Genomic DNA, 72,089 nt, shown 5'->3' with positions numbered 1-72,089 from the left:
TAAGTATAAATGTGTAGGCCTACTGCAAGGTTCTGGAATCATCAAAATGATAAGAAACTTGGCCCTAGTCTTGGTAAAGTTACCAGCACTGTACACATAAAGATGTATATGGGACTACTCAAACATGTGGCATAAAAATCGGGCCTCATTTTTATGCTGTTATTTGTCATATTTAGAATATGAAGGCATTTGAAGAGCCATGCTTTTCAGGGAACGTTTTTTCCTTGATGTTCTTCCACACTTGAATAATAACAATGATAACGCTCACAAAATATTTGCTAACTCTCCCCAGAACTGGACCTTCTTTTTAATTAATGCAATAGCCTCTTCCATCACCTCTTGAAATGTGTGAATATTACGTAATATTAGCATGATTTCAATGTGATCTACAATAGAGTACTCAAAGTTCCCTTGAGTTGATTTCTCGAAAGTCTTTGTGATTGTGAGTGAACGGAATGTTTTACACCTTGGTGCTTCGAAAGTTATGGGATATTCCTTTGATGGGCTAAATCGATGCCTCTTTGATTACAAATTTACTCCATATCTACTGAAGATAAAGTACGAAAGAGCCTTTGTGTATGTAACGAGGATTTGTGTTCAATTTCTTGACACTACTACCATCTTCACGTACGTTTCACCTAGAGAAAAATTATTTATTAGAAAGGTTCAGGAACCTTTCAAAAAAAAATACGGAGGTCCATCTACTCCTATCCGTTTCGCGAGATCAGTGGAACCACGTGTTGTAGTAGTACAGAGGGAAAATGCCGTTTGAGGTCAGATTCACACCAGGAATTAGAATTCTTTTAGAATTTAATGTTCCCTTGAACAATACAAAACCACAAATTTGAAGCAAAACATGCAGAACATCATTCACTACAAAAGTTTTCAACAATTTGACACGGGACTGTTACTTTGTCATTCATACGTCAATTGTTACATTTCATTATAATTCACTGAAGAATTTGCACATAAAACCAATGATTCTGAAAAAATGTGGTTTACATATCCACCACCTTCATGCCTCATTCCCGGTTGTATGAGCCATCCAAATCATGTTCTGCGGAGTGGAATTTATACGGCCTAAAGTTCATACACTCATTGTGGATTCAAGTTCACGCCCGCACCAAGGTCGTTGCTACAGTCATAACACTACTAGTCTAATATTCAGGATTGTAAGACAAAAATGGTCGCAATCAGTCTGCATTATTGTTAGAACAACATTCAAACATTTTTTTTGCTCTTCATATCATTTGGCAGTTCCTACCATGAAGGAAGGAAAAATCCATTTATTATTTGGAACGTGTATGTTGAGTCCTATTTTTTTTGTTAGGGGGGGGGTTATATTATTGATCATACGGAGTTGAGTATTAAGTATAATTTGATTGAAGCCTGCCTAATACTAGGCTAAGTGGTGTGTTTATATTTTAAGCTGGCAACTTAACAATCATGATCATAAATATGATGACATTGTGATGCATCCATGGTGTACAATGCATCCTATGTTGTAATGACAACAGAAAACAATGAGTGTCGACCACTGGACCAACCAATGAGTTAGAATTCTATCTCCTTGGACCAACTTACCTCCACATGTGATTACGCCTTTTGATTACGAGGTGTTGGCAATGAAATCATCATCATGTCAGGAGCAATATTCATCATCAACCGTTTCGCTTCATGTTCCATTCAATAACCTGAGTGTCCAAACACGACCAAGTATCTGCTCGTGTGAAATAACCAGAGGTCCCAATCATCTACTGCCATTCTTGTTTCATCAAGAAAAATGTGCTAACGACATTTTCAAGGTCGCCTGCGCAATGAGCGTCGAATGACGTTCAAGTTATACTCAATTTCATTTCTGCAATGACTAGTGTAGTGTATTTCAGCGTTAGACCGTGATGAAAACACGTTTTGCTTCGCTTAGGGAGCATATATGCATTTGGTATCTTTTTTAAGTCTTCCAAAGCAAAAAGAGATGATAATTAACTTGGTCGTCTTGCTAACAACTTTTTCTTTGATTACGGAGCCATGGTATTATTACATCAGATATTACTGAAAGCATTAAAATTAAACTTTATTGGAATATTTTCCACTCTAACAGCAGGAAAGATCGACAGTGTGAACATCGTGGAAAGTCATTACACGATTGTGAAACCCGTTTATTATCTAGATGTTGGAGTAATTCTTTATTCAAATAATTGATATAAATAATAATGATTATTGTAATAAGATGATAAGTGTAGATAAATTAAGTGTATTTAGGTTACAAATTCCTAGTTATGAATCCGTTTTTACATATGCAGACCCGAATTTTGTAGCCATGTATTTATTCTTAGTGGTGGAAACGGTTTTATACGATCCTCGAAATATCGATGATTTGTAATGTATTTCAGTTAAATTAACGATTCTCTGAAAAATGTTCAGCAATTGCCTTTAAATCATTTTCAAGATATTCTTTCCGGTTTAGCTACCCAAGCGACCGTTTACAATTAGCGGTTTGAATGTTCCAACATTTTCCACAAACAAAAATCAATATTATTGTACATGATACGTTTGTTCTGTTTTATTGTGTGTTTCTTCCCGTTCATAACACTGTAGTCTTGGTTACGTTCAGTGACTTGTTTGATGCATTGTGATTTTTTACTGTTGCTATTGGTTAGTGGGCCGATAAAATCTGCTAAGTGTTTATCAATATCATTCTAGAATTTTAGCAACAGTTCTTTGTGTTTGTAATTAACACGTAAAATTATGACAAGGATTACAAATCCCCAAACTAGTGGATAAAAATGTTCTGTAATCATAAATAAATACCTCTGATTCGAGTTTAGATTTGAGCAACAGTGCGAAAATTATCTTCATTTCACCAGAAAGGAAAAAAATACCATTAAGGGTTAGAAATATCCTACATGTTCAAATTCATCAAGAACTCTGTATTCATCGACAAAAATATAGATAAACACCCCAAAAGACGCCCGTAATTTAAGGAGACTGTCAAACTCAATAGGTACTAGTTACGATTTTATAGCAGCATTGACATATCTTTAGTCATAGATTATTGTTTTCAATAATTCATTCAATGCATCTTCTATACAGAAATATAGACATCTATATAGAGCGAAGTCAAATTCGTTACACTCTCTTGCACATCAGAATTCATCGGGTGACATTCAGGATACTGCAGTTCACTCACCGCTACTTGTTACGTATATAGCCGAGAATCCATTGCCAAGGACAATTCAATCATCCGTCCATCGCTACCTGTCGTACAGCTCCCAGTTGACAGAGACATTGAACTTTACAGAAGTCGTTGACTCGCTGCTTCTCTTTTTAATGGATATAGAACGTAAGACATACTCCAACAGATAACCATGATAACTACATGATTGTGTGGTGTGGCTAATCTAAGATGTTTTAAGGTTAGTAAAGTCAATGCCCTGGATTTGGAACTGGTCGTTGTTCTGTTCTGTCGGTGTATACGTATGTACCGAGTGCATTGTTGAGGACAGTGTGACCAAATCTACCTGCTGCTTTGAGCTCTATACAGTATATAGACAGCGAACTGTACACGGTATTGACACCTTAGGTATCAAACCACCACCGCAATAAATACATAGGGATATAAGTGGAACTATTTTTGGTCTCAGGTACGAAACCACTATACCCCCAATTATTGAAGAACCCCGACTAATTCCGTTCATTCACCTTCTCCTGTCTGTCCCTAGAGCTGTTAATTCATTACTCTAGTCTTTTCAATCGGCGCTCTGGCCGCCGAACCACTCAGCTGGAAACACCACAGGGACATTGAAATATGGGGTAATTATTTACGAGCTTTTATCGGATCTAGAACTAGAAGGAAAAAAATATCAAGAAATTAACGACTGGAAGAGCTCGAGTCGATGAACTCGGTATGTCTTCGCGCAATAGTTGATTTGATTAATTATCAAATTTGACTAGAAAATTCAAAATATGAAACAAAACACATTACCTTGTAATGAGAAATGCGCTATTTCTGATCATTTTTTGTTTTAAACATCCCTTATTACATTTGATATTGCAAAAGTCTTCACTTAAAGTGAATACACAAATAAGAAATATTGGGTCCTTGTAGAAATCCAAGAAATTACAGATTATGCGGTATCAAGTATATCTTTGTTAATTGGGGTTGGGGATATTAGAACGTTCAATGTGTGGCATTGGGGAATATTGAATATACTTCGCACATTTTCAATGCACCCAGTTGAATTATAGACCGGCGTCAAAAGGCGAAATGTTGTTATCATTATTATTATACATACTTTAATGAAAATTAAAATTGTCGCGTGCAACGTCTTTTACACTCCATGACTTTCTCCCTAAGATAGCTCGGGAACCATCATTGATTCGGTTTGCTCACTGATGCCTTTGCTTGTTTAGCTGATTAAAAGGCAATCTAACATGACAATAATAAGGAAAGAAAAATGGAAAAATACGCCCACCTTGAAACACCCGACTAGTTCTATTTTGTCGAAGATAGTACATTCGGTCATAACCCCAGAAATGCAAGTCAGAATGGTTTGGACTTTGGTTCGTTTGCTCTGTCTGTCTGTCTGTCTTTCTAGTTGATAGCTCATTGTCAAGGTCAACCATGATTTTCTTTGACATTGTCACTTCTGAAGAGCACGGTCACAAACCGGCAATCAGGCCACTCAAATCGTGTGTTTGCATGTTTTAAAGACCTTCATGCGAACCCTTCTATTATTCATACCACTGCTCACAACAGGAGCTAAGAACATGTAGGCCCGTGTGCAATCAGTCATTCACCTTGACATCCCTCGATATGGAAATCAGAATCACACTGCTCACTCGACCTGCTTGTCTGTGAATGCCTAGAGCTAATAGTTCATTGCCAAGGCCACACAACGCGGCTACTGAATCGCTCAACTGTACAGAGAAAAGAGACATTGAACTGTCTTTTGACGCGCTGCTTTTGTGTAAAGCCTAGAACAGAAGTAAGGCAAAGGCAAAGGCAACCGAGGACAAACAACTGGAGCTGAAAATCTAAGAGCCATTTATTCATGCCTCGGTCATTGAACCCCTCATCTTTGATTAATTAGCTCTAAAGTCCTTCGCCGATTACAGTAAACCTAATTCATCACAACCTTTGTACAGAAGACGTCGAACTGTTGAGCAATTATTTACACATCATCCCCATGTTTGTTGTGGTTGAGGTCATATTCCATGTGATGCAAATGTTTGTAGATCAAATGTTTGGCATTACCTTTGTGGTGAATGTTTTAAAAAATTGCATCTAGAAATGTGATTTTTAGAATTGGATTAATTTCTGTTCTCTTCTCCAAGTCTGCACAAGACAAGGTGGGGAAGTTAATCCCACTTTCCGACCTAAATGATTCATAATGCATTATCAATATAAACGACAGTTGCCGGTCGTTAACACGATGTGATTATAATTTAACCTTCGTCCTAATAATCCATGGGTGTGCTTCCCGGAGTTCGATTAATCATTAATGTGATTTCAATGAATCTCACGATGTTTTTTGTTCGCGGTTTCTCCGCTTTTGGCTCTTATCCACAAACACACACACACGCGCGCGCACACCCTCACATGATAATGGAAATGAGAGATTATCCACAGAAAAAGGGTAATGCTAAAAGGAATGTAACGTAATCATTTGATTACAATTTTATACCAATGTTGTATGTCGTGGATCACAGCGTGTTATACACAATGCCATTCTTCAAAACATATTTGAAAATATTTTTTCTATGACCACTAAAAACACGTTACGTGGATATAATAGGCATGGGAAAAATCCTCATGTTATCACAAGTTGTTGTGTACCCGAAAATTGATAAATCTGGTAATTGCGCTGCGCATGGTCCTTTTAACTCTCAAAAACCAAGGGGAATAACCTATTTAATAACACCATTTTCATTACCTCAATTCGGAATTTCGTTCATCAAGGGAGATGGAATGGTTCAACCGCCTCCCTGTTATTGTGCGCCATCCTAACACAACAAGGCCGCATCGCATTACCATAAAGCTGTGTGTGTATGTATGTGGGTGAGGGTTGGTGTGTGTGTGTGTCTTACGGATGCGCCCCACATGATTCTACACACATGCACTTAATATTATGCTGCTTTTTACACACACCGATCGCCAATATGTGTACACTCAAACGCACACATTTTTCCTTACTATCTTTTTTTTCTTCGTATGATGTTAGAGAACCTTTTGGATTTAGGGCAGAACTGTTGGTATGATATCATAAATGTTGATATACTTAATAGCTTTAGTCAAAGACGAATTTTTCAAGAAAATGTTGGACGTTTATCTCAAAACCTTTATCTTCACAGATCGAAGCCAACATAATTTTGAGGTTTAAATGGTCATTGACATTGACCTATATTCGCAACACTCTATGCAAATAGAATCATTATTACAGAGATGATGAAGTGCATTTAGGCAAAAATATGGAATTATTCCCATTGATAACGTTGACATACACCAGTAAATATAGGCCTATTCAATAATTGAACCTCTATATTCTGCGTTAGATTTACAGGCCATACCATTTATTTATGTTACGTCTTTAGGATTTAATACTAAAGGAATAGATGTAAGTAAATACCAAAATGAATCAATAATCAGTATAACTTGTACAATTCGCTTTTGTTTATTGTTTTCTTTACTTATCAGTTCAGAATTGATTGATTGCTTGATTTATTTATTTCATTTTATATAACAATTGTTTGCACAGTAAAGAATATAGTTGACAAAATAAGATCAAAATTATGAAATGAAACAGGAACCTACTGGAAAGCATAGCTTGTTTGTGTAGGTTCCCAAGAATAAATATAAAAAGGACATTATAATCGTAAATCATTTTAAAGTGTCTTAATAATCACAGTAAAATATACATAATATAATAACATATTTCCGTAAACCATTTTAAAGTATCCAAATAATCAAAAAAATACGAAAAGAAAAGAATGACAAAACGGGACACAAAGGACAGGAAAAATAAATAAATAAAATCCTAAGTAAAAAGGGTCAATCTATGCTGTAGACAATGTCTGCTCAGCTTCGATTTAATTCCATTCTGGTATATTGTTTAAAAAAACATGCTGAATAAAAAATCCCGAGCCTTATACGATTCATTTTGCAAATACTTTTAGGAATCTTCATATTAATTAAAGATTCTAATTAACTAAACAAATCAAACAATCGTGAACTAAAACATGTCGTAATTATTCAGCTATAACATTTAACTAGTTAAATATGTTCTCAACATATTTCTAATTGTCATATTCATATACTTTCCCATTAATAACTAATCATTTGTTAACCTCGTTAACATTTCTTTAAGAATTTAATTAATATATACGTCAGGAATTCTTGTATTCAAATAATAAAAAGAAGCAACTGATAACATGCCATGGTTCATGTTCTCTTCAGAAACCACCAGAAACCTTACCAAACAATTATTTTCTCCCTACGATGTAAAATATGGACATTACTTTCTGAGTATTATTCAAACTACTTTTCAATATGTACGTGTACATTTATACATATTTATTTATATATATATATAATAACATTATATTTATTCTCCCTACGATGTAAAATATGGACAGTACTTTCTGAGTATTATTCAAACTACTTTTCAATATGTACGTGTACATTTATACATATTTATTTATATAATAACATTATATTTTTTTCTCAAAATGTCAAACCGCATCCCCCCCCCCCCCCCCCCCACTGATTCCAATATATTAGGGCAGATTTCGAAAGGCAGAATCCATACATCGAAGGTGGGAAACTAGCCATTCCCTTTACCATCCTACACAACGAAACTTGAAATGCATAGCTTCCAGGCGCTCACTGGTAAACACAATCAGTGGCGCACATATATATCCAGGCCGTGAACGACGGCATGTTATAGGATTAACTAACTTATCCGTAGGCTCACTAAAGACACGCATCCTTTTATTTAACTAGAGTCCGTGTCAGCGACCGGACTGGTGTGCTAGTGTACACAACAAAGAACTATTTAAACCCAATGGCAGCATACCTCTACCTGTCATGTGTGTCCTATCGGGGTATTGATAATGCGATTCGGTTCCTCCAAAGGATATAGACAATGCAACGCATTGGCGAAGGCGCCAAGTGGGTCTTCCACCCACAAACGCATGATAATGTCGGGATCCGCTTCTGCTCCTCAACGTATAAAGTCTGTTTGGTAGAGACTAGGGTACACGTGTACTTATGTGTAGGCTAGCCATATAGACAATGTAAGTGGAATCTAAGTCAACATACAGCATGAAAGTAAGGCGGAAAAATGTGGAAGCTTATTAATATGGCGCACATGTCACATAATTCATATTTGAGAAAGAATAAATACATGTAAATGCTTAAATTCTCACTGGTTGGTAATTGTTTTCGAGCAATTGCTATGACTTTATTTTTAGTGCAAGGGGACGTTTAGGGTCTTGAAACTGATTTGCGGGAGGGAGATATGAATGGTTATTATTATATTTGCATGTTTTGACATACAAATAGGCTAAACAACATAGTTGGCATAATGATACTCACATTATCTCGGTGGGTTAATATCATTGGGCATCATAATAGAAGCCAAAGGCTTCGATTAACTGACCTTCAGTATATTTCACAATCTTTATCTGTATCTTATCTCGGTTATATCCAAATGGTTTTGAAGAAGTATTTATCTGTGCAGTGTTGCAATTAAGATTAAATGACTAATAATCGGTGACTGACCTCTTGCTCCTGAAATCAACATTGAATACATTCTTGAAATTCTACATAAATCACGACTTCTTATGACTAATGTTGACGTTGTTTACGATTTGGATAGTTTTTCCATTACGTTTTCTTATTTCATCCATTGTCTACGTGACGTCAAAATAGTAAAAGAAGAAGATAAATGTGTGGGGATGCTATTATTCTCAGAATAGTTTACGGCTATTCTATTCTGGCTCCTCGTTTTTTTTTCTTCTGTAGGTCTACTATTTATCAGTCCACGCTTGAGCAGGCTACCATAGAGCTTGTTTCCGAGAGAGAGGGTTGTTGTTGTTGTTCGTTTGGTATTATAATGGCTATTAGTCAAATTTGACTATTGTTGCCAATTTCATCGCATCTCTTTCTTTTAATGTCTTGGTAAAATTATTATTTCTTTCTTTCTTTTTCCAATCTCATTTTAATATAATATTAGTCATAGTCTACAAAAAAATAAAAACAAAAAATTATTTCAAATTAAACCACGATCCGCACACAGTTCCAACTCACGCTGGCCCTGTCCTTTCTATGATGCCTTCTTACCAGCCCAGCGAGTTATGTTACGCCGTACGCTTCTCGGTTGATAAACTCAACCTAGGTCACTCTGGCATAGACAAGGGGGCGTCGTGTACCTGTATGTTTAGAGGGTTTATTTATTTATTAGGAGAAAGACAACTGCATAAGCAAAACACTTGTGGGCTTTATTAGTTTATATGAGTTAGTTCATGAGATTATTTATATAGCGCATGACTTTTAACTACTATAATCATTGGGGGGTGACATGCTTTCGAGTAATGATATAGCAAGTTTTAATTGCTTTTTTTTTTTTTCCCCAGCAGATTTCATGTATCCTTCTCTCTCTCTCTCCTCTCCACTTCCCTAAAGTTGTGTGTATGTATTAAGATATGTTTTTCGATTGGTCAAATAAATAATGTTAAATTGTTTCAATCATTATTTTTTTTTTTTTAATTAAAAGAGGCCTAAATAACTATACGATCAAAACTTCAAATAAGACACTAATACAGGTGTAGGCATAAGGTTATACACAAAAAACCTATTTTCTCTTCTATTCAGCTCAAATTGATTGCGGTTTCTGTTTTTCATCTCTTTTTGATTTTACTTTTTACATAATCGCTTCGTTCTAAAAACGAAGCGAGAAATTGCCATTTGTACATGAGAGTCACTGTTTCGTAAACATATCATAATGTCCTCTTCCTTGGAAATATTAACTTCTGACATTAACATGGCCCTTTCTATTATATACTTTGGACATTCTATCAAAAAATGTCTGACCGTTTCTAATGTTGGGCAGCTGTCACAGAAACCTGTGGAGTGGATGCCCAAACGCAAGAGGTCTTGGTTGAGTCCAGACACTCCCAGGCGTAGTCGCCTAAGAATAGTTTCAGTTTTTCTTCCCAATTTACAAGAATATTGTGAGATAACATTTGGCTGAAGGATTTTTAATGCCGATTGGGTATCATTCCACCTTTCTTGCCAAAGTAACTTTGAACTGTACAAAATTAAACTTGTCTTTTCAAATAAAGTCAATTTATTATGCATTTCAATTTCCTGAGTTAGAGCTTTTTTTGCGTAGAAGTCTGCCTTTTCATTTCCCACTATCCCACAGTGGCCTGGAATCCATTCCAAAGCGATTTCGATCCCTCTATATTTCAATCGGGTCGTTATTATAAATATTTCTGTGACAAAGGATTCGTCACTAAAATGTTTCAAGGCTGTGAGGGCACTTAAGCAGTCGCTAAAAATGACTGCACCTGTATAGATGTTTGTTTCTTCGATCCATTGAAGGGCAAGAACAATTGCAGCCAACTCGGCTCTATACGATGAGGTAAAATTCGCTAATCTTTTACATTGGTGTACAGAAAAGTGTGGGATATAGAAAGCAGCCGAGCATTGGCCCTTCTCCGGAAACTTAGATCCATCTGTATATATATGCAACTGGTTCGACCATTTTGTATTAATCAATTTTAAGCTTTGTTGCTGTAGTTCATTCGGATGGTCGGCTTTTGAAATCCGAGAGCTCAACTCGGTCGAAACCAGTGGGGGTTCAAAAAGCCATGGCGGAAATGGGGATGGTACGGCAGTTTCTGTCATGAAGTTTTTTATTTTACTCTGGGTTCTATACCCGAAAGGTTTACTAAGAAAGTCTTTTCCCTTTAGATAATCAAATTGCCAACATGGCCCTATGTTTTGTGATAATGGGTGGTTTGGGGATCTTTCGATACTTTGTCTATATTTACTTGACACAATTTGTCTCCTTAGATCCAAGGGAAATTCCCCCATTTCCACTTGTAAGGATTGTAGGGAAGTGAGAGGTAGTCCTCCCGCACAAATCCGTAGCGCCTGGTATTGCACCGAATCAAGTGCCTTTTTTGTGGTGGTAGTAGCGCTATCGTAGGCCTCACATCCATAGTCGAGTAAAGATCTTATGAATGCCCTGTAAACCTTTACGAGGGATTTAGAAGAGCTCCCCCATTTAGTTCCCGTTAAACATCTTAGGATATTCAATTTTCTTTTACATCTCTTTACAACATTTTCCACGTGTGGCTTCCAGGTCAATTTCTTATCAAAAGTTACCCCCAGAAAATGATGAGTATTCTGAAAGGGCACTTTTTTCCCGTCTAATTCTACTTGCGGTGGTGAGAGATTCATTGTACTTTTTGTAAAAAATATAGGGACTGTCTTATCAGCCGAAAGCCGAAATCCCCATCTGCGAAACCAAGTCTGGAGTCTATTCAGGTATTCCTGAAGTTTGCTTGATATTTGAAGGATATCCCTACCTGATGCCCATATGACAAAATCATCAGCATATACAGCTAAGGGCACTGAAGGATCTGTAGGGATATCACTAATCATTAAATTAAAAAGCAGTGGACTCAAAATACTTCCTTGTGGGAGTCCATTATGCATATCATATGTTTTTGATTCAGTATTATTAATTCTTACCTGAAAGGTACGTCCTGTCAAATAATTTTGTAGATATTGTAACAAATTTCCTTCTATTCCTTTTTGGGCGAGTTTGAATAGTAGTCCGTTTATCCATAATTTATCATAAGCTTTCTCAATATCTAGGAACACAGCTATTATGTGTTCATTACAATTGATACTTTTCTGAATATCGTTTTCTAGGAGAACTATGTTGTCTATGGCACTCCGCCCTTTTCTAAACCCGCTAATAAAATTAGGTAGTAACTCATGTTTTTCTACATACCATTGTAACCTTTCTTTGATCAAACGCTCGATTATTTTGGCGAAGCATGATGTGAGTGAAATGGGTCTATATGAAGACGCTTTCCGGGGATCTTTTCCAGGTTTCAAAATTGGTATCAAAATAGAGTGCTTCAGTGGGAGGGGTATTTCCCCTGTTCCCCAAATCCTGTTTATTATATCTAACATAACCTTTTTAGTTTCTTTAGGAAAGTTTTCATACACCTCATAAGGAATGTTATCTTGACCAGGGGCAGTCCGCTTTTTTGACTGTACTGCCTTTTCTAATTCAATGAGTAAAAAGGGTTCATTAATAACACTCTCCTGAATATTCATGCTATTCTTTACTAAAGCTAAATACTGTTCATTTACCCTATCTTCTCTCATTCCTAAAGATTGAAAGTAGCGTCCAAAAACATCCACCTTTTCATCCTCCCGAGTTATTTCTTTGTCATTTTCTGTCAATGATGACATATTTTTTGACCTCGCACCTGGAACACCATTTAGTCGTTTTATGCAGGTCCAGATTTTTGACTCAGGCATGTAACGGTCCAGTTTCGTGCAAAACGCTTGCCAATATTTTTGTTCTGCTTGGCGGAGAACTCGTTGTGCCATTTTTTTCTTGTTACTATAATCATCTATATTCTCCAGCGTTATCATTCTACCTTTAGAGAGCTTGTTACTCGCTTTATTTCTTTCTTTAATTTTAGCAGAACATTCTTTTGTCCACCATGGGACCGGGTTTTGTTTCTTTTTACTCTTTTGGGGAACAGCTTCCTTTATAACTTCTTTTAGGTACTCCATAAATTGGGTGTACATTTCCTTTACATTTGTGTTTTTTAATGTAATCTGTCCATTTAATACTTCTTCACATTTCTTTGCAAAGTTAGACCAGCTTATATTCTTAAAAGAAAAAGGCTTTTCTACCACATTTCCATTAGGCATACCTGCATTTGCTCTATGCGGATCTGTACTTTTTTCGAGAGACACTTGGAGAGAGATTGGGAAGTGGTCACTACCAAAAGTACTCCGCATGACTCCCCATGTAGACTTACACGCCAAAGAAGGAGATGTGATACTTAGATCCAGACATGATGTTTTCCCCGTTCGTGGGTCTAATCTGGTCCCCTCTCCATTGTTCAAAATAATCAAACTGTTCTTATTCAAAAAATGTTCTATTACTTCACCGTTTTTGTCTGTTTTCTCGCTGCCCCATAAAACATTGTGAGCATTAAAATCTCCCATTATAAGGACGTTTTCATTGTTAGATACATTTTCCATTAACTTATTCATAATATTTTCATTCAGTTTATTACAAGGGTTATAATAATTAATGATTGACAATTTTTTCCCCCCTATGTAAACATTCATTTGTTGTAATTCTAAGTTTGCATCTGTGAAAGGACCCTCATACTTAATCCTATCATGAACATATATAGCACAGCCTCCTCTAATATTATTTTGTCTGTTTCTAGGAAAGCATGTATATTCTGGAATATTCAAAATAATGTTATTATGAAACCAGGTCTCCTGTATGCAAATAATATCATATTTAAAATCCTTGTGTAAGTTTAAATAATTTAATAATTCATTGCCGTGCCCTAAGAGTCCCTGGGCGTTCCAGTGTATAATGGAAAGTGACATGAGTAAATTAATCACTATCATTTGTTCTATCATATGTACTATTTTGTTGCAGCGCCCTTTTGGCTGCAACGCAAACAAGAGTATTCAATTCTTTTTCAGTTCTACCTTCTGTGAATTTAAAAATTAGTTGGCAAATAAAATCTATAATTTGTTCATCACTAGCCGAGGCTATGAAGTTGGTCATAGGTGGAGTGCCTTGTGGTGTTTCATTTGACGTTCCTTGATTATTAATGGTCTCTTTACTCTGTGGTACCTGAGGAATAACCTGGTTTTGAAATTGTGGGGTGGTGTTTGCTCTGGTCAGGAATGACGGAACAGCTGCTTGTGCGTAGGTACTATTAGGTTTACCAACATTCCGCACTGGAAGTTCGTTTGTTTGTTTTTCTGTTTCCTTACTCAATGTTTTGTTGGCTTTATTTTTCTGTTGAATGGGCTGTGGATTTGATACTTTTTTGTTTTGTTGCTGCCAGGACTGAGCTGCTTCTGCGTACGATAGCCCCTTTTCATACCGTATCTGTTGAACCTGCTTTGCCTTTTTTGCTTGTGCGCAGCCGCTGTAGGCTGCAGAGTGGTTTTCCCCGCAATTTACGCACTTTCGTTCTTCTTTTTTTTTACAGTCATCGAACGAGTGGTTTTCTCCACATCTGACGCATCTTTTATTGGAATTACATTGTGAAGCATTGTGTCCGAATCTTTGGCATTGATAACATCTAATTACAGGTGGGACATATTGTTTTACGCGCTTGATTTGGAAACATAAGTGGATTTCAGGGGGGATAGTGACTTTACTGAAGGTTAGAATAACGCAGCGCATGGGAATTTGAGAGATTTGGCGCTTTCCTTCTATTGTTTCATCTGTTCGGACTCTTTTTACCATCCTCTTCACCCCAATCACATTCTGAGTTTTCAATTCATTAAGAATTTCCTCTTCCTTCATTTCCTGTGGGATGTCATAAATGACTCCCTTTGATCCATTCACTCCTTCACTGACTTTTACATCAACACTTCCTATTTTGTTAATCTCTGAGATAGCCTTCACCTGCTTAGTATTTTTACACTTGATTAAGAGTCCCGTATTAGTGGTTTTGATAAAATCTACAGGGTTCACGCAAACTTCCCGAATTGCCTTGGCTATTTGTATGGGATTTACTTTGTTCAAAGATTTTGTCCTATCTATTGGGGTTATGAAAATGTTAAAGCCCTTTGGGTTTGGGTTTGGGGAAGTGGTGTGGAAAGTGGTGTTCGAAGAGTATGATTCTGAGGCGTGTTTTAAGTTCTCTATATTAGTAGAGCTTCTCCCACGTTGCCTTTTTGCAGGATTCCTGTTTTGCACAGTTTGAAAAACCATTTCATCCTCGCTCATCATGGATCTTTCCGGCTCGGAGGCGTGAGCCGCCATGATTGGCTTTCGAAAAAAGGCGCGAAATTTGAATAGCGCGTATCGTGTAGCTAACCACAATGAAGTGAAATGAAATGAAATGAAAAGCCCACAGTGTTTGCTTACCTCAGTACGAAAAATTCCTATTCCAAAAGTGGTCACATAAATCCAAAACAAAAAACTTCAAAAAGAACAACCCAATTTCCATATGAGAAACAAAGTCAAAGATATAATCCAAGAGTAAGGCGAGAGTGCGACCTATCCGTGCGACCTATGGTGAAAAAAAAAAAGTGGGAGAGAGAAGAAGCATTTGTCTGTATGAATGAATGAATGAAGAAGGGGGACTGGTAATGAATGAAAAAAAGAGGAAAGAATGGTGGGCCAAGCCACTTCGGATCATACATTGTTATTCATCAGGGCGATAATCACAGGGCATTAGCCCTAGCCTTTTATGTAGACAGGGATACTGCACGGAACACAGGAAGGCTGGTTCATTGACCGTTTTAAAAGAGTGGGTTCGCCACTGGGTAATTGATCGTAAACTGACAATCATGCTACTACGTACATCTGTTTAGGGGAGTATCCTGTCGAGGGGTTGTGGGTGGTAAAAGCCGGTCTTCAGAAGTGATAAGGTCGTGCTACGGTAAGGAGGTGCGGATCAGGGGCTCTCTGTATTCAACTTGTTCATCACGCATTATTGCTATTCCTCTGCCTTTCTGGAACGCCTATCTGGAGAGTTGGCCACTCGCATTGGGATTGGACTTGCGGATCTTTAACAGTTTGTTTTACGAAGTGCCAAGTGGTTGTTGGTATTACCCAGGGTCTTTAACAGGTGCAGTGGTGTGGAATATACCTGGAGATTTCTCTGTCATCAGAAGAAGAAAAACATATACCTCATTATTCAGATCCACTGTATACGTCGACGTTTGAAGATCGTTATTGATACTAAATGACAATAACTTATTCAAAAACAGTTTCAAGCATTGCCGATCAGTCTTTGTTTGAATATAAGTAGAAAAACTCTGAGCTAAACATATTTGTGCAACACGCGGACACATTAATCACTTGAAGAAGCACGTGCAATGCCATTTTATCATCATTTCAATGGCCTTTGAAATCAATTTGACGGTTTGAATTGAGTCTGCCCTTGATTGTTCCTGAATTTATTTTCGACAGCTTCCACATTTTGACGGTAAGAAATTGCGACCTTGGTAGGGAAAAACTGAATGTCCAATACTATATTTTGACAACAAAATTATTTTCTTGGTAATGTCTCTAGATATATTTTTCAAACCCTATTTCTATTTTCACTCGGCAAGGTTGACTATTGGTATTTAAAAAAAATATACTCTCAGTGTTCAGGGAGAAAAAAAGTTAATTAACTATACTTTCTACTTATTTTTTCTCGAAAGAAATATCTATGACTAGGAATAATTCTTTGAAAAACAATGCAATATCAATTGTGTTTTCGTATCGTTATTGTCATAGCCTGCCTGATATAGGCTACATTTATGTTTTAATCTGCAAAACGTAAATACATTGATTGAATCACAACCAAACAAAATGCATATGGTGATCAGGGGAAATTTTACATTTCTATTGGCCTATTAATTTTCCATCTTCTAATGTTGATTTGACCACGACAATGTGTTGTAAGAAAGGAAGAAGAAATTACAAGTTATGTGTAAATCGGTTGAATCCTCTCTCTCTCTCTCTCTCTCTCTCTCCATTGCTTTCTATTTTGTTTCTCCCCGTCTTTCTCCCTCGTTCACTATTATCATGTTTATGTTATTCGCAAGTTACATGCTTGATTTGGGTGGTGAAAAGGGATAGAGAAGAACTTCCCTTTATGCTTTGTTGTTTAGACCTAGTTCCAGAACATTAAACATTAAACCAGTGTGTCTGCATTTGCGTGCAATCAAGCACCAAAAGCAAAACTAGCCTAGGGCATGAACATTTTGATAAAACGAAGGGAAAAAACGGTTCATTTAAAGAGTGCAACGACACATGAGCCGCATGACTAGCCGATGTTCGCTTATTTTGCCGTGTGTACTCTATTTAGTCGTAGTCTCTTTTGATTTATTCGATTTTTCACGAACTGGTTCACTTAATCATTGAGTTGATTTGTACAGTTCTTGACGACCACATTCTGGCGGTTATTGGCCTCGATGTTTCACCTGTAAGACTTGTATTGAGGAACAAGAAAAGGGATATAGGCTATGCAAGTTTTACACGGCACAGTGGCGGCAACACTTCATTGATCAGAATCTTCATTACTAAATGGTCTTGACCTTTACATACGAAAAGACGGTAAAGGTTTATGATAATATAATATTGTATTAATATTTTTTACGAGTACTTGATTGTCATGTAATAAGCGTCAGATTGGCATGCATTAATGCCAGACAAAGTACCTACAATGATGCATATAACCGAGTTGCCGCCACTGTGGTGTACTTCGAGAGAGACATTACTGGGAATGAAATGATCAAATCGCGATGTGGTTCTTTAGTGCTTTTCCTGCCAAAATGATGTACTTGGTGCGATCAGGAAAAATAAAGTGTGTCGGCTAAGACATAATGGTGCCCTGACAAAGATAATTCAATTACTCGTTTGCTTTGGAGTGCTGGTTTGAATCCACAGTCTTCCTCAGCCCCCTTTCTACCCTCTCGCCCTCGTTGATGTAGCCCATCTGTCTGGGCTAGGGCAAGAACCCCACGATTGACCTAGTTCGGAAGGGGGAGGGTGGGTTTCCGTAACGGAAAAGCCCGAATCCCAAAGCATCAAAGAAAGTCATGTTGTCTCGAAACCTTCAGGCTTTAACCCTATTAAACTATTTTTTTGGGGGAGGGGGTTGCTAAGGGTGCGTGGTTGCAAGCTAGGCAATTCGATAGACTTTTCCAGCTCATTATTTTTTTTTAAATTTAAATTTTGATGTAATACTACTTGAGAAAAAAGAAAAATCACCATTTAATTTCTAACGATATACATATTTAATTAATGTATTATTTTACGTACGATTTACTTCCTAATTTGTTCTGGTATTGTAAGTATATAGAAAGTATAATGCAATATAAAAGTTCGGCAAGCTCCCCAATCTCCCTCAAAATGTCTCTCGCCGGGCCTCCATGCCGAAAGCACGGTGTGAATCACCCTTCTCTTCACGCTCGGCAGCTAGAGTAGGCCCCTTACTTTGCATTCAGTGACCAGCAAAGGAAGATCGGGAGCTTCAGGAACAAAATGAATACAAGGCGATTTGACTTTGGAAGAGGATATGTCAGGAAACATGCTTTTCATGTTACGCAGTCTTTACGAGAACCTTTGTCATCTTTGAAGCGATAAAGAGAAGGAATTGCCTGTCGTAACCTCCTGTAACTCGGGGCTGCTCGGAGCTCGCTCCAAGGGACATGGCACGGTGTAAGGCGAACGATCTCCGGGGCAGTGTCTCTCATTCTCTCCTATTGGTTTCCCTCTCAATAATTGACCCGATGACAGATTGATGAAGAGGAACGTTAACTTGACATGAATCAAGGGAGAAATAGAGAGAGAGGAAGGGAGAAATAGAGAGAGGAAGAGGGAAAAAGGAGAGAGGAGAGACAATACTGTGGAAGAAAAGAGGAATGGCGCTATACGCGTGTCCTTTCTGAGACGTATCAAGTATTCCAACTCGAAAGGCAGGTGATGAAGATGTACATAGTGTATCATAAAAAGATAATATGTGTGCTCCGAAAAAATATGAGTCTTACATAATTATTTCACATCATTCAGCAGACTCAGTATTTAGGTTTCTCTTCGATGACGAATATTAAAAACATGACGTAAGAAAAATAGAAATGTTTTAATTCAATTGAATTTCGATTTACCTGGTAAGTTTATATGGTAAGCAAAGAACATACGAACCGTTAAACTTCCCATATAAGGCAAGTTATGAAGTGAACTGAAAAGTGTTTACATTGTTTTAGATTATTCATCAAACGTAAGACTATGACCTAGGTCTTGCCTCACACCCGATCTTCATTAGATCACCTAAAGCCATTAAAATAGGTACTAGAACGCAAACTTTGTTTGGAGACATCCTATGGGAAACGGCGTCGCCAGCTTTATAGGGTAGAAAGCGCGCGTGCTTTCCGTAGCAGAGATATCAGTGTTACCAAGCAGATTGGGACTGATGATAATGGGAACTGGCAACATCAGTACCGGTAGTTCATCACCAACTCTCTTGCTTCTCCGAATCCCAAAAGCCCTGTACGCCATCCAACTTTGGATGACCCCTCAACATAATACACGCCATACTCAGACAAACAGGGTGGCAATCATGAGCGATCCTCAAGTTCGTTTACCTGGAGAACAATGGCCATGTGTTTTTATTTCATTTTGCACGAGAAGATGATTTATGAGTCTTGAATTGGAAATCACATTCCAGCAGAAGTGATTGTACATGGCATGTTTCATGATTATTCACTTATGTCTTTGCTTTATTTGTATTTGGTAGTTATAAATTGCTGTCACAGGCCTTCAAATTTCGTGGAATTTACGCCTGTGCACATTTGAGCCAGAATGTGCATGATGTTAGGTTTTACTCGTAATGGCAATTAATTTCTCCATATTCTATGCTCCTATTGCTATCATTTCTGTCATTAGAAATGTTGGCATATGGTTTGAAACCACAGACTAAAGGCCACTGTACCAGCAGTCGCTCAATCAAGGAGGAGCCATTTTAAAAATTGATGCTTACATGTACATGACCGCTGCCTGACCCCGTTACTACGAACCGTTCAATCTCCGACTTAAACAAGGGATTGATTTTTGATGAGGGTGATGCTATATCGGCCTATGGAGTTCGATTGTCAAGGGCGCCCGACCAAGAAAATAGGTTGACGTGTTTTCTGGCCGATCAATATCAAACGGCTGGGCAATAAAGAAGCATGATATTTATATTTTCGGATTCCGCGGCTTTCTCTTTCTCAATCTCAACACTATTATATTCATCTTGATATATTTGTACCCCCAAGGCCGCCATCGCACCCTGATGATGCGCAATTTTTCGAAGACAACAGTTTCTCTGGGCTGCTAAGCACTCAATATGTAGGCCTACTCTTTCAAAAAAGATTATTTTTTCGATGTTTCTTTTTTGTTGTTGTTGATAATTTTGGAAAATTGGATGGGACAATTCAAAATTATGAAACTTTTAACATCATTGATAATAAAACAACTAATGTTCTGAAAAGACCGGTCAGTATCTTTTAGCGTGATAAGTAGACTGTAAATAAAATGCCTTCCTTTCACATTATATCTCGTTAGCTTAGCTTTTAGAGAAAATAAGTAGATTTCATACTAACAAATTTTGATATTGATTATTTTAAATTCACTACAGCTCTTTTAATGCTCTTTGGAGCTTTCCAGAGGTTGCCTCCCCTCAGCATTTTCACAGCTATAGAGAACGCATACTTTTTAAAAACATGTGATGGCTAAGCTAGTTGACTTCTGTAAAGTTAGTTGTCAAAGAAAACCACCGAAGCATTGAACGGAAACTTATTGCATCATCACCGAGCGCCTTCTATCAAGTCTTAACATTCTTGAGGTTTAGTTCAAAATTTAACAAGAAAACCCTAAGCTTCTATTTAGTGATCGTTTTTCTGCATTTTGAGGCGAGTTTCTTTATTTTGTGTTTGAAGATTGATTAACAGTATTGGTAAGAGTTGTTGCGTAAACCTTGCCCTTTTTGTCCGTGATTGAATATAAGTTGATCTATTGTGGTCACATGAACCAGACATATTCCTGATGGTTAAATACAACGTTGTTGTTTTTACACAATGTTTTTATTTTTTATTTGGCTGAGAGTCTATCTTCTCCACGATTGTGTTTTATTATCATTGAAACTAAGTTTTAGAGAGACTGCCCACAAATATTCTTAAATAATATATTTTCTTTTAATGATCATGATACAATACGAAAGTAAAGTTAAAAACGTCTTGGACGGGACAGTATACACTTGTAATTCCGACATACACCATGTCTTTTTATATCTTTCTTTTATCCTCGCCTAGAAGCCTCATTAGATTAAATAAATAGTACTTAGCAAGAATATTTTGTATATTCTGTAATAAATTCCTTGGATCTTGTGAAATTTTAATTTTCGTTATTATCCAAAAACCTTCCTCCTGTTTAGAAGCCATCTATCTCTGACAGTTGATGTTTCCTCGCTTGTCTCTTATCCCAGTGTTTATACTGGTTTCCTCCACTGATGAGATGGTGCGAAATTGGGAGGCAGTTGATGATTTGTGTCAGCGGGATGCTTTAGATATGTCATGAGTCCTCGGAATAGAATCGTACTTTTGCAGCGATTTTGAATTACGAAGGGATCTACATCAATGCTTTAGCATATATACCTTCACTATGTGGATATTATTTGATGACATATTTATTAATCATATCGGGATGAACAAGATGTCTAACTATAAGATTAATTGCCTCAAAGTCAAATTTTAGGCCCAATTCATAAACTAAATTGCTTTTCTAGAATTGTGCATGCATCGTCACAAATGAGTACGAGAAGATGGAAGAGATGAGTTATTAAATAATAAATTGTAATTGCTGAATGCCTTTGCAAATTTAATAAATTCGGCCCATTCATAGGGAATTTCATAGGGAAAATCCGAAAAGGGCCTAACTTTCTCTTTTGTGCATTTAATGCTGTGGTGGATTTTTCAAGAATTATAACTTGCATTGATATGTGTGAGCACGCTTTTGCCATGTAATACAGCATATTAACGCACCTAATCGCATATATGCCTCAAAGCAAAATTCTGATCCTGAAGAAAATTTCCAGATGCCACCACTCTTCCCCCACCGGCAAGTACACCTAATTTGTATAGGGAAGCCGATAGCTCACGTCCAACACCGCATGCCAAACAACCCGTTTTAATAATGGCGCCCGGTGACCACGGTAGCTATCAAAGCAAGGCTTTTCCTGGAACTCGGCATTTCTTCCGCCCAATAATTCAGACTTAACCTTAGCTGTCCTGCCTGATACACAAACTGTTCTCTACGGACACGGAATGCATTGGAAAAGACAATTTACAAGAGAAATACTCTGCTTAAAGCAAGCGGACAGTGTATACTTCTTATCTGGAACAATCGGGGAAAGGTAGGTTCAAGTGCTACACTCTCTCAAGTTGATGAAGGCGTTTGGAAGGGTCCTCCCTCGACTGGGATTTAGCCGTCGCAGAACGAATTACCACCTTATGGTCCATTGTCATTGAAAATGTGGCTTCGTCGAAAATATTGTCCGTGGTTTGTATAATTTTACTATAAACCTAAAAGAATGGGAGGTTTAGTGTCGCTTTTATGCAAAGTGGGAATGTAGATTTATGCAACGTACGTGGCGATGCATCATTGTCTTGTTCTTAACATTGGTAGAAGAAGCTTTTTTCTGCTGTTGCTGAATCGGAGGCTCCATTGTAGAATGAACTTGAATGGATGCAATGCATGCCATCATCATACTTTTCATCGAGTGGACAATATTTCACACTGCACTACATGGCCCCGAGCAGCGTTCCAATTAGCGCGCTGACCGTGTTAAGCAATCCTGCGATTTGAGGTCACTTATTCACCTCGGATGACCTCTTCCTTTCTTCCGTTCTCACCTGAACCCCTACCCTCCAAACACATACATACACTGACCCTCACCCTCTCCATTCCTTTCTTTCTCGCTCTCTCTCTCTCTCTCTCTCTCTCCACGTCTCTCTCATCTTCCATTCTTCCATTAATTCTATATTGCTGTCCATCATTCTCAACCCACAAGTTTACAATATCCTCTACTACGGAGCGTCTGATATGGATGTGGTCTTTGAAATCACCACTAAACACTAAATCACTTTATTCATCTCACATCTTCAGAAGACGTGTACGTAAACAGCTATCTACCCTCTCCCTTTCTCCCCCCCCCCCCCCTCTCTATCTCTTACTAAGACACCATCTCTCGTGCCCCCTTCCGATCGTCTAGTCCCATCAGGCTCTCTTTCTCTTTTTCGCTTCTCTCTCACCCACTCTCTCTCTCTCTCTCTTTCTTACCCATCATCCTTTGAGAATATACCTCTCAGCATTTATCCACGAAGTTATGGGAGCGTAAAGATAAGTATCCTCGAGCTAACCTTTTCTCCGACTTACCTAGTAAGATGGTGACCTAATAATATCATCTTCAAGATTACGGGCTTTCACAAGGGCGGGAAGATATCTTCCGTGTGTCTCGGTGTGATCTCATTCATCTCTTTCAAACTATTCACTTTATCTTTTCCTGGAATATATACAATTTTCTAATGGAAAGTGAATAGCGTCTCTCGTGTTCTAATTATTGAAACATTGGACTTTTCAGGGGATTGAAATAAAAATGGCTTCGATAACAATTTGTTAATCTAAGTTTTTAACAACCGTTATTATCACCCCCCCCCCCCGTAGTATATAGACGTGCATACTAAGGGAGCGACCTCTCTGTCACTCGTTTCCTCATTTAATTTATAGCGCATGCATTTCTAGGACACTAATTCTTCTATGCAGTTCACTCATTTAAAAATAACCTTTACTTACGGAAATCGGAATTTGAATGGCATTTACAAAAATGTATGTGGCCTTTTTTATTTCTAAAATAATAATTTAATTTCTTGGGCTTTCATCTTTCATCTTTTTAATGGGAGGGAAATGTTCACGTCATTGGTTTTCCTAGTCATGTTACGATCTGAATTAGCAGGACACCCACGCAGACTACACGTATGGATCACACATGGCCTCATTACAGATGCTAAAGATCTGTCAAGGGATCACCCGTTTATCGGTCATCGGGAGACAATCCCCCACGAGTTCAGAACGCAACATGCCGAGATGTCTTAATGATGAAGATGACTTCTGATCATGCGATTTGCATCGTGAAAGAATAATTGTGGAAGCTATTGGGACAGATTGATTATGTAGTACAAGATAATAGGTGTGTGCTGTGATATTTTGGAATCACTGAAATGACAAGAAAATGGCCTAATCTTGCTGAAAGTCGCATTCACAATGTGAACTGCACACAGAAATGAGCATAATGGGACCACGCACGAAGTCATGTGGCATGAAAGTTCAAAACTTTTTAGATGTACATGTACTGTATTATCTCGTAATTATGTCGAACATGAGGGAATTATGAAGAGCAATTCTTTTCAGGAGACATTTCTTTTATATTAGTTTTATAAACTTACTTAAAACAGAATAGGAAAGCTAACATATTATTCTGTACCTTTTCCAGAACTCAACCGTCTCTTTAACATTCTTACGCTTTTTCTTAGAAAGGATATAGGAGCAGAGCGGAGCAAAGTACTCTTTATAAAGCCATCAAAATGAACATCATACACCACTGATGAAACGCAGTTGGCAACTGTTCAACTTTGGTTTAAAATGACGTGAAGAGATCGAGGTTTGGAGCTTAGGATGAAGAATGCCTCGATACACGTCACGGACCAAGAATTCTCACGTCACCGTTACCGAATAAAACATGAACAATTTCCCGCGCTCTCCTTATTAACCACACCTCATCATTGTACTATTCACGTCTGATTTCAGTGAGATTCACAAGATGTATTTTCACAGTTTGTAAATTCTATTAACACTGGAAGAGATCATAGTCCGTTCCGAAATGGTACCATTCATATAATGTGTACAACTTGATACCGTTATTCTGTATTTGTCGTCATAATAGTTTTCGATCTAAAGAAGATAGCAAACTTTCTCCCCTTGACAGGGCGCTTTATTCCTTCATTTTAGTGGGGTCAATGAAATGAATACTTGGAATGGTAATTGATAGCAATTGTGTAAAGGAAACCCAGTGCAATCCGAAGTGCCTGGATGTAGGATAAGGATATGGTACCCTTCTCGGTGCCTAAGAATAGTCGTGTGATATGCTAGGCATGCTAACTGTCACCGTGGTGAATAGGCCGTCGTCAGGGAGGCACTCTTTTACCAGCAGGCAACAGCACTTCCAGTTGAAAAGGTCAATGAACATCTTCGTGCCCCCATCAATCAAAATATTAGCCCCATACTTACGGTCACTCCATGTCGTAGTCTTCTTAAAAATGCACAGAGGTCAGAAAGAGATGCAGATGACTATAGATTTCTGGTCACTTTCACCTTGATGTCGCCCTCATCCAATAAGCTAGTTCTGGAGAATCCATTACTATGGAAGTCATGGAGTGTTTTACAGAGTTGTCACTTTGGATGCCAGAAGTGTATGACAAATGTATCAATTATGGATGCTAGCAGACTGAATGCATAGGAGTTCAAGTGAGCTTTGATTGCCTACTAATCAATTCATTCGTGATATCCTGTGTGTTTTGTCCTCCCTGACCTTTGCCTGTGTCACACACCTGTATCAAAGGCCATTTCATATCCTCGCTCCAGCCAGAATAACCAATTTCTCATCCAATGGTTGCAAATTAACCCTGCTATCTCACGTGCGTGATGATTAGCTCTATTCGCCTTTATCTTTCCCAGCTCCTTTTTTATAGAAAACTGTCGTTAAGTTAATATTTACGTTCAGATTCAAAGTCGGGTTATGATTAGCAAACAAGCTATTAAATTACTTCAGAGAGTGATACTGAATTCACGTTTTGTTTTAACGGAAATTCCTGATAATTGACCTCCATGTTCATTACAATTTGTTCACGTGACACCATTCCATGTCGGTGTAAACCGTCGACCCTTATTACCCGCTTTCAAACCTGACATTACTCAGAGTCATCACGGCTTCGATATTTTCTGCAGCTTTGTCAAATTAGCAAAGCGGTACCATGCGACACGAGGCTGTCAGTCTTGTTCTCGTCATCTCTCAAAGCGACTCTAAACAGGTTCTTGTCATCAGACTGATCAGAGAAGACCACCATTTAATGGCTAGTGTCATTGACTCATGGCGAATGACTTCCCGAAAGGTCATTGGCATCTGAGGCTCAGGGGCTCCTTCTCTTTTCGCTGCTCCCACGTCACGTCACTTTCCCTCGTCAGCTGTTCGTTGGAAAACGCCGTGTTTGTCCTGCCTGTTGCCCGGGCAGCAAACATTGGCATCGAGTCATGGATGATAACATGATTAATTGCAGGGCATCGTTTTGAATTTTGATCACGCTTTGTGCCGCTCTTCCGCAGTAACGCGAATAGTTATTTTCTTTTGTGGGCGAGGAGTCCAGACAAGGTTTCTGTCAGAGCTGCGTCTCGTCCTGTCCTCTTCTCTCTTTTTCTTTTCTGGAGATGTCTTTAGTTATGTCCTTCGGCTTTTCAAGAATTTTGTTTGCTTTCTTTTCCCACCTTCTTTCCATGGGTTGTCAGTAATGATACCTTTTCATTTGGGATTGAATAGCATATGGTAAAGCGAAAAAATACCACCCACGTTCTGAAATTAGCCATGCATTCATCAGAAATATTTGAGAGTTCGATGAATGTTAACATAAAAACCCAAGCCAGGTTTTACTTTCAGGGAGTGCTAATTGGGTCGCTCAGGGAATTTATCTTAGAATGTTTTGCCAAGGTATGCGCTTCACGTAAGATTGACCAAGGAAGATTCCGAACATTACTGTGCTTCTAATGGAGGCGTTGCCCATAAAACTTCTCTCTTTCTATAATGAATCTTAACACTTTACCCAGCTATTGAACTGTTATTCTTGCTCTATTGTCAGGCCGTGTCAGAGCACGTAATTACTTGACAAATGGTAGAGAAAAACTTTGTTGACAAATCAATGATAGATCAATCACCCATGGGAGACCTGGAGCTGCATGGCTATAATTTGACTGTCTCTGATAGTGTCACTTCCATGCGAGTCGCGCCATCAATTTCTATGATTCAATAGACATAGTCCCCAAAATTCCAAGCCGTTTTAACTTCTGGCCTGTCAAAAGCAATTTCTTTAGAACTAGCACGAGAACCTCCCTAGATAAACGCCGACCCGTATTTGCAAAAGTATTTTTGTTAAGAAACCGTATTATTGAAAGCATGTTTTCCTTTAAAGGGCGCTCATTTTCACTTTTATGTGGACACTAAAGATGCTTTGATACTGAATCCTACTCTCTGTCCTTTACGAAATAGATAATAGATTATATGTTTTTAAATATATATATATATATATATATATATATATGTAAATACTGTTGCCCATTATTTTGTCATACCTCTTTTCATTAAGCGATTGTGACAATATGGTTTATTCTAAATAGATAAATTTTATATCTTCCCTTTTTTTCATACATTTCTTTTATGAAAAGAACGTTTGCATTGGAACGAATGTTCAATCATGTCATAAAATGAGCGGCAGTGAGAACGAAGCCCTTGAGAATGATCTTCACGTTGAGCTGCAAGCCCAAGAAGAGGAGTGAACTGACGGCATTTACGAGGGTAGTGCGAGTAATTCAAACAGACAGCTTTCTCCCGTGTGCATGCCGATCTACTTCCGTGTGGGGGTCGTTGACTTGTGTCAGTCGCCAGCTAGCATGCGAATGAGAGCCTATTACAAGCTATGTTACACTGACGAGTGCACATTCATTCACGTCACAGCCTTTTGTCAGCTGCCAAGTAGACTGACTTTTCAGACGCAGGCAAAGTGTCAATTATTGCCTCGAACGTGCACCGACCCACTCTGTCATTTTTCCTGTCTTCTCCGTGGCGCCAAATACTTCAAACGCCAGATTTCTCTGTTTAGCGTAGGTTCGGCGAACTAGGGATACACTCTCCGCGTTGCAGAGAAAGTTGTTAATGTTGGAAGTATTCGTGAATGGCAGTTTGTAATGAAGCATGTAACATTTCATTTGCCGAACTCTAAATATCAATATAATTTGATCGAGGCCCCACTAAAATTGGTACTAGGGGTTGAACGTCCATGCGGCGTGGGATATTATCTTTGACAGTTCATGAAGTATCTTTTCTCTGTAAGTTATATTTGATAAATGGATGGATGAACGAGATAGGGAGAGAAGTCAATATAAAGGAAGGTTTATTCTGACACTTTCTCTTTAATCACAGATGTTCTGCCTCAAATCTATAATACCTATGTCAACGTTAAGCATAATAATTGTCCACTTTAAACCATTTTGTTATGAAAACTAAATCTCTCTAAAGCAAAATATACTTTACCGACGGAGAATACAGAATGAAAAGTGTCTTTATATCATCATATAAATTACACCATTGTGTGCGTTATTTATTTTCAAGCCTATTGAAGAACCTTACAATTTCCTTACCAATAAAGCTGTTTCTTTCACTCTACATTTCATTTTACTTATTTTGTAATACTTAATGCATCATAACGTGCCATAGAGATTTGGTATATCTTTTATACGGTACTAATACCCGAATTGAATTAATTTTTATGAATATTTTGGCGATTGTATGCAACGATGGTGCCTCCCATCGCCTAATAAAATATCGTCAAATCTCTCGCCGCGGGTTGTCACTTCACGCGCAGTTCTCCCTTGCAGGTACCACTACCTTTTCGTATTAGCTAATTGGACAAACTCACCGAGACATAGTACAGTGAACTGCATAATCAGAGCAAGTAGGATCAGTGGAGGAGTATTGGGGTCATTGTTTTAAAGTGCCTCCACCGGGAAACCAATCCGTCGCGCTTTCTGATTCCCCACTGCCGGTCCGGAGATGCAGTTCTCCAAAGAAAACCGTGGTTTAACCGCAGTGAGATGTGCTGCTGACCCTATATGGGGTGTATATAGGAATTGACTCCCTAAGTGTTGATTCCCTTGTGGGTGGCCCATTCATAATTTGGTGTGGTATGCGAAAGTTACACACACGCACACACGCACACATTCACACGCGGCGAACACATTTCCGAAGGCATAATCTACTACAAAGAGATAATTTTATAAATGGATGGTTTATCCTTCATGAGCATTTTTCTAGCACCGGTTTATCCAGGAATGGGGGTACCTAAGAGGGGTTAACTAGATGTGAATTCCAACCACGTGCGGCTAACCTTAAACTGGGCCAAGTTAGCGGTGGGATATCTGAAATTCCGAACCCGGTCATGTTAAATGGTGATTAATCTTCGTCAGTTTCAGCTCGCACAGATCAGGGGAACTCTGTCAGCGCTGCAATCTCCAGTTCTGCAGTCAGGGCAGTTTGAAACACTTCGTCAATTTGCTAGAAACTGGCGAAACGGACAAGTGAAAATCTGCGAGATCTCTGAATATTTTAGGTCTCGTCTAAGTTTTTGATATGCAGTTGGCAAACATTTAGTTGTTACCTGATAAATGAGAATAAGTATAGCCGTTTGAACTCCGTGACGTCTGGATGTTAGAATATTCTGGCACGGGGTCCCGCGTATCTCCCTCTTCTTTTTTTGTTGTGCTGGTAATCTGTCACGCACCATCTCGTGGCGGAGGAGAACGGGAGGGGAATGGTCGAAACGTGTCGCATTCCGAGTGTCAGTGACAGCTTAATACCAACCACCCCCTTACAAGTGGGGTCCCGCGCTAATTGGTGGCTTAAATACTCCAGTCATGTCATATCGTCCCTTGCCGCCGCTGAAGCTGCTGCTACTTCCGATGCTGCTACTGCTGATGAGGGGTTCGCTGGTGATGCTTGGTGTTGGTGTGGAGAATATAAGAGGTGCATATTTGTCCCATATATAGCAAGGCCTGACTCCAAGAGGTACCAAATCGTCCAAGAGGTTTAGAGGATCGCATCGATCCGACGGTTTGGTAAAACAAGGACGGTCGTCATGACTTACTGACAAACGAAATAAATCTTCTTTCCTAAGACCTGAAGTGCAAATAGACTGTTCTTGGATTTGTTGTGAGTCCCTTCACATCGTCTGAAGACACATTAATACGTAATAAGCATAAAGTCGGTGAATAACTACATTATCTTTCCTTCAAACGTCATGTATAATTTCAGGTTAGTAACGTTTGTGAATTGCTTATGGATGTCATGTTCTAGATATTTATCTTAATAAAAAGTGGAGCCACCCGTTGAGCATTGATTGATCGAGTTTTGCAGGGGTAAGGTATGATGTAACAATACTAGAGTTACTTGCGATCCCAACTTTATCAGTAACCTTATCAACCTCTCATGGAAATATAATCTTGCCTGCAAAACACTACTTATTTTATTGGGCAGCCAGAATAATGAGTTTCGATCTACCGTAGACGAAAACAACAAAAGTAAAAGAATTGTTTTCATTTTGATACGATTCATCTCCGCTAATTTTAATTGCGTGTTTTATTAGCTGTCGTGTCGTGGTGATAGGAGCTAGATGCTAGCACTTGAACCCCCTTTCTGCCCCTCCCCTCGCTTCTTCCTCGCAGGAACAGAAGATAAGAGCCTACGTTCGCACCTTCACCCTTGCCTAGTTGTATTGATATTAGCTTAGGGATGGTAGCGTCTCAGATACAAGCTTGGTGTCTTCTTTCCCTTGGGGTATTTACCTTGCACCTATACTGACTGTGCTACCCTGATGACAAGTGCGACCTATATCTTTCTAGCACATCAAATTTCAGGATGCCTTCCTCATCCGTCTTCTCCCTGATTGGAGAAGTTGATGGAAGCTCTGTTTTGAGTCTGTACCTTAGGCATTTTATGCTCATCCGGTTTATATATTTTGTGCAATTTTTATAACCAGTTATTAAAATGTGAGCGAAATATGTAGACAAATGAGTTTAGTTTCCCTTACAATGAGAAACTTGTGTATTCAAATTTTTTTAAGTGAGAATATAATTATCTCCATGAAATATGAGGTGTCTTTTTTCGCAGCAAGTGACGGCCATGAAGGTGTTCAGAGGAATCTCGTATTCCATGAGGGTATAACAAAATGTAAAAAATCACCCTTTTTAAACTCTGTTTTAATCTGTAAATTATCCTCATAAAATAGAAAATCTCGATGTTTGTGTTCAGTTTGGTGTGTTTTTAGTGTTTGCAATGCAATCGTTTCTGATACGAGCTAACGTTCGAGTGATGCGGTCGAGGTTTAAAGAAGGGTTTACGATGGGTTATGCGATTAGCCTCTTAACGGAGCAAACGGGAATACCGTTTACGCTCCCAAATTCTTGAAGATTTAAAAATTTACCGACAGCCCGGATCATGCTTCACAGCTCCATTTTTCGTAACTGGTTTTGTTCTGATTTCATAGGAGTATTACGCTCTTGCGATGGTATGCTTTTATCCTCGCACTGCTTACAATTTTGTTTTCTTTAATATCGAGATGCCTGGGAGACTAAGGAAGAAACTGAGAAACATATAAGATGAAGAATAGAGACGTTGCGATGTATATATTGGCTCTAGAAGGCCATTGACTGGAGAGAATACAAAATTGTGATGTAGGGCTAAACTTAATTTCCCAGAAGTGTGTGCACTATTGAGTTGTTCCAATTGAACCGAAATCAAATATTTACTCAGGATGGGAAACGGTGCTTCGTTTGTTTAGACTGAGCCAATGTGTCAACCTATAGATCTAAGTGTCATTGTCCGTAGGATCATTCCTCGAGAAACGAGATACTATTCCAGTAGTGTAGCTAGTTCACAAACACTTTTTTCTTATTTCTTTGTTTTAGCATGTATTTATTTCTATTTGGGAAGATGAATCTGTAGTCTCTTATCAAAAAATTAAAAGTCTAACACGTGTATGTTAATATATGATAGCCATTGTTTACAACCGGCTACCCTTCTAAGGGATGATGCTTAAAAGTGCGAAATTGATAGTTTGTCAAAGGTGAAATTTAAACTACAGCGCATTTTGAGTTTAGGGTTAGTCTTTTTAATTCGTTCTTACGGGAGCAATTATTCGTTTGATCCTAATAACGTCACTCGATTTTGAGTAACAATTTTTGCTTATAGTTTTATAACTTGGTCTTGCCTGAAAAGAATAAAGAAGCGCGATCAGGGTTACTTTCAGTAAACGAACTGCATATAAATAGCGCCATTTTACGTGAGTAAAATCCCTCAATGCGGCTTTTATAGAGCCCTCAGGTTTGAACTAGTTTATTTTTAGTGCAATGTTTACTGCTGTAAGGTTATAAGACCTATATATATAGTTCATTTTGCGTCACTTGGGGATTAGGATCTGTGCTAGCAGTTTTTAGTAAACTTGATTCCACATAGAAATTGAGTATTAAGTATATGTTCCAAGGCGTACATTGCGAAAAACTAGTTGTTGTTTCCCCTTCATATGTATTAGCCTGTTTCGCCGGCGCTTTGAAAACTTATGATTATCAAGTATTTACGACCAAAATAGAAAAAAATAATTCAGCAAAGAAACCGCAATCCTCGATTGTTCAACGGCTTAATATTCAGCCACGAGGTATGGAATTTTACACAGCAACCCGACTAATTTATCAAACTAGAAATACATTTCTTTGTCATCTAATCCGACCAGCAGTTAAACTCTTGAACTCCCAAGAACCGTACCTAGTGTTTGCTCCGATCAGGGTCTCTTCCAACATGGTGGAAGAGCAAACCAGAGCAAGAAAGGCAGTTTGATGAACCTTCTGTTTTATGCAAAAATTCTTTCACGTTCCCAAAATTTCTGCTTTTTGGCCTGTGGCGTCAGGCTCGGCTTTACTTCATCATATTTTGTTTTCATTTTTGAAAACTCCTTAGCCAGCAACCGCTGTTTACTTCATCAACCACAATAAACACATCAACGACAATTTTTTATTTCTTCTTCCTTTTTGTTAAACGGGTCTCGTAGTTGCATCACCAGTAACCAAGAACCACTCGTCGTCGACATGTTCGTCTAATTGTCGTTAGTATCTCTTGATGTTTGAAAAGCGACTGGTGGCTTGAGACTAGTACTTGGTGGAGTCAGTGAACCTCCTCTTTGGTAGGTCAATAAATCAATGAGAGGGAGTTGAAGTCAATCATGTCACAGAGACTCTATACCCATGGTATTTTTTCTCCATTCTTCGCTCAGATTTGATGGATAATTCAGAGCCTTTTTTCCCCTCTCTCTTTTGCTTTTGGGATTCTGTTCATGGTTGAATACCGCCGGGTGTTTGGATGAAAGATTCTTTCAAAGTCAGGTTTAAAGCGCCCCTCTTGTCGCAAACGTCGGGATGAATGAGTAGGGAGAGAATGAAGTAAATGAATTACCATTGCACGCAACAGACTTTTATTCCAGCCTTGTCAGTTTGCATTGCATGTCAAACTTACATTGCTTTGTGATCATATTTTGCTCCTTTGATATCACGTGAGCACATGTTATTAGTAATAAAATATATTACAAGGGTTTATGCTCATAGTCATCAGTCCACTGACACTGGAATTGCAAGCTGGATATTGAGGTACCAAAATCCGTGAGTATCGGATTAAACTTTCGGTCTACAATCCCTTCGTCCTTTGTTGTATTACGTACATACTGATTCAAAAATATTACAATGTTCTTGTCCAACCACTTATATATATATATATATATATATATATATATATATATATATATATTCCAACTTATTTCGAATTTCATGATGCCTCTGCCTTTTTTGTGTAATAGCTAGGTGTTGAGGTATCGTCCGTCGAGTGTAACCAGTACCGTTCCTGCAACGCCAGGAATGTGCGCGATGGTGGGTGTGCGTTGGGCATGTGTGTGCGTGTGAAAAAGAGGGAGAAAGAGGTGGAGCGCTTACATATTTCAACTGTCCCAATGTGCGCTGTCCCATTTTCCTCTCAGTAAGTGTTTACAAATTGCTCGGCCTGGGTCCCGTCGCCTCCTGCAACAAGTCAATCACCCCGGCTTCCAACGAAGGCTGAACTTGAAACTTGAGGGAAAGGTGGAGGACACTATTTGTTCGGTGAAATGAATCCCATAGTTAAGCCGTCTAAATTACCAATCGAGTAGGAGAAAAGATAGAAAAAGAAAGTTGAAGAAAGAGAGAGAGAAAGAGAGAGAGAAAGAGAGAGAGAAAGAGAGAGAGAGAGAGAAGGAGAGCGAGGAGAGATGGATCTTCAAGAGTAAAGTATGTGAGAGAGGGTGTAAGTAACCGCGAGTTCATTATACTACGGCCAAAGGAATGTCTATTTAGGTAAACAGCAATGTTGATTCATATTCTTTATCACATTCCTGTATGCTTCATAGATTTCATAACGCGGAGAGCTATTCCACCATTGGGAGATGGAGTCTGTCGTACGCCATATCGCCTCCATTAGCTTGAATTCCATCGGCGATCTCTGAGTGTGTACATATTGTATCAAGCCAGATCCCTGACATTTATTTTAAGATTTTAATCGCTTGAGCCAACATATCGGAATATTTTGCGCAATGCTGAATTCCTAAAATAACTTGTTTAAATCTGAACATTCGGCGGAGAACATTCAACCTTTGAATGCAGAATGTCCTTAGATGTCCTCTATCAATGAAAAGTTTTTAATGTATTATGGTTAATATACTTTATTACAAACAAATTAAGTTGATTTATTTTTGTGACTACTCTCATCCAAGCCATCTTGTTCGATTACGTCCAAATTATAACGAATCTTCTTCATCTGTGTCTTTTCAGATCAAACTTCTTGAAGATGTTGCCAGCAAGCGTCGGCCGGACATCGGCCTGCCGTATGGCCTCAATGGCACAACAGATCCTGCACAGACATGTCGGTACAATGGTCACATCAGAACATCTGGAAGACGCCAAGCCCTACGATGAGATCCCAGGTCCCAAAGGAGTACCTTTCTTCGGCTCACTCTTCGACTACACTGGTTTGGGTAAGTAACTCTCAGCTCTGTTCCCTAATTTTAAAATACATTCTTACAATTCGGTCAGACATTATCCATGTAATTTAGTCCTTTTCTACCTCATAGATGCAGTCTTGATTGATATATGCAAATAAGTCATTAGAGGGTTTTTTTAATCGTAAGAGGTGAAATTCAAAAAAATATTAACTGCTTCGAAAATTTTGAAAAACACTGGCCCCACAAAATAATATCGTGTATATTCTTATAGAAAGTACAACATTCGTTAAGTTTCCATTGTACCTTATTGCAGTGATTATTAGATTGGATTATTGAAGAATTCTAGGTTTCCTTGAATTCAAAGTGAAAAGTTTCAAAAGTACGATGGCGTGATGAGTTTGTGATTTTTAAATGCAATCAACGTCGTTCCGAACCCATGCAGGCCCTTACAAATTGGACAAACTGCATGAAGCCACCGTGGACAGATTCCGTAACTTTGGCCCCATCTTCAAGGAAACCCTGGCCGGTGTCACCCACGTACACATTATCGACCCCACCGACGTCCGGGAGCTGTTCAGAAACGAGGGGAGGAGTCCGAAGAGGACACCAATAGATGCCATGGTCAAATATAGGAGGACACGGAAAAGACACATCGGCATGGCAAACACGTAGGTCAACCACGAAGCCTCTTCCTCTCTCCAAAACTATTGCTCGGCATAGCAAGAAATTTTTGAATGTTTGTAACCTTGCATTTAGTTGCAAAGATGTGGGATATGTGATATTACATTTTTGGCCCGTTATCTACTAAAAGTTAAACCCAACGCTCGGTTTAAGCTGTTGTCCAAAATTGGGTTTAACGAAGGAAGTTAGTCAGAGGTCTTAGTTCTCGTTTTTTAAACGTAATCGGGTCGGGTATATCTAAATTAGTAATATGTGGTAAGTTGTTAAAAGTTCTGCAAGTTCTCTCCTTTTATAAAATGAATGTATGTCAAGGAAAGAACCACCGTCATAATGCTAACTGGCACATTAAAAAACAAATAGAAAAGTATTATAGCATTAAAGGGTCAGAAGAGCAAGCACAGTTTAAATCCCCAAGTGCGTCATTCAGCAGATTTACCATACCATACCCCCAAAATAGAAGGGGATTTACTGCTTGGAGTACAAAGCTGCTTTGAAGTTTTTGCTTTTGAAGTTTTCTTTAGGTATAGATTTGAAACTAATCGACCATCTGACTTTAAGCTTGATTTATTTAACTTAAAGTGAAGTTCCTTCGGCCTCTCGACAGAGTTACACTTACACTGATGTCACCCTTACGGCTGTTGAATCCAGGGTTCGATCCTTGGTGTTTTGTAAATACAGCGCTGCAGAAAGAGCAGTATCAATACTGATTTGGCTATCCCTTATCAGCAATCAATTATCTAATGATCATTGTTTAACAAACATGCGTTAATGGTTATTATTGTGTTTCCCATGCTCACGTTTTTTACGCTATGTTTTGTCCCGAACACAGAGAAGGCGAGGAGTGGCAGAGGCTTCGCAAACCTGTCCAGCATCTTCTGATGAAGCCTCAGAGTGTGTACGCCTATATTCCCATCATGGAAGAGTGTGCAGACGACTTCGTAACACTGATGAAGGAAACGCAAGACGTCGAATCGCAAGAAGTACCGGAATTCAACCACAAAATGCAGAGGTGGACGCTAGAATGTACGTGTACCTCTTATCGATAACGATGCGTCGCCATGATTTTATTATCTTGTTGCTATTACTTATCTTGAGAATTGACATAATTGTAAAGAAGGAATACCATTCTGTAGTGAATTCTTATCTTCACTTACAGTAGAGATGTTTAAGGTTTAAATTTCTGTCCTGTACGTTTGTACTTAGGCAATTCATCCAGGTGTTGCAAAAGGCTACCTAGCCAGATTTATTTTGTGAAAGCTCTGCGAACTGGTGTCGGCATTACTGGACGGCACTTGCCTTGAGAAGCGTAGAAAATATGCGATATGCATCATACAAACGTACATAAGAATGGAATATCACTAATACTAAAAAGAGATTCCGTGAACAGATCTTGCCAACTTGCTTTCTCCTTTTTTGTTATTTGTTTGTTTCTTTCTTATCAGTCTCATTCATTAAATTACGTGTTTTTATCCATCTCTCCTTTCCTATACAGCCGTATGTGCCATCGTCTTTGACACGAGGATGGGGTGCCTGAACACCGGGCTTGATAACAACCCTGAGGCCTTAGATATGATCGTCTCGGTGTCCAACTTCTTTGACAGTCTCAAAGACCTTACCTTCAGCTTTCCCTTCTGGAAGTTCGGCATCACCACCAAGGCATGGACAAAGTTCACCGAAGCACAGGACTACTTTTTCGGGTAATTTGACTTCATAATCGCTGATTCAAAAACCTTCGAGAAGTTGTGCACATTGTTAACGACGGCCGATTATGTGGCAAGGAACTGTCCCGAGTTGTGAAATTTCAAGATGCTAATTTAGTCATTTCATGGCATGAAAGTTCTGCGACTTTGGATCTCCCGCTAAAATTGCGTGGAAAAAAAATGAAGTGTCTCATTTTACGGTATTAACACGTGAACAAAAATATGAGTCTGATGAATACAAATGTTTCTTAAACATAAGTTGCTTTAAAACCTTACAAATTTTGCTACATTAAATACCCTTTTATCAGTAGTTACTCAACGCTACTGTCACTTGTTTTCTGATTAGAAAGGATTAAAGATGTGCTCCAATCGCTCTGTGAATTTTACTTCTATCTGTCCTGTGTCACACTTTGTGAGAATTAATTCGAAACGACAAAAAATCAATCGTTTATGCAAGTTTAGTAGTGTGAGTAATAACTGTTAAGTGGAGCGATTGGTTTAAGTTTTCCTAGCGACTGACATATTCCGATGAAATTACATAAGACGGTGTACCTAGAGACTAAACCTCCGCAGTATCGGGAACATGCAAAAGTAAATTTCCCGGCGGGTGCAGCATGAATTTTGATAGTGTTGATAGAGTCTAGTTTGACTTGTAATTAGATATCCCCTGTTGTGTCTCCGGGAACCAAATTACCGCCTTGGCGAACTCCTGGATATCAAGAACTTCCGGCGTACTTAATTAGGTCAAAAGTTAAAACTAGTGGCATGTATAATAGTGATGTTAAGTTTGCTAGGTAGATGGCTATGATGTAATACGAATGTGTGTCAAAAGATTTAAGCGAACTCGAGTGCCGAATACAAATTCGCTGCCATTAGGAATAAGGGCGAGCAAAAAATGCTTGAACAATCTTTGCGCTGTAATAGTGTCAACTTTTTACAAATCAGGATAATTTTTGCGTAATTCTTGTATAGATGCAAGATTCCAAGTTTGGAGAATCGGTTCTTATTAAGTATCTCCATCAAAATAATGTTTTGTTTTAATAAAATATAACTAAGATTGGAAAGGAAGTATTATAAACTTACGTAAAGATGCAAAGGCAAGTTGAAGACTGAATCGGATATAGTTAGTAACTTAGTATAATATTAATTGCATTAGATTAGAAATTACGATAAAAGCAAACCAGGCGTTAACATACACAATAAAAATAACGTGTCAATGAACGAATTTCTCCCATTTTTCCACAGAATGTCGAAAAAGTATGCCACAATAGCACTAGATAGGATGAAGGCAGCTGTCGGGACTAGTACTCAATCAGAATCAGAGGGAACCTTCCTCGAATGCCTCCTAGCCAGGAGAGACTTTGATATTGATAGCCTGTGCGACCTCATGAACGACCTCATGATCGCAGCGGTTGAAACGGTGAGTTTTTGTCACAAGTGAGAATGTAATCGTTGTCGTTAGTACACGGTAAGACTAAAACATTTATTTGGGGAAGGGGAGACCACGAGTCCTGCAGTGCTTCCGTGCCATAAAACGCTCTTGTATTCCTCTTTCCGTTCCTCTTCACATGGTTCCGAAGCAAAGGGCACGCTGAAGTTCTTATTTAGAAAACAAAAATGTTATTTTCTAGTTATGCCAAGTAACCTTGTGCAATTGTCTAAACGCATAAATTATGTCGTACATCATACTTTAGATTGGCCTGACTCAGAGCACTTTACGGTAAACACTTGGTATCCAATAAAGAACTATTTATGAAATCCGCCATCAATACAAAATTAATTCAGATGTAACTGTATCATTAATTTTGATCGAGTTTGTAACACTTTTCCCCTTCGCAGACGGCGAGTACCTTGGCTTTCAACTTGTACTGCTTAGCTAAGAACCCAGAGGTCCAAGAGAGGGTGTTTCAAGAGATTAACCAAGCCATCCCACCAGGAACAAAGATCACGGCTCAGTCGTTACAGAATCTTCCATACCTCAAGGCCTGCATCAAAGAAACTGTCAGGTAATTACCTTGATTCTGACTTTTAGTTCTTGATGATGCGATCATGTAAGGAACTGTGGCGATATTTGTAATGTTGGTCCGCCCGTTAGGTGGCGCCAGACTGACTAATGGTTTGAGAAAAGTTTGTGTTACCCTGAACTTGAAAGAAGAATTCTGAGAACCCAGTATATTCGGGAGGTATGGTGAATGAGATAACCAGATCTTAAACCCCCATATGATTTGATTTTTACATTTTTGTTTTTATGCATTTTATTATGTTCAAAATATGAGTGTACAGCTTACAATTAAAAGCAAAAGGTTCTCTTTGTATTCAATTACCATTAGTATTCTCTCAATGATTTGTTGATGATACAATACTTTATTGATGTCATTTCTTTCTGAATTTGTTTATCAGGGTCTTCCCAACTGTTGATGGAACAAACAGGATACCATCAAGAGAGATCGCTCTTGCAGGCTACAGAATCCCTCCTGATGTAAGTATCATCGAATATCTTTAAAAATTTACTGCATTAGGTGGAGTGCCAAATATGAAAATTGATTGTATAATTATAATTGTGGTGAAGGTCTAAATACTGAAGGAAAATTCTCTCCAAATTAACAAAAAAAAGTATCTTTAGCAAAGACGGCAGATAAGATGACTTCCAAAAATACAGAATAAAATAGAATGAAAACATTGAATAGCTGCATTAATAATTAAGAACTGAATCAGAATTATATTGAAGCACATGCCTATGAAGAATATATACTCAAGTAATTATATTTTGTTTTTGTATATCAGACCATTGTGAGGATTCACTGCATTGCGGGTCTCATGGAAGAGTACTTCCCCTCACCAGAGAAGTTCAAACCAGAAAGATGGCTGAGAGGCGATGCAGAGTGTGAGAACATTGACCCATATCTCATCCTTCCCTTCGGTTATGGTTCCAGGATGTGCACGGGCAGGCGGATGGCCGAACAGGACCTTTACATCATGCTGATCAAGGTATGTATCTTGGTTGTAATGCAATGTCCAGTGTATATCCCACCGCTGCCACCAAAATATGAACCACACGTTTTAGAAGTGCCTCTTTTGCTTTCAAAGCTTCTCTGTATAAAGAAACCTGACAATGATTATTTCTCTTGCAAAAGTGATGTTAATTCATTTGTTTGGAGATCGTTTGAAGAATAATTTGAGGCAAGATTCTACTTTCCTTGACGTGGGAATCTGGTTTAATTACAAGACCTACTTCTTTCATGAACATTGGAGTGACAGTGATGAGGCTTAATAGCATATTTCCTGGAGTACTTGCAGACTGACCTGGTTTTTCAATCCAGGATATATCCCATTCCCAAGACTGTTGTTTTAACGTCCAGTCTATCATGCCTCTGGGGAAAGTAAAGTATGTGCAAGTATTTCTCAAAAATTATGTCCTCATTAGCCGATTGCAAATAAGAAAAATATCTGGTCATTTTATGAATAAATTCCATCTTCTTCATTTCTTATTTCTCTTTTCTTACAGATCGTTCAGAACTTCAAGATTGAGTGGCACCATGAGGAAGACATGGAACTTATCTTCAGACTCACCAACGTTCCTGACAGGCCTGCACAGTTCAGATTCGTTAGTCGGACATGATATTCTCCATTAAAAAAAAACACTTGAAACCAAGTAGAACTATGTACTTGTCTACCATCGTGTTTCTGTTTGATTATCGTACATAATGTGGCAAGGCTAGCAAGCAACAACTGACCATTATTCTCCATCACAGCATTTAAGCTGAAAAGGATACAGCATCAATTTTTCGCATCTAGATGATCTTGTGCAGCTGTCACTGTGTTATAAATTCAAAGACAATGGATGCATGAAGCAATGGTTTCCTTCTTGATTTGCCGTCAACATTTCAGTGTCGATCTTTGGCCTTCAAAAGATCACATTGTATCCTTTGAGGTAATGTCTGCAAGGCCTTAAGTGAGTTCTGCAAACTCATTTCATGGACATTGTCCTCGTCAATTGTTGGCATTACAGACTGTTGGGATCAATTTGTGTCAGCCGAGTTGTGACCTGAAGGTTGCAACGTCCTTTCAATGACCAACACCGGGATTGTCACTAGAGAATTCTGCTGTTCAGGAAAGTTGCATGGTCAACAGGACCAAAGACATCATCAGCTGTATCAAGTTCAAGAACTTGTTGAGAATGTTTACTCTCTGAAAACAACTGGTCTGAATTATTGTTAAAATAAGGAGGCAGGGGAACGTCCTCAAGTCACATGAAGAAGTCTCTCCTATATACAATGTTTTCCATCGGAATATTGACACTGATAACGGGAGAGCGAGAGCAACTCCTCTGAACAAACTTGTCTTGCTGTGCTTTTGTACAAAATAACTACATCTTCCAAGTACTGTCCTAAATTCGCGCAAATTGTGGTACATGTATATTGTATAGAATTTATATGTATGAACAAAAAAACTTATCTTATATAGGTCTATATTCTTTCAGTTATTTCGATGATCATCTGTACATGTACATGTGACAACAAAAAAATTTGCATATGCATGTAAGTGCCTAAAATTGCTGTATCATTTTGTTTTATTTTAACATTATGTTTCAATGTTTGAATATTAGAGAACATTTTCAATGAACAAATGTATGTTTGTGTAGTTTCTTCAGCAATGTATTCGTAACAACCCAGCTTTTTTTTTTGCAGCGTTCAAGCAACTCAAAGTGTTTTTGAAATGATAGAGAATGCACTAAAGAGCGAAACAGGTTAGAATCATGAATGCAGTTTTACATGTATTAAGTAATAAAGGGATCTTATCTGACTCAATGATCTCTCGCTACAGCTTTTTCTTTGCAACCTATCTACAGCTTGGCGCTTTATAGGTTGTTTTAGCTAAAGACAAGTAAAATTTAAAGAGACAGGGATTCTAAAATTCTATCTGCGTCATGCATTAAGTGCGTTAAATGATATACGACTCTTTGTTTTCATTAGAATATGATGTCATTTATGAAGATACAAATTCAGAAAACTGGAATTTTCGACAAACGTTATCAAATTACATGTTCTAATTATGTCTTTGTTGTATCGAAGTATGCATATGTATTGATTCGTCAGTTATGTGTGGTAATTCATTGCTAAAGTTTGTATAGTATTTTGTATATGAAATTATTGTAAAATGTGTACATATTAAGGCGATTTTTTAAGTACCACCCAGTTTCTATGTAAATATGTAAATATCGTTTTCAAAAATGAAATTTATATTTTAAAGGCCTCGAAAAAAAAAAATTGTATCTCAAACTTTATTATACTCACCGTATATCGAAAAGCATGTTATTTTTTACAGGAAAAAAACACGAGTGCTCGTGACCTAAGTTACAAATAAGTCACGTTTTTACTAATTATAATTATATTTTTCATTTATGATCTGTTGGTATAGGAAAATTGCCAAATCGATGCACTTTCTGATTTTAATCATAGTTTCTTATGGTTTCATGCTAAAAGTTATTTATTGCAGCTGCGTGCATTTATCAAAGTGTTGATACAGAACAATAAATGTTTTTGTTTCATATTTCTTTCAATTCATGTTTAATTTGCTATTCTCCTATTTGTTGTTCATAATTTTGTGACCGAAAATCCAACAATCAAATATACATTTATTATTTTTTGGCAAATGAATGATATGATGTGGGGAGTTAATATATACTTTTAATTCCATCTGAATATACGTAAATTAAACATTTTTGACCGTATTCATATTATTCTACTACTTCTATCTTTGGGAAGGGGAATATTGGTTTTTGATTTGTTTTGTTGTTGTGTTTTAATGACAATGTCGTTCCATTTCTCACAATCACTAAACAAACGTAATTATGAGGTAGAATCATTACTTTCAGTGTAACGTGTTGGGACACTATGACAGGAAAGATAATAAGTAAAACTTCATTAAGTCGACATGAAACCTTCTGCTAAATGACTCGAGTATCTTTGTGCTTATATTTGCTCTTTGGTTTTTATTTATGCTAATCCTAACGAAGTATGAATCCATGATCTAATGGAGATTTGTTTTTTTACTATGCTTTTTTTTTTACTCACAAGCCATTTTTCTTGCCGATGTATAGTATCAGTTGCATCTTTTGACACGCAGATTATCATTATAGTCGAAATGTTTAACTAATTAATAACTATTATTTAAAGTGTATGATCCTAGATGAATTACACTAAAGAAAGGCGTTATGAGTATATACTGGCGTTCACCCGTAGAGTACATTTGTCCATATTTGCTAAGTTAATATTCTGCCTGAAAAAGATAAGAAAATATTAATCTGTTTAGAATGAGGGGTAATGATACCCATCATAATCATAATTTCCATCGTATTCAGAATATTCTTGAGCATTTTGTACGAACAATTCATAACCACATGCATAAAAAGTCAATAGGCACTGTTCAGCATTTGACATTATGAGCGGGTAGAGTTATTGTCCACATAGCATCATTACATTACCTTACCATGTATTATTATTATTATTATTTTATTGCAATGGTAACCATCAGTCATAGAACTCACTATACTACTGTAACTCTATTATAACACGGGTAAAATCTTGTTAAATGTAGAAGGGTCTTTCGCATATCTCCTTGTAAAAATATTATATACTATAGTATTTCATGTATGGTCCAAATCCTCGTTTGTCATTTAATGTCTTGTTTCACATGTTTAAAGGCAATGGGTAATGTTTTTTATTCAGAGAAGACAGTTATCTTGAAAAAGGCCCTATATAATCACGATATTCTATGAAGAAGAAAAAATCACACCTCAACGTTATGGTCAAAAAATTTAAAAAGCAAATTATGTTGCGCTTTAACTCATTTATTACCACCGTTTACAATAACCATTGCTCCTTTTGATCACTAATTGAATTCACGGTTATGTTATGAAGAAACTCATATTTTATTTTGCTTCCTATACTATCATATTATGGGTATGAGACAAAAACATGAAATAAAGTGCGACAGACAGATGAAAAGCAGTTATCTTGTTTCCTTCTTTTTATTCTTGTAACAACCAAAAGGTCTTCATTCAGTTGCTTAGAATATGCGATCACATATGCTTTCCCTGTTTATACGACCTTTTATGCCTTTTCTTTATTCTAATCTACATTTCGACATTCCTCTTCTCTCCTTTTTTTAAAAAACTCAATCCTAATTTTCTTCTTCGTGCTATTCACCTTTCTTCTATATGCTTTCCTTCTCATTGCTATAGTTTTTGGTATACTTAGTTTTATAAAATGTTTTAATCCTCCACAGAGAAGTAGTATCAATCCAAAACAACGTAAATAGAACTTAATTTAAAATATGCATACTTAGTAACTTTAAAAAAAAATTAAAAAATTAGAATAGAAAGTAATAAAAACCCTTGAAATAAAACATATTACTACCCCTAATGATGACCGATTTTCGATATTGATATTTGAAGACTAATTATTCAATTGACATGGAATTGTATATCGGTAGTAATCATTAAAAGGGGGCTGTGAAATAATGGAATGTGTCAAAAATGACTATGACGAAAAAGAAGATGATCAAAATGTTCATACACTGTAGTAATATTTGACGTGATGATGGTAATCATGATTGGGATGGTGATGATGATGATGCTAATGATGATAGTGATTATGATGATGATGATGATGGTGATATAGTAATTATGATGATGATGATAATTATGATGATTGCAATTTAATTTCGATGTAATCTTACGACAACCGAATGATAATCAAAACTGTGCCGTAAATAATATTTGTAATACTTGTGATGATACTTACACGCAAACGTGATGAAGAAAATATTAAATAGGCTTATAATCGTCGTAAAAAGGCAAAGGCTTGATGAATAAGAAAAAAATGTAATGAAAGGCAATCAAAACATAGAATAAATATCATAATCCTACAACTTTTTTTTCTAAACTCGAAACAATATCAACATGCAATACGGGTAAAAGCAAGAAAGCGACATGGAACATAATAGTTGGCTAAACCAACTGATAGAGTGAACTTTGAATGTAACGGATCATGTTGGAGGGAAGAGATCGAGATCGAGAGGGAGAGCAGACAGAGAGAAACAAGGGGAAATGAGAGAGAGAGAGAGAGAGAGAGAGAGAGAGCAATATGAAGCGGGGAAGGAGACATGAGAAAGAAGAGAGAGAGGGGGAGATGGAAGAAGAGAGAGAGAAAGAGAGGGAGAGAGAGAGAGAGAGAGAGAGAGAGAGTGAGACAGGGAGACAGAGAGAGACAGAGAGACGGATCGAGAAAAGAGATCAAAAGAGTTCTTTCGAGAATGATACATAAGGTTGGCTTCGATGCAAGAGGACGCTATACCACTTTTGAAACTAGTCCATACCAACCATTTTCCCAAAACGATTGCGACTGATGCCAACTCTTTTCTGAAATATTCTCAGTCGTTAAAGGCCAAGTCCACTCCAAAACTAAGTAAAAGTGAAATCCGACAACTAATGAGGAAGTTATGAATTTTTATTAAGGTATAAAAAAAAAAAAAAACAAGGAATTTTAATAAAAAATCAGTACACAATTTGGTTATCAGTTTGTGACGTCTTTGCCTCACTATTTATCAATTGCTTTATTTAATTGTATACCATTAATTTTCCTTTTTATCTCCAAAACTTGATTTCCCCATATTGTACGATTTGTGTCATATTGCGTGCATGGCATTTCACAAAACTCTTTAATGAACTTTGAAGAATTGATTCTATTTTCTGAATATTGTATATTCACAATCATTGATTTTTCATATACATAGTTTAATATCAAAATTCACATTTTTCTTGATTTAACTGAAAAATTGCTCTTTATTAGTGCATCAATTTTTAAAACTATTAATATAACTTGGATGCTGTTGTGATGAAATAAGATTTTTAGGCGTAAAATTGGAAACTTATAGTATCAATATAAAGAAAACAATTAGTGGATAGTGAGTCGAATGACGTCATAGACCCATGAGTGAGTTGCCAGTTTGTCTTGTGATTTTCAAAGTTTTTCATGTCATTAAAAATTCATAACTTTCTTATTAGTTTTGATCAAACTTTTTATGATTGGTTTGTCTGATATTTTTGCTTTTATTGCATTAAAGTTGATTATATTTTTAATGGACTTCCCCATTAAACAGGAAAGCCTATTTTGACACTAAGAACTTTGAAGCAATAAGAGTAATAAAATAATCAGTTACAGAGACAACCACAACAAATTACAAATTGAACAAGATCAAAAGTTTCATTCCTTTTCTTTTACTGGCGTACAGATGACTTGTAAACTGCGCAACTTTGTAAAGAATTGATGAAAAAGTGTAATATGTTATTCAATTCATTTTTCAATTCATTTTTTATTCCATTCGTCATATAAAAATAATTATAACATTGATATTTACAGATAAGTAAAGAACATACAAATAACATAACGAAAGATAAACATAAAATACAAATATATATATACGAATGAGGAAACGCAAGAAAGAACAAAAAAGTCTTAGCCGGTGCTGGTCCATCAAGACATATTACAGAATTTTAACCTATATAACTTAACACCTTACACCTAACACCTAACAACTAACACCTAACATCGAACATCTGATTGCATACATGTACAACTAATAACATGCTATTCACAAAAAACGTAATTGTTTGTAGCTCTTTTTAAATGTATTCAGAGTTGGGCTTGCTTAACATTAGGAGGTGACTCATTCCATAAAATTGGTCCTTTAAAGAAAATTGAAATTTTAGAGACAGAAGTTTTAACAAGTGGTGTTGGCCTTCCAACTCCCATTCCCTGCATATCTCTCTCTCTCTCTCTCTCTCTCTTTCTCTTGCTGTCTTTTTGTCTTATTCTCTTTCTCTGTATTCAATGTTTCTGTTCATCTGTTTCTGTTCATCTCTCTCTTTTTCGCTCGGCCAGTCTATCAGTCTATCTCGTTATGCCCCCCCCCCCCCCGCGGCATAATTAATTTAGCCTCCAGCCCATCTCGAACATTGAGGTATATTGTTACACAGTCTCCCTCCATATAATATAATGATGGGGGGGGGGGCGGGTATAAAAAGTATAAAAAGATGGCTCTTTCTTTTAATGAAATTCATGAATTATATTTGTTCTTACTGTTCAAAACATACACAAATATTTCTTTAACCACAGACGAGCTATCATAAGAAATTTTTCTAGAAATAGATTAAGAAAAATGTAAGTATTTATGCTTCTCAGATTAACTAATGTTAATTATATAACATGTTAAGTATCTATTTTGTATATATTTTAAAAAAAAAATATATATATATATAAATGCATTGTATTATGAAATATGTTGTTTAGAAATGAAATGTGATGTTATTTTTAATTTGATTGTAAATTGTCATGTAATTCAGCTGAGGGTGCGATATGATAATAAAACAAACTGAACCGAACTAAACTAATCATCTTTTATTTTCGCCAAGATATTTCAATCAAGAATGTTTAACATACTAAAAACATAATATTGAATCATCATTGTTGGTGCCAAAAAAACATCACATGTATTATCATTGTTTTGTTTAATAAACAATAAACAATTTGAATATCACCAAGATATAAACATTGTTATTGGTGCTAGTCATAGTTCAAATGTTATTACTTAGTCTTTGTCACAACTGGATAAGCCTTTTCTACTAAACCCTTCCAAATAATAATGACTTTTCGTCGAAGGTGGTTCTGCAAATATTAGTTTAGTTGCACCTGTACTCACATCGGACATTGTATGACTTGTTGCTAAAGATGGCGGTATACTGTTTTAGAAGAGGACAATTGCTGTGTTTACAAACATGATCACTGGTACATGTAAAAGCTGAACAAATTCGAGGGTTATCTAGGTGAAGATCCATCTACCTTTTTATGAGATCATCATCAGTAGAAACGACTTGGATGTCAACTCATCTTTACCGACCATTCACGCTGTAAGTAGTAATATATATTTCTATATCCTAGGGCTAGTTCAACGTGATCGTGGTATTTGTTTTCGTTTTTCGGGCTCGCATCACCGGCCATCGGGATGGAATACCAAGCCGCTCGCTCCCCGCTAACTCGCACATCATGCATGCTTTGCACTGCTTGGTATATGTATGTGCATTTCGTGCAGACTACGGTGCCGTGTACGACTGCAAAATGTGACATCATTGCTAACAATCGGCATCGAGGCATTGGCATGCAAAATGGCCTGTGGAGAATTCCATGCAATTTCAAATTGATGTAGAGCTAAATATGCGGATGCTAAAATCAAGGAGAGGAGAGTGATTATGATTGTTTGAAAATGATCATGATGATTGTGAGAAAGTGATGGTGGTATGAAAAAGACGACGATGATGAGGATGATGATGAAGATGATGAAGATGATATGATGATTGTTGGTTATGATGATCATCAGTGATGATGATATGAGAATGAGGATGATGAACTTTGAAAATGATGAGGATGATTATCGAACAAGATGAAGATAGTTATAACCAGTTAAGCAAGTTAAGGATGACAGTTGTGATGATGGTGATATAATGATGATGATTATTGAATTTGGATTCACTGGTTTCTTATTCTATACATGTAGTCTTGTTCAAACATTATGAATATAAATTATTTTATAATTTTACATAATTATGCACACTTTGGAGCAGATGATATGGGATTTGTAAAATCAATATAAATGGTAGGCCTACATACAAATTTGTGTCACGTATATGATATTTTATAAGCTTGGATTTGTTCAATTTTTTAATGAAAAGAGTGAGCACAACCATCATTAATAAATCTTTTTCATGTCTATCAGGCAGTAAATATATAAAAATAAGTAAAATGACAATTGTGAAATGATAGGCATATAATTTGAGAAAAAGATTCAACAAATTCCTGAGCATAGAACTATAAATTCAGAGATCGCCGCCATCGCCCATCCATTGTGCCTCTATGTAAATTTGAATCAATATAAAATTGTTCTTACATTGTTTACATTACATTGTTCTGTAAAGGAAAAACGTTTGTGGTGTCTTTTAGGATATTTTTTTTATCGAGAGCACTATAAAGGGGATTCCTTGGGGCAGTAATTAAAGGGCAATCCATTCCTTGTAATACATTCATCTATAAGAGCAGAACAATAAGATAATCAGAATGGCGAAAGTTTGAAATAAATCGGACCAATAATTAGAAAGTTGTGAATGTTTGAAAAGTTGGCAGTTCGATCAGTGGATTGTGACAAAGTTGCTGATAATTCTCCTGCTTGACATGTACAAAAACATTCATCCCTGGGTATTTTTCCTAGCATATTATATACAGTAGTAGGTCCCCTAAAGAGAACAGACCCTGCTGAGTCATACATGTTCAAATTTTGTTATAGTTATTTTGTTTGTTTGGATCAAATGGGAAATTCCTCACTTATATCACAGAGACATTACTGATTCAACCAATCGGAAGAGCCCATACCTATTGGATTTAAACTCTCAAAACTTCATATCTTTCTCATTTCCCCCCTGATTTGTTTGCTTCCCTCTAAAGTAGTTTGCTATCGAGGTTGAATTTCCCTTCTATTATCTACAGTAACTGGTCATTTGAAATGAAACAGAGCCCTCTGTTGACCATTATTGACCATTATGGGTTCAGTTGAATTTTGATCAAGAATAAGAACAACTTTTGAGAAGTCTATTTACACAGTCTTTTAACTTTTACAAATACACTTTTATATTTTTTCTTTCCTCGCTTTCGTTTATCTTTTTTTGCCTAATTTTTCTTGCTTGTGACTCTGTGTATTAGGCTGTCTTTGTTTCCTTATTTTTTCTCTCACTTTTCGTATTATCTCTTGGTCTCTTTTTCCCTCTCTTATCATTCTGGTATTTCTTTTCATTTTGTTTGGCATTCTACATGGCCCCTCTCTCTCTCTCTCCCCCCCCCCCCTCTCTCTCTCTCTCTCTCTCTCTTGCTCTCTCACCTTCTCCCTCCCTCTCTCCCTCTCCCCCTCCCTCTTGAGCTCTCTCCATATCTATCCCTCCCACTTTAATTTCTCGATTTTTTCCTTAAAGAATAAGAAAAAATCCCCCCCCCCCCAAAAAAAATATATACACACAGAACCGTATATGATTAAAAATACACATTATAAACAAATAAAGGGGATTGTAATTGTTTAAAAGATCTCAAGATTTACCAATGTAAACACATTTTGATTATCAGCAGATGTACATATATAATGTTAATATATCCATGTATAATGTTAACAGCTTTGTACCATAGATGCAGACATTTAATACACTCATTCGCATGCATTATTTGTACAATATTTATCCTTACATTTATCATTTTTCCTTTGTAATGTATTTACTTGTACTCTTCCTAATTAGTGACCTAATTTTATTTTATTTTCCTATTAACTTGCAAATGAGAGGTTACTAACTGTACTAAGTAACATGTTTTCATGAAAGCAAGCAAGTCGATTAATGAATTCAATTCACGTAGAATGAAAAACATGAGGCGCCAAAGACATTCATAGTTATTACATTATTGGAACAACTCATATTTTGTAATCAGATTGTAAGAACTGGAATGCATAATTGCAGGAGTAAGATTTGCCCATGTATTTGGATTGCAATCTTCACATGGCAAATTGTTATAGTTTGAATAACGCTGTGTTTAGCTTTTTGCCCCTGGGCTTCAAAACAAAGGCTGTACACGACAAGCAATTCACCTACATGATTCAATATCTTGTCAACTAGGAAACACTAGAGGAAGAAGGAGAGAAGAATGAAAGGGGAGCATCGAGGCACCCACACTATTTGTATTGTTTTGATTTATATTATATTGAATTGTCGAGGCAAGAAAATTGTCCAAAGGAAAGGCAGAACAAATATTATTGATTTTTGTTTTAATGGCTGCACAGAGCTATCTGTGGAGCTTTTTATCTTCTTAGATTTAATTTTAAGAAGGAAGATTACTTCTATTATTATCTGTTTAATTTGCTTTTAGAAGAATATTTGTAACAAAAAAGTATTGAAGTATTCAATGGAAATTTGTTAAAATGGTCTTGTCGTGGCTTCACTGTGTTTTTATATACATTTTTATTATTTTGATACTTTTTCCATTAAAATTACAATATCTAGAAATAACTGGAAATGTTTGAGCTATGCTTCTCAAAATTTTGTGAATATTTGAAGGAAAAAGTGTTATGAAAAAAATGCTTGATAGGGTTTAATGTACAATTGTTTTACATTTGTTTTCAATGTGCACACCGTTTTACTCTTTATCAAAATATTGTTATTTTTTCATCTCCATGACTGTCAATGTTATCCCCTTGTCTGTGTGTTTTTGCATTCTTTATTTCTTCCCTTCTCTTCAATGAAACTGTGTCCCCTCTTTTCATTTTCAAGAAAAATAGTGGAAAAAAGGTGTCAATTATAAAATGGTATGCTCAATTTATTCTTTTATGAATTAAATATGGTATTTTTATAGCAGTTAACTTTAGAAACCGTTTCTATTTTTTTACACTCTTTTAAATAGAAGGTTTTCTAGCGCTGAGAGAGGAAATGAACGAATTGCACTGCTCATTTTATATTCATTTTACCTGAAACATTTGAAATGTCATTTTTTTTTCATCTCGCCAGCTCTCTCGATGGTAACAATTATGCTCTAATTGGAATTTGGATGGTTAGCAATGATATTACGCCGGCCTCACCCACCATGTTAAGCCATCCATGCCTCATCTAATAATAGTACAACTTGCTCTCAGCACCACATGAAAGCCCGCTTACTAATGTCACATATATTGCGTATGTGGATGTGAGATACAGATCTATTGAAATGTGATAAAGATGTCTCTTTTTTTCTGATGTCTATCTTCACCTTGCACTGTTCATTTATAAATGTGGATTTCTTCACATTCTCTCTCTCTCTCTCTCTCTCTCTCTCTCTCCCTTTCTCTCTCTCTCTCTCTCTCTCTCTCTCTCTCCCTTTCGCTCTCCCTTTCTCTATCACTCTCTATTCCTGCTCATCCAGTTGCACAATGTTTTTCCCTGTGTATCATTGCTGACAAGGCTTTGTATGATGACTTACAATGTACGCTGAAGGTCGAAAGAGCTGGCAGCGGGAGAAATGTGAGTAGCCCAGATTCTCACCTTTATCACAAAAAGTAGGAGAATAATTTTCTTTCTTTCTTCAAGCATGTATTCAGATTTGCCCATTAAGTAGTGCCAGTTTGCCTCAGGTTGGGTGGGGACTGTTAACCTATAAATCTTGCGGTTCGTGCAGGTGATTTCATTGACCATTAGGCAGTAGGTTTAGGACACTAGTTTCAATATAGTCTCAACATTTCTTACACAAGATAAGGCTTAATCCTCATTACCAAGTTCCTCTGAGAGGACTTAAAACCATCAATCCTCTGGTTGCTAACTTACAAGCATGCACATGCTTTCATAGCAGTCTGGTAAAACAAAGTACAGAAGATGACATATGCTAAGTGTCTGAACATTTTCCCTGTACCTGATAGCTCTGGGCTCTGCTACGAACAACTCAATATTAACCATTTTTCTTTTAAAGGCACTGTTTAACAATTTGCCAAATCTGAGATATGCATGGCCCTACATGTTATCAGCGTGCCACCATCTGTGATATTATGGTGTAATATTGAAGCCCTTAAAAAATTGCGCTTCAAATGATCATGAAGTGCCGCAAAAAAGTAAAAAATCTTTGAGTGACTGGTTTTACCATACTCATTTTCCCCAATAGACTGTAGTGTTATAAAAATTGTTTAATAGGAAAACAGTTTTTTGAAATTTCGATTTCCAATCATAAATATCTTGATAATCAGACAGGCAATCGGCTTGTAAAAGTCATGGGATTCCTGACTGACCTAAAGGTTTATAATTATCATTGCAGCATGAGCTTAATCCAGAATTTTTTTAGAATCTGAGGCAAAGTTACCCAATTATCCCTTTAAGGTAAAGCAATGATATGTAAAATGTATATGCTATACAATATACACCTAAATGATCTGTGTTGTAACTTTTAAGCAGTTTCTGATTATATCAATTTTCCTTTTTATATAATTTGGTGAATGCATACCACTTTTGTTTTTAAACACCAGTATACTTTTCAACAAGGTGTATCAAAACTATGCTATGTTATGAATAGCAAGATATTCTTTCTGAATATATGAACTTCAATGACACCGAAGGTGTGATCTTTTAAAATTCTCTCTATTACCAAGAAGACAGAAACATCTCATATTGCAGAGCTATAAAACTAATATCCGTTATCAAAGTCAATTATGTTCAAGCTCGCAAGCATCACGTTTGTTTCCAAAACCGTAACCGTTAATGCTCCATTGCCATTTGGCTGGATTCTCCAAGTAGCAATTTCAGACAACCAATATTTTGTTTCCACTGGCTAAAGTGTGCGTTTGCAATGCACAAACCTGAAGTCGATGAAATGAAGAACATCATGTAGTCCCATACATAGAATTTTAACTTGTGTAATGGCTGTGTGAACACGAAAGTGTGGGCACTGTGCAGTGATATGGTTGTACACATCCAAATTGCACGTCAGTGGGATCGAACCGTAACATATCTAATTTACAGAGAATTGGGCAGAACACGAAGGGCTATTTTCATGAAGGTTCGATCATTAAATGGCAACCTTTTCTTCCATTAACGTGAGCCCAGTGCCCATCAATGGTTCATAAATTTCAATTATTGAACTTGGCGCTTTCTTGTAGAAGTCGAGGAGATGGACGGCAAATGGAGATGTGTACGTCACCAGACACTTCAGTATGTTTGCCAAGACTCGACAAATTCCAAGTTTAGGAATGAACGTTTGCACTTAGTTTAACAAATTATTATGTTCTCCTTTTCTTTGTATGTCTTTGTCATAATTTGTCTCTGTTGAAGTATCAATGAAGTGATGTACCAACAATGTAGATTATTCTCCAATGATGAATCTCTGCAAGTGAGTGTCTCCCTCCTAAACGTACAGACTCTGTGATACTATAAAGATATCCCATCTAATATATGATCATCCTTGCAGAAAAACTTGATGACCTAGCTTCTCCTAATGCAATTTTACTGCAACGTGCACATACTTGAGATTACATTTATAGGGATAAAACGGGCAATAGCCATTCAGTGATGCATTAGCCAAATCACCTATTGGTACAGATGCATTTGTTATTCCCTTTCCCCCACTATAAAACACCAACATTGCCCCAATTCCAGTACGCACAGACTTTCATCAAGATTGATGTATTGTGGTAATGTATCCACGAAGTTTATCGGACATTTACCTGCTTGAAGTATATGGATGACATTTTGTAGACGACGAGTTGACAAGATTACTTTTACCACATACATTGATCTACATTTCAAAGCTAGCTCGTTTCAACGAGGCTTTCTCTCAGAGAAAATGTCCAAGGATTAAACACACACACACATAAAGTAAATATTTTAGTTTAGTTCTCAATTCTCATTACATGGATGTCCTACTGAAATCCAAGTCCTTCGAATTTTGTGTAAATGAAATTCACTTAAACTGAAATAGATACAATCATATGAAAGGGTTTACACCAAAACAATTTTAGTCATATAATTTTCTTCCATGATTTTTAATTCCAGGTCTCCTGTGTGTAAATGTTTATTGAATTCATAAGTTTTCAAACTTTTTATACCAATTTTATACTTATGCAAACCTTGCAAGGTGATTTGGTCATGATTGCTTGAAAATTGTTGAAAGAGTATGTTTTTTAGTAACCCTAAAAATGGCGTAAGGTGACTCATAATTCTACTCACAATATCTTGATAAAAGTGGTCATATATCTGGGTATTGGGCAATGGTCAGTCAGAAATGCTACTCATTTCCCCTCCCCGTTACAAAAAATTCCTCTCATTTCTTTGTTGCTTTTCTTCTTTATTTTTAAAATTTAGGTGTAAGCAAAAATGATCTTCAAAATAGGCGATTTTTCTTACAGTACAGTTTCTTGTTTATATCACCTCCCTGTAAAGTATGCCTTTAATGGAATCTGTGATCATCTTCTAATTCTTGGTTATGTTATGGATGGACTCCTGAGATTGTTTCAAGATATAACAAGGAAGTTTGTGAATATTATATCTGCATCTTAGTAATTATCTATGTCCATTATTGGGTACTAAATGCTGTTACCGTTTCTTTTGAAAGTAGTTCATGCAAGGGCTGTGTTGAGTCTTGAGAAAGTTGATGACTTCATTTTCTCTGCTGTCACCGGTGAGGAGGAAAGTAGGAAAGGCCAAGTTTGGAATTTTGGAGTTGATAATTGAATTTTTTAAGTGCTTTTAATAGTGAAATTGATTTGACCCTTTAGAGATAGTTTCAATGTCATTTGTCTAGAGGGTTCCTAATGGCCTTGCAGTTGCTTACCCTTATCTCCATAATCAAGATGGCGGATATCAAAGTCTCGTGGTGTCATGTGACTCTTTGAAAGGGATGATCCCTGGGCCTTGAAATATGGGATCCATATAGATTAGAAGCATTTAGGATTATTGATTTATCTTCCTATGACATTTGTTTGTTTTTAAAAATACCCTTTCTTTTGCTTAAAATGTATATGTTAACTGTGTTACAAAGAAATGGAAGTGGTTTAATTATATGCCTTACAAAAATAACAAAAATTAGGAAGTTACAAATGTGAAAGCAGAAATTTAATGCCATTCAATGCTGTCAGAAAATGTTGCCAACAATTTGACTTTGTTTCTTTTTAATGTTTCACTCAAAAGAGTTTTGTGAAAGGAGGGTTAGAGATAGAAAGAGAGAGAGTGTTAGACAAACAGACGGAGACATAGAGAGAGAGAGAGAGAGAGAGAGAGAGAGAGAGAGAGAGAGAGAGAAAGAGAAAGCAAGCTGGAAAGTTGTTCATAAAAGGAATGAAAGTGACTGAAGAGAAAATGAATATAAATGTGAATTAGTAATATTTGTCTTGAATGGAAAGAGAAAGATATATGAAGCAGGAAATGAAAAGAGAAAAGAGGAAAATAAAACAAAACTGGAACAAAGAGCAGTGAAAGAAACAGAGATCTAAAGAAAAATAAAAAGACAGAGTTTTGTAAAAGGAGAAGGTGAGAAATGAACATCCTCCTCATAAATTAATCCCGACCCTATATCTCCAGATTAATCACACTGGCGCTGGGCTGCTTTGTTGACCCGCCTCTTCCGACCGCCCGCCCACAGGTCAAAATAAAGACTTGCGCAAACCATCCCTGAAGTGAAACGAGCTTTGTAATTGTATTTTATAGGCCTTGCTAACATGGAGAAGTTATGGGAAGGTCATTCACCTCCCATCCCTCTATAGGCCAGATCGGTGATAATTGTCTTCCAGGGGTTTGCAAGCCATATGTTTCCTCGCCGGGATGATTATCTCTTAATCAAGTTAAGCCGAACTCTGTCCCAATTCTTTTCTGAGATTGTTTGGTGTAATCGTGATGGTTGGGGTATCAGCTGCTACATGTATATTACATGAGTGTCTTTGGTACCGCAGGTCAATCCTTGCGTTATGAAAATAAAAGAGAAACTTATTTATTCAAATGGTTAGGATAAGAATTGTCTTACAGGGGAATTATTTCCAAGATGTAGGATATTACAAGTGCTATGAAAGTGTCTAGTGTTCTACAATATGGCAGTTTTATGGTCTGTTAATTTACTGGTTGGCCTATTGTTTTAATGTGCAAAATACCTATATCTGAAGCTTAACTGAACCTGTAAAGATAGACCACCTGCTTTTAAAGGTCAATTTTACTGATTTCTTTTTAAAACATTTATAAATACACATTTCCCTTTCATCTTGTTCCAGATATGTAATTCAAATTTTGAAATAGGCGCTTGGTATTATGTGATGATACCATATGTTTTACCAACCAATTTAAATTATTACAAAAGTTTTGAGATTTTCAAAAAATATATATCATTTCTACTGCTGTCGATGATAACCTGTGAATCAAAGAAAGCATAAATGTTAATTATTCTCATTTCTCAGTTAGAGCAAGAGGTACTTGTGTATTCATCCTAAAAGCAATTTGTTAATCTTGATCTGTCAATCTGGTTATCAAGATGGTAAACTTTGTGTTCATTTGTGACCCAATTTTCTATGACAAGATGATTGGGAAGCCAGGAGGTAGAGAAGCGTTCGTTGCTCACCTGTCAGCGGCTAATGTATGTAGGATGAAGCGTAGGAATTTCAAGTCTGCTCGGTGAAAAGAGGTTATTACAAGACAAGTAGTTATTCATTTGTTGCTACCATGGCAATGAGGATACGGTCTATTTTAAAGGGCACTTTAAAACAAACATTGTATCTCTTTTGAAGGTGTTAAATGACTTTAAAGAGAGAGACAGAGACAGAGAGATGAGGAGAGACACAAAGGGATGCAGAGAGATACAGAGAGAGGGGGAAGAGAGAGAGAGGGAGAGAGAGAGAGAGAAAGAGATGGAAAGAGAGAGAAAGAGATGGAGAGAGAGAGAGAGAGAGAGAGAAGGCAAGGGAGATATAGATAGAGAGAGTGAGTGAATGTGTGTAAAATAGAGAAATATTAGAATTAAAGAGCACATAAGAGGGAAATTTGTTCACACATCAACCCCCTCCTCTCTCAAAACAGTTAATTGGAGGTAGTAACTCTCAGCATGTGCATATGTTTTTAAATGCGGCTGCCGCGGACTAGTGTCAAGGGCTGAGCCAATTGGAGGGGATCATTGGGTATGGACCCCCTTTATTTTGATTGAAAGTGATTGTAGGGAATTGGATCCAACACCCCCCCCCCCAAGAGAATCCTGGTTCTGCCACCGATGATAGTTACAAAATTTTTTCTTTTGAAAATTATTGAAATTGTGATAATCCGTGCAATAAATGCCCCCTTTTTATACTTGAAGGCCATGTGGATTCGATAACAAGAGCATTATACTACACCCAGAAATTGGAAGCTCCACATAAATTTGCAAACCTGGCCAATGTCTTTTCTAGGGCTGAACAGTCTGAACAGTCTCAATCTTAAATTTGTTAAAGCATTGACAGCCCTACAAAAAGCTACAATGTACATGGCCATGTTGCAACATGATTACATGCATCAATTCTTACACCCCATGTTGTGACACTTTATACATTTATGCATGGAAATGTTTTATGTATACTAATTCATGGAATAACTTAGGTACGTTTATGCTCAATTTTGAAGGCAGAATGAGCAATTTAAAACACTCATTGTAAACACTCATTGTAATCGCAGTTCCACAGTGTACTGTTTATGCTCACTTCTCTGGCTCCTCCAGGCATGATTCTGGCTCAGAGCCAGAATCATGCCTGGAGGAGCCAGAGAAGTGCAGTGCAGAGTCTGCAGCTGGATTCGCAAACCTGCACTGCGCATGTTACGTTGACCCCATTTAAATGCGTTTACAAATGATTGTGCATTTATGTTTCCCCAGAATCGCTGATTTTGCAGATTCACCGATCCAAAACGCACCTTTTTGTGAGTTTACGATCAGTGCTATGATCGCCGTTTTTCTGTGATTCTACAAAAATGAGAAAGGACGCAACCGTGTTTTGAACTAAACATGTAACAAATGCCTCATTCTGGCCAGAAAAAGTTGAGCATTAAACATACCCTTATACGCATGCACCCAGCTAGAAGTGCAATGGTACTGAAACATTGGGATATCTGAACATACAACATATGGGTGAAAGTGTTTAAAGCTGTGTTATCACTTCTCAGTGTATTGTTTGATATTTCACATGTATGGTATATAATATTTGCAATGATTTTACCAAGTGAATGGTAGAAATAAACGTTCATTCTATGAAATAAAGACAGAAATAGAAAGTGAGTACCTCATATCATTGTTAGAATGCATTAAATTAAGAGACTGAACCAAAGAAGAAGAAAAAAAAAGAGTGAAATATCGAGGGGCCTACGATGAAAGCTATTCTTGCGAGGTTTTAAGGCCTGTAGGGTAATTGTAAGCAATTGTACTGCATAAACCAAGAATTCCTACTATTGCACATTTCAGTGCTGTACTATATTCTTATTTATTCTTATATATTCCACCCAATTCTAATGTGATAGCCAAACTATTTGAGAGAAAGAAAGCCTTCTTTCTCTGACTGAAAGACACAATTTGTTCATGAAACTCAATACCTCAAGATATCTTAGTTGTTATACTTTCATTAATGTGGTGGCAGTGTGGCACTACGCAGTTGAATGTTCCCACCCTTTACCAGATAACATTGAAACCTAGCTTATGTACACAGAGTGTCGTACTAATTGCCATGGAAGCTAAATATAGTGCCTCGATCTTCTCTGTCTACTTAGCCCCAGGGGTAGAGACACTCTATTACATCCCCTGACATGCCCCACCCTAATGATGTTCATGTTATCCTGTCCTATATATAGAGTGCTTTTAGACAGAAAAAGAGATCGCTCCTGAAAGAGAAATATTCAAAATTAGTCAACTCTTCAGCCTAATTCATGATGCAAACATGTTTCTCTTGGGTCGTGAATCGCTGTTGATCTGGAAAACATGTTTGAAAATGAGACAAAACGTTTGTTTCAACTGATTAAACTAGTCAAAGGAAGGCAGAAAAACAAAATCAATATTACCAGGTTGGTTGCTCAAATCCTTACATCTTTTTGGTAAAATATTCAGAGTTAAAAAATCTAAAAAGTTATCAATATTGGCAAGTTGATTCCTTGAATGTCGGCAACATTTAAGTTAAGTGCCCCCCCCCCCCCCCCAACATGGCAAAGTCAAAGAAATATAAACGTTGGCCAAATGATTGCCAATTTTCATCAAATATGCTTTCTAAATAAGTGAGTCATAGAAATGTAGATAGTTATCATTTTTGACAAAGTAATTCATTAACTGAGCCATTTAGGGGGTCAAATATACCCCAGATTTAGGAAAGTCCAAGAAATGTAGACATTCATCAATATCGGCATAATCATTGCTCAAACTCAGCCAGCTTTTTCTTTCTTTTCAGATGTTCCCAGCTTTATTTCTGTAGGAGAAATGTAGAAAGTCATCAATGTTGACAGGAATACTCCTCCAAATTTCATCCACCTTTAAGCCAGATATGCTCCAGAGTCCAAACTTTGGAAGTAAAACAAATAAAGACAGTAATCAATACAGGCAGAATAATAGCTCATATATATCTTTTGTCAGATTTAGCCCGAAATACCATCCAAGTCCAAGGATATATACTAATATTCATATTGGCAGAATGGTCGCTCAGATTTCAGCCAATATTTGTCAGAGACTTTAACAATCAGCAAATGTATGAGTATTAGGATTGATGTTGGCCTTGAATGCATAGTGACATTGATGAAATACTGAAAATTATCTATGATCACAAGTGATACATGAAGTATGATTTTGGGAGGTTAGTAGAAACCCACTTGGCCCACTTTCCTGGGCATACAGAAACATTGTGGCAGGTTTATTAAGCTAATTCTTGTCTGAGATACAATTAAATCATTGCTAATTGAATGAGCTTTGACCTCAAATTGGCAACATTGGTATTTCTCATTATCATTCTACTAAACTGTCATTTAGGTAGGCCAATAAACCTTTGAAAGTGTGTTAAGTAAAAATACACCTGGTTTCATGAAAGGATGCTAAAATGGTTTATTATTATGAAATTTATAAATGATTTGATTACCGTGTTGTGCTGATTGCTGCAAGTGTTGCCAATTTGTATGGCAAATAATGCTGCAAAGAAAAAACTAATTTACCACTCATATTCCTCCTGAATGTTTATCCTACTGAGTCTGTCATCTAGAGTACCGTAGATGAGTTTCATCCCTCGCTCAATAGTAGCAGAGATAAAGGTCACATGGTGTGTGTAATCAACCAATAATGTGCTCTAATTTCTGGATGTGCTCAGACACCCAACTGTAATGATAGGGCAGATCCAGGGGTGTCCTGGAGTTTGCACCTCCCACTACCTATTTTTGATCCATTTATCTATTTTTTTGTGTGCTTGTCTTAGATTGTCATGTGTAAAGCAACAGCCCAAGAGCTGATAACTTATTTTCTGCTTGTCATGATATTTCTGGAATCCTTCCCCCCCCCCCCCCCCCCCCCCCCCCCCGTTTAAAAAAAAAGACCTGGATCTGCCCCTGATAATGGGAGCCATTATTTCATCTACCCAGTACCTAATATCACCATGCATTACCTAATGGCTGTAGCGGGACACATTTATTGTGTTCTCTATTTATTTAGAATGGCATTCAAATCATTTTAACAGGAAATCATGCTGGCAACCAACGCCTTCGATTATTACACATTCCAAAGATAGATATCTGTGTCTATGGAACCCTGAGTTTTCGTAAACTCATTAAAAGAGGGGGAGAATAGGCATTCCAAACTCATGATGGCTCCATCAATGTTTTTCCATCAAACAACTCCCTCATTTCCTGGCGTTCCTTCTCGCCCCGAGCAACGCCAATTTGCTATTCATTTGAGGGTGATGTAATGAGCGGAATGGCAAAGTTGCGCATGTGACGTGACAATTTGAAAGTCCATAACTACCTCCAGGGCAACGAGGAAGAAAAGAGCCTTGAATGTTTTTGTTGATGCCCAGGCAAATTAGCTTCAAATGTTTCCACATTACTGTAGCTGGATATTGAACAGAGAAAATAAATGTTGGAAGAGTTAGGAGTTGGAATAAATTGTGATATGGAAAGTTTAGAGTTAGTGTACCTGCATACTTTAGAGAAAAGGGTGACTAACTTATATGCCAGTGCTGATCAGCTTCAAAATATGAAGTATAAAAAAGTAGCCTTTTAATCGACCTTCTTTACCTGGGGTCAAACTGTGCAACTGGAGAGTGGAAAATTTATAATCACAGAAGCATGACGTAACAAAACATTGTTTGTTAACTTTGATACTGATATTAGATTTGAAAGTTTGTAAATACAGCCTGAAATTCCCAGGCAATTGAAAATGCTAAGAACCTGAATAAAAACTGAATTATTTTGTAATTCCAATATCTTTTTCCTTCTTCCTTTGACTATTTCATGATGATATTTTTCGTGTTAACTTTCCTCTGGATGTAAATATTAAAGATACTTGATTTATGTTTACATGTAGAGTAGGCAGTTGCTACTTCTTGGAATGAAAGGAGAGATATAGGTTGTATGTATAAAGGTGATGTAGTTATGGCTTGGATTTACATCTGTTCATTTCCCCTCTGTAGCTAGCAAGAAATTGCCCTATAGGCGTAACAAAAAATAATTGTGACACCACTTTAATAAGAACAGTGTTGAATGTGATGAGAGAACATGCAAGCATGTTCCATGAAAAATGAAACAGAGACCGTCTCCCTTTTGGGGTTTCAGAAGAAAAAAATGGCCATGATTAAAGAGGAGGAAATTAATCTTTGAAGCATGTTGTGTGAAGTGTTCTTGTATTACAAAGAAATGGCCTTCATTAAACTTTTGTTAATAGCAGAGGTGCTTCATAAAGAACAGTTGTTGATTTTGGCTTGAAGTCATGAAGCCCAAAGCCACAAGCGATACGAGCTGAATGATCTCTTATATTTGAAAACATCCCAACAAATTATCGTCTCCGCGTGTGCGATGGGCAATAATTTACGTTCCCTAGTGGATTTTTGAGCAGTCTGTCCTCTTTGAATGTGCAACAATATCCGTCTGTAATGATCGCCAAGATTGAGATTTTAAATAAAGCAAAGACTTGCTGAGTTTTTTCTACTTACAGTATTTTGTTTTATAGTCCTCTAGCATTTTTTTCTCCAGAGACTAATTGAAAGAATTACAAATTTTAGGTAACGCAAATGCAGCTTAAAGCTAATTTAGAGCTCTGGTATGGGCATCGTATGTCGAGAGACTATGGCTATAATTCATTCTGGATTGTTTATCCTGCAGTAGATTGATTGTTTGAACCAGTAAAATAAAAACAACCTTACAAAAACTTGCTGGATATCATCTTCAATAAAAACCACTACTCTCATTTGCACATAGTGATCTGTGTTAAGCACATGGTTTCGGGCCTACTTGCCTTGATTTCCTCATTTTTCTATGCTCATTACTCAGCCCCTATACATTTTCTACCAAAGTCGTTTGGCATATATGTAATTTATTTGTAATCTTGAACATTCAGTGTAAGTTTTGTTGGATTCTGTGAGATTTTATTTTCCATCATTACCAGAACTCCAGCTTTTCTCTATGATGGAATTGAACTATAGGTTTGGATGTTATGATTACTGTTTCATCATTGTTGTGCGAATATGCATCAAAGATTTAAGTTCTTTGTTCTTGTATGTATTTGGGTAGCTAGCACTGATGGAGGGGGCAGAAGTGGGGGAGGGGGCAGAGATGGGAAAGGGGAATGTCATCTTAAACAATGCATTTGCACCTCCCCCCCCCCCCATTTTGAAGTTGAATAAATACCCCTAGAATCACATTTACCCAGTGAATTTGTGGTGTACTTTCATCTCCTTCATACATTAATGAAATTATGACAGCAAATTACATTCTGTCATACATGTAGGCCTACATCTGCCTCTAAGAAAGAAATACATGAGCCCCATTTTTGACAGGTAATTATGTTTGCCCCAACCTTGTATGTTAATCACAGGCAAGTTTGCACTAGATAAATTGTATTAAAATGATTTTGAGATAGTACATTGAAGTTTCTCTTTTTTTGTTTTAGTTCATACTAATTCCCCTGCAGTAGGTCGTATCAACCATTAAGGGTCAGAAGGACTTTAAGATTATGCATGATTTTTTCTATTATAGAGACAATACCCTTTTCTTAGAGAGTGTTATTATTTTGGGGTACTTTTTAAAATCCAATACAAAAAAACATATGTTTTGTGCTTAAGGTCATTTTATCTGTTTGGAACCAAGCGGGCATTAACTCTGTGTAAAACGATGAGTTAATGCCCTTCTGGCTCCAAACGGACAAGGTGATCATTGGTTCTTCTTATAAATGGGGGGAAATGATAGTGAAAAATATAAAGCCCATTGAAATAAAAATGGCTAATAGAAAACATGCATTAAAAAGATGTTAAATGAAGTGTAATCAGTAGTAGATATGAAAACACTTCATATGAAAGGAAAGCAGGAAAGAGAGAAAAAGGAACAGTAGATAACAAAGTCTGTCTTATGCTATGCTGTATCTTTTTCAGAGCTGCAAGATACTTAACTGATTAAGTGACTTTTTTTTTCTCTGACCCTCTCCCTTCAAAGAATTATACCACCTTGAACCAAAGATGACACATTTCTTTATTCGTTTTTTTCTTCAAAATGGCAGTCAGTTCTGATTGCATCGTGTCACATTGTCCCCATGGTAGCGCTCAAAGTTTTGATGAACGACTCAATTTTGAGATTTGGTTAAAATAATTAGGAGAGTATTCATCAAGGGGGGCCTCTTGTCCATTGTCACCTCGATGCCGACACTCTCCAGCTAGTTCCAAAGTGCCGACTTCCATCCCTGATTCTCTCAACAGCATCACGTAACATGATCAACCATGTTCCGTACATTTATGTTCTATCAGGTTTTATTAACCATGGCTGAAAATGAACAGTTCGACATTTGTATTCGATATCCTTTTCAGGAGTCCGGGGAGAAAAGAGGAAAGATGTGGATGCCGCACAGAGAGTTGACTTCCTGTCGTAAGTGGTGCCCCATTCTTTATGTCTTTTTGTGTCCAATTACTTTCATCAACAAAATGAAAATTGGAAAGTAAAGTGAGCCAGCATGATTTAGATTGCGGCTGTTTTTTAATTCTTGAGCGTTGAATTGTCTAGAGAAATGAACGGGTCTAAACTTGCGTTTGATGTCGGAGCGCAGTGTACTGCAGCAGGACTCCGATGAAACATTATCCCCACTGGGACGGCGGGAGTTGGGGCATGGGGGAGCGAGCCGTGATTGTTAAAAAGTGGTTTGTGTTGATTTATTGCCTCTTTTATCATCTCGTTTTATCATCATCGTTGGCTTGGCGTCTGACATTTTTGGCTGGATTGAGAGGAAAGTGTTTGAACTCATCTGATACACTGAAGGATGTCCTTGGTGTGATGTTGGTGACGCTACTTGGAAGTGAAGTCTCAGCAAACAGTCATTCTCCTACAATATAATGGTAAAGTTGCAGAAATGTTTGGATGTTTTCAAGAAGCAGTAGAACAGGAAAGTGTTTGAAAAGATGCTTTAGGAGGAAAATGTTTTATTGGATTGCTTCTTAAACATCTTCTGTGCATTACCGGTATCCAACTGAGAAGCTGTAAAGTAGTAAGAATTTTAATTTCTTTTACTTCAACAAAATGTGGCTTTCCAAAGATTTAATTTAAGTTTGATTCACTTTACAGAGAATAACAGAGAGGAACAGAAGTAAGACAACACTTTGTATTAAAGAAAAACAAACATCTGACCTATTTATTCTTTGAAAGCCTTAAAATGGAAGAGGAGATAGAAGATATGAATATTGATAGATCCATACATTGATAGAAATAGAGAATAGATGGATATAGGAGATATAAATAACAGACGACAAAATGCCATCAAGGAATAAAATGGTAGAAGATGATGTAAATAGAATTAAAGGCTTGATAAGAAAATTATGAGGGGTAAAATGGAGCAGAGCCAAATTGAATTGTTTTTAGCTCGCTAGAACACATGAAATTGATGCCCCCACATGTCTTGGCATTGATATTGCTGACATGGTGGTCAAGCGTAAAAATGGACATCATTTCTTTTGGCAAATTGTCAGTATCGATTACATGCACTTAAAGACACCCTCCAGTGCGCAAGCTCGTCACGGAAGTACTTCCTGTCCTTGCTTGCATCTCTGATTGAATTTCGGGAACCGTGATTTTTCCATCCCTGGTTCCGTGCGATGGAAGATGCCCACTCCCAGGCATCCAGAACATGTAACGAAGGGGTCGGGCATTGGATTTGTTACAGCTGAGCTTGGTTTTGCACAGTCTGTTGGATTGAGGGTCTTTGAGATGGAAAGATGGTAGAGATCGTCCTTGAAGGCATTGTTTAACAATGTTAAATCTGAGATGCATGGCCCTACGTGTTATAAGTGTCTGCCAGGCCTGATAATTACCCAATTTAAATTGGTTTCCCAATTTTTTTCTTTCTTTCTCTTCCCGATTTTACCCCTATTTTTCCAATTTTTTCCAATTTTTTCCTAATGTTCTTACTGAAAAGGGGGGGGGGGGATGTTGTTAGATGCCATTTCCCCCCGAATCCTCTTTTTGTTTTACTCAAGGGGGAGGAGGTGGTTGAGGGGAAAAAAAAACTTTTTTTTTCCTTTTGGTGCTCACTATCACCCCTGGTCTGTGATATGGTGTAATATTGAAGCCCTAAAAAATTTGGGCTTGACAATGATCATGAAGTACCTCAAAAAACTAAAAATCTTTGAGTGACCAGTTTTACCATACTCATTTTCCCCAATAGACTGTAGTGTTGTAAAAAACGAAAAAATTAAATTTGGATTTCTAATCATAAATATGTTGATATCAGACTGGCGATCGGCTTGTAAAAGTCATGGGATTCCTGACTGATCTAAAGGTTTATAATTATGTTTGCAGCATGAGCTAAATCCGGGATTTTGTTTCAGAATTTGAGGCAATGTTACCAAGTCACTTTAAGATAGATGGCTAAGGTGGTTTCGTGTCTACTTCCATGGGTAAGGTATAAGGGATTAAGAGATGTACAATGTGAAAATGGTATGGGGAAGGATGACAAGTGCTTTAAATTGATAATAGGGTAATGATCGGCAGATTGGTTGTATTTCTTGGTGCAAAAGTTTCAAACTTCTGCCACAAGTATTTTTGCTGTTTCTAGTGATATGTCATCAACTTGTAACTTCTTTTTGCTAAAAGAAATAAAGATTACAATTTCTATAAGCAGTTAAACTGCAACTTCTGATGCTGTTAATAATTATTGGAACAATGATCATCAATGAATATTGAACAAAGAGGAGAAAGCAGTGTGAAAAAGGAGCACTTGAAGAAAATCAAGAATTTGATCATATCATGCTCATGTAAAAACTCATTTTTGTTCACAGGAACTCTTTTTTCAAATTTCAACACAGAATGTTTTAATGTCTGTTTTACTTTTCGCTTTCTATATCTTTCTTTTAAGGCTTTCCATCTAGTTGAATTTCTCACTTCTGCATTGTATTTTTGAAACTCTGAATCATACACATCTATAATGTATTATGAGAAAGATGAGATTCATTTTTTTAAACGATGTTGCATAATAGCTCTACCCAGATGGCTCGCCTGCAGTGTCACACCAATTTCCGTGAATGTATTTGATGTCGATGCCCACAGTTAATCATGATCTTCACTGTGTCGTTCATGGATGTAAAGTGCATCCCCTGAACATTCACTCCAAGAAACCGTACCTAAATATTTACGCTCGGCCCTAAACAAACAATTCTTCATATTTCTGAATCATCGGTCGCTAGCGTCTAATCCCCCTGAAAGTACCATCGTTTATAAACAATTCCCAGAAGTCGATGTGTCTTTTATTGAGGGCGACCCCATGGAGAGGTGATTGATGGCGAGTTTGGGAGAATTTGGGAATCATTAAGATTCAGATGATTATGATGCTCATCCATTAAAGGTTCTGTCTCAGGGCACTTGTTAAATACTTCCTGGTTCACCTTTTGATCATTGGCGTTTGGGGATTTGAATGGTTGGAGTTTTGTCTCGGAGCATATTTAGCCCCATTTTAATCTCAATTGAAGCACTTCTTATTTCACTGACCTGTACATAGTGTGCTCACTTTGCAGGCTTTGAAGTTGAAAGAATTGACTGCATGTTGTGTATTCATATCGAATTTTGTAAGCTTATGAATTGGCATTGCCCAAATAGTATATATATATTATCTCATATTATTTCAGGTGATTTTGTTAATATAATTTCACTCTGTGATATGTCTCTTTGCCTTTTGAAATACTTTAACCAGCAAGTTTGGCTGCTGTAATATCAAATTAAACTTTTTATGCATTTGAATTTTAAATGACCTGTCATGTTTTGTGTATCAGATGGCTGTATTTAATTATTTTTGTTAGATTGGTTATAATATTAAAAGTCATCATAGGCTTTCCCGCTCATCTGGCATTTGAAACCTTTTAGTCAAATTGGACTTGAAACCTTCAACAGAGTATTACTTCAACATAGTTCAACTAACTTTTTGTGTTATCAGGTGCCAGTGTTTGAAGTAATTTGAGCTCTACTGGCTGGCATGTGTGTTGCACTCAATTTATCGTAGTAAGATTCAACCTAGTTTCGTGTACAGAAAATTAGCTAATGCCAGCTCTCTCTCTATTGAAATAGACAGCTTTTAGTCCAGATTCATGCACCTGCACCCACAGATTAACATGGCAAATGATGACAGTAGTAACATTATCACTGGCGCAATGTATGCACTAATTTACGTGCGGTATGTACCTATTTGCTGCAAATTAAAGGCTTGGGAAACTAGAGCAGAGCGGATATCTACCTTTCGCTCTTTCCTTTCAATTAATTACATCCATGAATGCATGTGGGACCGAAGCGCATAACAAGTCATTACTGATATACGGCAGGGCCATAGTTGTCTCATCAAGTCAATACCACCAAATTAAGTGATGACGTCCCACTTATAATATTGCTTCCGTCAAATCTATTCTCTCCTTTGATTTGAATCTCCACACCTTTAAGACAGAAATTCTTTGCTGTCTTTGAAAGCATTTTGATGTCCATGTTGTTTGTGATTTCACAATTATTCATCCTTCTCTCTCTTTCACTTTCTCTCTCTTTCTCTCTTTTGCTCTCTCATTATCTTTCTCTCTTTCTTTCTTTCTCTTTCTATCTCTGTCTCTCTCTTACCTCTTCTCTCCTCTTCTCTCCTCTTCTCTCCTCTTCTCTCGTCTAGTAGCTCTGTCCAACATTGTAACATCTTTTTTGCTTACATGTATCAAATTTCAAACCTTGTTCATCAATTTGGATATGTGAGTTTTCATTTGACTATATGTATTCTATTTTCATCTGTCACATGACAGTGTTTTACAAATTTGTTTGATGAATTTGAATAAGAAGCCTTTTTCCTAAAGCAAAAGAAAGAGGTAAGTCTAAGAGTCAAGATCAATTACTGAACATATATGTATAAATATAATTTTGTTTTGAGAAATATTCAAATCAACAGACATGTCCAATTTAGTTTGAAAAATTAAACCGTGAAGAGAGGTATGTGATCTGTGTCGGGCATTCAATGCGAAAGTTTCTCTTTCTTCTTCTGACTACTTTTGTGATGAGTTTGGTTTTTTTCTAAAGAAAATGGGTCGAAAATTACACCTCTCTTCTTTTACAGTTCCTGAAAATCCAATAATATAGATATATACCAGTTTGACATAAGGATGCTACTGATTTGCACAGATTTCTAATCACTTTTAAACATGATACTCTTGGGGAAAAACAAAACGAAACAAATTGTGAAACAGGGTAGTTGAGTCCAGATTGGCATAACAAATTAAGATACCCTTGACGATGACCTGTCACTTTCGCAGGGCACTGAGAAAGCCACTCCCAACGCTTTTAAAATTTAGTTACTCTGCTTACACGATCTCTTTATCTTGCTGCCCCCTGAGGTGAAAGATCACTCGTTCCATTAATATAGAGCATGCTCCTCCTCCTCAGTACTGCCACTTTCCTTCGCCTTGAGTCGTTAACCCATGAAGAAGGTCTGTTTCTTCACGTTCTCAGTTTAACTTGATTTCAGCACTTTACCGGCAGAAATTGGATGATATTGGGTTCTCAGGGGTTTAGGGACATGATATGAGGTTTGGTATTTTGTAACGTGATCCCCAAAGCCGTAGGCTTTTGAATTTATGTGTGACGTGGACTCGGTTATAATAGACAACAAAAAAGTGCATTGGTGGAAGTTCTCCCTTTTGGGCGAGTTTGTAGATGGAACATGGTTGATAATTTGGCAGGAGAAGTGTTGAATAAAGTCTTAGATTTTTTATAAATACGGTTTTCCAAGAATCCAGAAATTTGCAAACAATTGTCGGTGCTCAAAAGGCTTTTCAGAGAGCAGTATTGGGCAGTTGGGGTTTTCTCTCATTTTCCAATGTTAAATAGGTGTAAAAAGCTCTGGCATTTGATTTCAGTATTTATTTAGTTTACCCAAGTCTCCCCTTTCCCCATGTAGTGGTCACTTAGCCTAGAGCTTTAACATGTCTAACAGCCTAATAGCCGAACTTACCAAAGACTTTAAACCAATCTATTTGTTTGCATAGATCCCACCTTGGTAATAGGTATTATTCTGTGAAAAATAAGTTTGTTTCTTCTGTTTAATAGGTTTGAGCTCATGGAACAATAAAGAGAAACTATGAAAAAGAGAACAGTGATTCAGATTTTTGTTCCCCTTTTCTTTTGCTCCTTTATACATACTGTTTGTAAGTGTTTTGGCTTTGTAAAGTTACTGAGATCATTCTTGCACTTCTATTATTCGCCATTTCCAATTACGATTAATGTAACAATAATATGAATATTCATGTAGCGCCGGTATCTGCCAGGCTCTGACGCTCATGGCGCTGTACATATTACAATCACAAACATCACTTTCTTAACTAAAATAAAGTAAACTGAGAGTCTAAAGGGTGTTTTAAACAAAGGGTTAAAGGTTGTAGAGGTGTTGTGGTCCAGCGGATAAGTCTCCCGACTGTGAACCACGAGTTGCGGGGCTATAATCTCTGTCACATGACTAATGTACTTTGGCAAGACATTAATCTACTTTTGCCACACTCTACCCAAGTGAGGTGAATCGGTAACCTGTAGGAAGAAATTCCTTGAATGCTTGAGCCAGGGGAATAATGTGAATGCAGTGCCCTCTTGGGGAAAGAATTACTGGTAATTACTAATTAGGCTACCCTGGTTAAACAAGAAACATTATTATTATGTTAATGCCCTTCTGCCTCTCAACAGTAGACACGTTGCTTTCCATTTCAGATCTCGACAGTATAATCTTTGAAAGCTGAAATGAACCAAATTGTCTAGCTTACTTTGGGTATATTGTCAAAGTATATTATACAAATATACACTGCCTTGAGAGGTTCTGGTTAAAACTATGCGCAAGAGGTGACTCCAATAGTACTATTTGCTGAGGGGCTTAGCCCCGAAGCAAATGGTACTTTTGGAGTCACCAAGGCCAATAGTTTAACCAGTACCTCGAATAGAAAGCATGGTATATTTGTTTTATATCCTGCATCAAAAATTTATTTAAAAAAAAAAAAAAAAAAAAAACATTTTTGGGAAAAAAAATTTAGAACAAAAAAAAATGTCAATTTTTATCTAAAAAGATTTAAAATATTTTGTTTTCATTAAATTAAAATTTTAAGAAAAAAAAATTCACAAGTAAACCAAAATAGTACTCTTGTATAGTACTTTCTAAAAATAGATCAAATATTTCTGGTCATGTGACGAGCTCTCAACCAATCAAAAGCCAACAAATTTTTGATGCAGGATATAAATTGCTTTATTAAGTGTTAATTAAATTTCTAATGCAGTAATCATGAGATAAAAACCAGAATGGCATTACCTCACACTTTAACGCAGAATTAAGGGATGTCTGGCTTTCAAAGGATGAATTGTAGTTTATTTTGACAAATAGTATGAGATAAAAAATAAGGGCATGCTCCTGAAACCTGGAATTTTGCTCAGTCAGAAGTGACAGGAGACAAGACAAGACAAGACAACATCACTCTGACGTGACAGGAGACAAGACAAGACAAGACAACATCACTTATCATGTGAGACTTTACTCCATCATCCAGTATGCATTGCGTTGTCGCAGAGTTAAAACACAGGGAATGGAGAAAAGGGAGGTGGAACTGTTCAAACCCAGGAAGTCTTCAAAGTGGGGGTAATGCATCCGGTCAAATTGAACCAAATAGGGGTCTCCATCGTGATCTAAGATTCG

General features: G+C 37.1%; 1 protein-coding gene across 1 annotated transcript; it reads left to right on the top strand.

Annotated features, from left to right (window-relative positions):
• Positions 1–15,446: 15,446 nt before the first annotated feature.
• On the top strand, positions 15,447–42,075 carry LOC115920165 (cytochrome P450 10-like). The gene is made up of 10 exons (XM_030975183.1): positions 15,447–16,239; positions 34,557–34,759; positions 35,169–35,394; positions 36,237–36,430; positions 36,900–37,104; positions 38,353–38,527; positions 38,947–39,113; positions 39,508–39,586; positions 39,892–40,095; positions 40,613–42,075. The coding sequence occupies exons 2-10, from the start codon at positions 34,573–34,575 to the stop codon at positions 40,724–40,726; spliced, it is 1,551 nt and encodes a 516-aa protein (XP_030831043.1). The 5' UTR covers positions 15,447–16,239; positions 34,557–34,572; the 3' UTR covers positions 40,727–42,075.
• The last annotated feature ends 30,014 nt before the right edge of the window (positions 42,076–72,089 follow it).

Source organism: Strongylocentrotus purpuratus, unplaced genomic scaffold, assembly GCF_000002235.5.
Source record: "Strongylocentrotus purpuratus isolate Spur 01 unplaced genomic scaffold, Spur_5.0 spur5_scaffold_8, whole genome shotgun sequence".
NCBI classification, from domain to species: Eukaryota; Metazoa; Echinodermata; class Echinoidea; order Camarodonta; family Strongylocentrotidae; genus Strongylocentrotus; species Strongylocentrotus purpuratus.
Note: the sequence above shows the minus strand (reverse complement) of the source record. Positions and strands in the feature narration are given on the sequence as shown.

Bases quoted from the DNA above. Each gene is read 5' to 3' on its own strand.
- LOC115920165 (XM_030975183.1), top strand. From the start codon at position 34,573: ATGTTGCCAGCAAGCGTCGGCCGGACATCGGCCTGCCGTATGGCCTCA. The intron at 36,431-36,899 runs GTACGTGTACCT...TTTCCTATACAG, and splicing joins GCAGAGGTGGACGCTAGAAT to CCGTATGTGCCATCGTCTTT. The intron at 39,114-39,507 runs GTAATTACCTTG...TTTGTTTATCAG, and splicing joins TGCATCAAAGAAACTGTCAG to GGTCTTCCCAACTGTTGATG.